Source organism: Schistocerca piceifrons, chromosome 1 (assembly GCF_021461385.2).
Source record: "Schistocerca piceifrons isolate TAMUIC-IGC-003096 chromosome 1, iqSchPice1.1, whole genome shotgun sequence".
Lineage (NCBI taxonomy): Eukaryota > Metazoa > Arthropoda > Insecta > Orthoptera > Acrididae > Schistocerca > Schistocerca piceifrons.
The window spans coordinates 547,410,094-547,482,182 of NC_060138.1; the positions used below are offsets into that span (position 1 = coordinate 547,410,094).

The following is a 72,089-nucleotide window of genomic DNA, read 5'->3' on the forward strand; positions in this document are numbered from 1 at the left end:
TGTTTCCATATTTTTGCCCACGCCCTATAGCTGTTTTTTGTTTTCTGGACGCCCCACATCAAGGACGCATTGCATATATTTCGCGGCGCCCTTACGCCATATTCTGAAGTGCAAGCCTACCTCTCAATGGACAGGGGAATTGTTAATACAGACACCGCTTCCGCGCTCTTCATTTGTGCTTATCAATTGCCGTTTATTTTATTGTTACAGGGAAAATAGCTGCAAACGAATCTCTAGCATTTGCCTGAAGATATCGCTGTTTTCTTGGAGCAAAGCAAACATAACATGCTGACGTCGTTTCAGAGCAAAACTAAATGATACACTCTGAACGATAGGGAAATAAGGTACGGATGTAGATAAGTAAAAGATAAATAATTAGTTAGAAGTACTGTGTGCAGTCGTATGAACACAGACGGTATAATCTTGGAAGTGGAAGCTTCCGCAAAATACTCATCTCGATGAAGTAGAACAAAGGGGAATACTTGGTCACCGAGAATGTTGGAACAAACGACCTGGTCCATTTTCACGGTAACCTGATTACTCTCCAGCCGCTGCCGGTTACACTCCTCATTGTCAGCATCATATAAAAAGGGGCAAAAATGCGACTCGCAGCACCACACTACTGGCCTCCAGTCAGCTTCTGTTAATGTTCTGCACTGTCTGCCACAATGGGCACACGCAGCATTCTGTGCCGCTGTGAGCAATCGCATTTTGTGACGCACCTGACTCCAGTGCTCACTCGGAAGCTGGTTCAGACTGAATTTCATTCTCCGCCAACAACAGTTCCTATCGGGTTGTTATATCTGTATGGTGCAAAAAGTAGCAATTGACTCTAAATAATGAAAATTTTGAAATCATCCATGTGAGTATTAAAAGAAATCCGCTGAACTTCCGTTACAGAATAAAATAACCAATCTAAAGGCCACAAATTCAACTAAAAACTTAGGTTTTATTATTATAGGTTATCTGTATTGAGCTGACTGCAATGTAATTAAAAATAATTGCACCAGACGCGTTTCGCTTTTATTTACAAAGCATCTTCTGTGGTATTCTGTAAATTGGATACACACGTTTGTAATTTATTTTTTGATTCTTTTAGGTTAAAAAAAAAGCGTTTTCCTTATTAAGTTCGTCTGTAAGCTAATTACGGTGCATCTTTACATAGTCTGCACTTTCCCCTCTTGCTAGCAGTGGTTGACGTCGACTGCCTTCATTTCACATCTACAGTTTTTGGAATTTGGCGTTATTTCCTGCGCTGCACTATTTATAATTGACTTCCTTAACTGTTTTTCATTCATCACTGCTACAGCCTATTCATTTGTTTTCGTTCACGTTGTGAGTGTTGCCAACCTATGAAACGCTTTTGTGTGTGTGTATGTGTGTGTGTGTGTGTGTGTGTGTGTGTGCGTGCGTGGGAGAGACAGAGACATAGCGAAATTGTCTTGTATGTAGGTAGAGACTTGAAAGGGTGGTGTTTTTTCTTCTCCAAGGTGAGCGGGGGGGGGAGGGGGGGGGGGCAGGAGGAACGATAGGGATGGCCTGGACAGTGATTATGGCACAAATCTGGGTGGAAATGGTAGTGGTAAATGGAGCCTGTGGTTATATTTGTACTTGTAATGTTATATTGAGTGGTCAGGCAGTTTAAAGAGTGTGTGGTTTGCCAAGTTGATCGGATAATTTGTGAGTTGTTTCTTTTCTGTTATAGTTTTTTGGATGTGGTAGTTTTCTTGTAAGATGAGAAGGTGTTTTTTGTTGTTGTTTATCCTTATAATTTCCATGTCTGTGTCTCTGGTTGTAATTTTATGTTGGTGTTGCTGTAAGTGTTTTGCAAAAGTTGAATGATTTGGGCAATATTTGCATGCTCTTACATATACTTTCTAGCTGGTACCAAATGTCCTCCTGGTTTGACTTATGTATCTTCCATCACATGAATTGCATTTCAGTTGGTATATTCATGATATCTGATACAGATCAGTTTTTCCTGTTGTTTTTAGGAAATATTTCTGAGTTGAGATGTTGGTATAGTGAGCTATTTTTATGCCTTGTTTTTTGAAAATATTGGATATTCTGTGTGTGTATTTGTGGTTGCATGTCATTGTGTACCATCTTTTACTTTCTGTTTCTTTCACACATTATGTTGTTTCTATTCTTGTATTTTGTGTATTTATTTGTGTGTGATTTTGTCCTTGTGTTGGTGACAGTTGGGCGTTTGTTCTTTTCTGTTTCTTGATTTTCTTTCAGCTTTGTTACTAAGTTCTCTTTGTATCCATTGTTTGTGGCTATTTGTATTATAGTATTCAATTTTTTTTGTAATTGTCTGCATCTAATGGTACTCTGTTTAGTCTGTGGAGCATGTATCTAAGTGCTGCCTGCTTTTGAGAATTGGGTTGTTGTGATGTCTCATGTATAATTGCGTCTGTTGTTGTTGGTTTTCGGTATATGGCAAATGTGTGATCGTTGTTTTGAATCTTTACGGTGATGTCCAAGAAATTTAGCTGTCTATTTTGCTCTTTTTCTATTGTAAAATGTATCTTGTCATGAACAGAATTTATGTCTGTGTGTAACTGGTCAATTTTATTGTTTGGTTCATCTATCAGACACTAGATATCATCCATATATCTAATCCAGTATAGGATGTTGTACCTATTTCCCACTATTTTGTTAAATATAATCTGTTCCACATGGTTCATAAATATGTTTGGTATGGTACCGTAACTGGAGGCCCCATTGGTAATCCTTCACTCTGTAAATAGAATTCGTTGTTGAACTGAAAATAATTCCCTTCTGTTATTTGCTCTAGAAGCCTGGCTGTTTCTTTGATGTATTCATGTGGAAGTGTACAATGTGTCTTAAGATTTTGTTCTATAATATTTATTGTTTCAGTTATTGGTATATTGGAATACATATTCCCTACATCAAACGACAGGAGGGTGGCTGTGTCTGGTTGTGTGGTGTTTCTTATAGTCCAGTCTTCTTATAATTTGTAGTTTTCTGATAAGATTTTCAACATGTATCTTGCAAGTGGGTAAGTGGGAGCGTTTCTATAATTCACAATAGCTCTGAAGGGGAGATCTTCCTAGTGCAGTTTTGCTTGGCATCAGAGGGAAGGCGCCCTGGGATTTGTTTGTATCAGTTTTCCTTTTTCATTGTTGTGTATTATATGATCAATGTCTTTTAGAGTGTTTCTCAGCTTCGTTTGGAACCTGTTTGTTGGATCTGAATTTAATTTCATAATTTTATTTGCTGAGGTGAACTCTTGTGTCTTACTGCTGTATTGCTCTTTATCTGTGAGAACCACTGTGTTTCCTTTATCTGCCTTCGTGATGATGGTATTGTGTTCATGTAGTTTCTTTCTAAGTTTTTTTGAGTGTGATAGAATCTTTTCGGTTCCTTCTGTTCTCTTTCATCTGTGTTATTATGTTTTTGATTTCATTACTGACTAGCTCTCTCGTCAGACCAATGCTTGCCTCACTTGTTTCGTTTCTGTTTTCCTGTGTGAGAATGCTTTTTGATTTAACTATGAGATTTTATATGTATTTTTAGTCTATCTGTGTCCTTACATTGTGTTTCACACCATTTCGAGTAGTTTTATTTCTTCGGTATGTAAAATATTGTCAGTGGGTTGACCAGTCTTGGACAGAACTGGTGATGTACTACGAATTGTTTTCCCAAGGTGTAACCACCGCTGCTGACATTTATTGTCAACAATTGAGACGTCCTGTAGACGAAATCCAAAAACAACCACCAGGAAAACTTTGTGAAGCTGTGGTACTCCACGATAACGCCCACCCACGTTCCGCTAGACTTCCAAAAAACGGTAGTCAGGAGTTGAGATGAGAAGTCTTCCGCACCCACCTTCTGCACTTGATATTGCACCCACAGATTTTCATCTTTTTTGCTCTCTATCGAACAACATTCAAGGAATTTCCTTTCAGGATGAAAATGCGGTCCTAACATGGCCCGACATGTTCTTCGTCACAAAACCACGTGACTTCTACGCTAGCGACATTGAAAAGTTATCCCAGCGTTGGCAGCCTGTGGTATATGGTGAAAGATATTACATGATTGATGTTATGTGTATCCGTTGTCTTTATTAAACTTACGGAAAAAAGCTACGAACTTATCTACCAATCCAATACATATCTGAATCTGCAGTAAGTATATTGTTAAAACATCGACAGCAATTTGGACGGCTGTTGCCGAGCCGTTCTAGGCGCTTCAGTCCGCAACCGCGCTGCTGCTTCGGTCGCACGTTCGAATCTTGTCTCGGGCATGGACGTGTGTGATGTTCTTGGGTTATTTACGTTTAAGTAGTTCTAAGTCTAGGGGATTGATGGCCTCAGATGTTAAGTCCTATAGCGCTTGGAGCCATTTGAACCAATTTGGACGCTACAGCTGGCTTGTGCAAAATTAGTAATTTTCTTTAGCTGCTACATTTCGCAGGTTGCAACATCCAAATTGTTGTCTATGTTTAACGATGTACTTACGGAATATTCAGATATGTACTCTGGCAACTGAAGACGGGGGAAAGCCCTAACCGCATATTGGCGTAAATAAAAATACGTAAAAAGTGTCTGGTTATTGTAATTACTAAAATAATACAACGCGTGGCCAAGGAGTTCAACAGCCGGTAAAATGGATAAATTATCGCCTCTGTTCTGTTACATTTGAGCCAATACAAAGATCTGATTGAAAACGTTCTGCTACAGCCAATCGGTACTGTCTGAGCATCAAGATACCTAGAGAATATATCCGGAAATCAGAACAATAAACATTGGGTCCTGTTGAAGTGGTACACCACTGGCCATTAAAATTGCTACACCGCGAAGATGACATGCTACAGACGCGAAATTTAACCGACACGAAGAACATGCTGTGATATGCAAATGATTAGCTTTTCAGAGCATTCACACAAGGTTGGCGCCGGTGGCGACACCTACAACGTGCTGACATGAGGAAAGTTTCCAACCGATGTCTCATACACAAACAGCAGATGAGCGGCGTTGCCTGGTGAAACGTTGTTGTGATGCCTCGTGTAAGGAGGAGAAATGCGTACCATCACGTTTCCCACTTTAATAAAGGTCGGATTTTAACCTATCGCGATTGCGGTTTGTCGTATCGCGACATTGCTGCTCGCGGTGGTTGAGATCCAATGACTGTTAGCAGAATATGGAATCAGTGGGTTCAGGAGGGTAATACGAAACGCCGTGCTGGATCCCAACGGCCTCGTATCACTAACAGCCGAGATGACAGGCATCTTATGCGCATGGCTGTAACGGATCGTGCAGCCACTTCTCGATCCCTGAGTCAACAGATGGGAACGTTTGCAAGACAACAATCATCTGCATGAACATTTCGATGACGTTTGCAGCAGCATGGACTATCAGCTCGGAGACCATGGCTGCGGTTTGACTCAATGCCCAGGCGTATCAAGGTCGTTATTGCGGCCAGAGGTGGTTATTCTGGGTACTGATTTCTCAGGATCTATGCACCCAAACAGCGTGAAAATGTAATCACATGTCAGTCATAGTATAATATATTTGCCCAATGAATACCCGTTTTTCATCTGCATTTCTTCTTGATGTAGCAATTTTAATGGCCATTAGTGTACTTTCCATATTACCGGCATAGGTAGGGAAAAGTCGTCACTATGTTAGCCTTCAGAAAAATTAATACAGTTCGTATGCACTACTTTCTTTTTCACTTAAAAATACTGGGCTGAGTACCGTATAGTACGCAGATTTAAAATGTGTGAGGGGCAAGCTTCTATCAAGAACTATAGTCTCCCTAGAGTTTTACGCGACACTCTGTACTCCAGTGTCGCACGGGGATTCTCAGACTTGGGAAGAACGGATCAGTGACGCGGGCTGCTACGGAAGATGGAGACTTATCGGGCGATAAGCAGTGGCTGAAACGGCAGATGCTTCCCGTGGCGCTAGGCGCCAGTGAGTAGCCACGCCCCCGTGTTCCGGGAAGCGAGCAGACGCCACGTCATCGGCGCGGAGCTCTGCAAAGCGGCTTCCCCCTTAAAACACGCCGTCCTCGCGCCGGAGCACGCAGTACCGCGCAGACATGGCCAGCTCAACCTTCTCCCTACTCGTCGCAGGTAGGTCGCGCCGGGTGCCGTTACCGCTGAAGGACGCTGGCGCTGCTTTTGTCTCCTCGCTGTGTTGCGTTCTTACTCAGCACACTCCACTTGCGCTTTCACATATCTTGTTTACCACTCGTACTGTGTGTGTGTGTGTGTGTGTTATGCGACGGACTATGTTTTTGTATTGACTTTGTGATTTGGCGGGTGAGCGTCTACAGCGGATTCAAATCCTTTATGTGGATCTCCGATTGGTTCCAGGCCACTTCGAGTCCTTGTTGTGTTTTGTGTGTAGGACAAATGCCGAATTGCACGGTATTTCCGATTTCGCAAACAATTGTATCCCCCCTGACAGACGGGTAGATTGATAGCTCCGAGGAAGACAAAGTGTTTGCCATCTCCCGCAACACCTTGTCTAACTAGACACACTGTGGTGCTCGAAGAAACCACCGTTTTCGTAGCAGCTCATTTTTATCCGATTACAAGATTAGTGGCGAACGTCTTGAGTAAGTGAGATTTTTTTTAATATTTTGAGAAAAGAAAATTGTGTAGCATGCCACAATGCTTCTCAAACGAAGCAACAGACCATGGTATCCGATTAAAAGAGTAGTGCAAAACATGTTGAGAAAATCAAATGGTTTAAATATGTAGTGGTGACATACTAAAAAGCGAAATGAAATGGCGTGAACAGGTAAAATTGGTGAATGGAAGACTTAGATTTGTTGAAACGGTTCTGGGAATTTTCCGAAAATGTTGAATGCTATGCTGAATTTCGAAAAATATGCTGATTCATTGTTGTAAAGCAGATGTGTAATTATTAGCGACAAACGTATCTCTACACATTACACTGTACACTTGTATTGCACCTTTTCTCTAACATCTACTATGCACAGTCGTGTAGATAAGATCGTAACACCTTGTGAGCCTCAAAACTGCTCTCATGTGAAAGATGCAAACAGTGTTTGTGAATCTGCTGTGCTGCTCAAAGAAACCGTTCTAGCTTGCAGCATTGCGGTATTCGTATTGGTATAAGCAGGGGGTAGTCAAACTTTTTTACCAATCGCCCACTTTTGTATCTCTGTTAACAACAAAAGTTTCTATCCGCCCACGGGATCCATAATACCGATGATTTACCAAGTAGGCAAGTAACTTTATAAATTTATGAAGCAGAGTTGCAGCAAACTAATTCTTGTAATAATAATTACTTACCAAATAATTTATGTCAAAATTTTACGAAAACCCAATGAAAATGTTTTTAAAACCCTCCCACCCACCGCTAACCGTGAAAGTTAGAACGCCGACTAGTCATCGGTAGGGACCAGGTTGACTACCACTGGTATGAAATTAAATCATTGCCACGGAGACTTGAAAATGTTTTCACCTAAACGAAAATATTTATCTACAGAATATTGGCAGAAATTTTCTCTGGCATTTCGTTCACAGGACTTCACGGCTCTATTTGATATAACTTTTCATACTTAACAGCGCGTCGTGTAGCATATGGGCGGCTGTTTTGTAGATGGAGCTTTTGACGGCTGTTCCAGTTTGCACCGAGTCGCTTTCTCTGGTACACAGCGAGTGAGAGATGCAGCTTTCTAGAAGGAGACAGTACACTCGTCCTGATTCCCGCTGATGCTTCTCCTAACCTGAAGTCACTCAGACTCCAAAACTATTTCTCGTCAATCTGATAGATTCCGTAGTTTTGTTTCGGCCTGTTATTGTTATGTAATCAATTCTGTCAATGGAGTGATACGTTTTCTCTGATGCAGGCATTAGAGATCAGTTTGGATGGTAACAGGTCGCTTGTACTTACATATTTACATGACGAGTTTCTGGGTTCCATTGTCCGTTGTCAAGAGGACTATTATGCGCTTCTTATGCAGCCAGTATTTCTGTTTATTCCATCTGGACAGGAACGATCTCTCTGTTGACAATCTGTACAATTTATTTTATGAGTCATCAGACATAATAGATGTCTCGTCGAAATTTACAACCGAATTTATTCAACAACACTGTGATTTGTAACAGTCGCCGGCCGAAGTGGCCGTGCGGTTCTAGGCACTGCAGTCTGGAACCGCGAGACCGCTACGGTCGCAGGTTCGAATCCTGCCTCGGGCATGGATCTGTGTGATGTCCTTAGGTTAGTTAGGTTTAACTAGTTCTAAGCTCTAGGGGACTAATGGCCTCAGAAGTTGAGTACCATAGTGCTCAGAGCCTTTTGAACCATTTTGTAACAGTCACGGGTATTGTGATCACGAAAAGAACAAGATTATGGTTTATGAAAAGGTGAGAAACTGGTTAACATTTGTAGATAGAACAGAGCATAGCCAAGCGCTGACCAGGGTAATAAACAAACTTCCGTAGTTTTTACGAAAAGTTGCTGAAGAAAGGTGCTTTATAAATGTTTTCTAATATAAGTAAAAAATAAGGCTGTTGAGACAAGTAAATGTGCTTGGAACGAGAAATGTCTTCTTTAACTTTTTCAACCCACATGAGAATGTGTGGTGGAGGGTACGTCCGGTACCGCTAATTGATTCCCCCCGTCCCTGTTACATTTGCGAATTGGGAAGAATGATTGTCAAAAATGGCTCTGAGCACTATGGGACTTAACTTCTGAGGTCATCAGTCCCCTAGAACTTAGAACTACTTAAACCTAACTAACCTAAGGACATCACACACATCCATGCCCGAGGCAGGATTCGAACCTGCGACCGTATCGGTAGCGCGGTTCCACACTGTAGCGCCTAGAACCGCTCGGCCATCCCGGCCGGCAATGATTGTCAGTAAGCGTCTGTATTAGCTCTAAATTTCTCGAAGTTGTCGATTGTGATCATTTCGCGGGACGTATGTTGGAGGAAGTAATACGTTGTCCGACTCTTCCCGGAAATACTCTCCCCAAATGTCAATAGCAAATCTCTCTTTGATGCACAGCGCCTCTCTTGTAGCGTCTGCTGCTAGAGTTTGCTGAGCGTTTCGGTAAAGCTATCGCGCCGACTAAACCATCCCGCGACGAAACGCGCCGCTCTTCGTTGAATCTTTTCTCTCTCTCTCTCTCTCTCTCTCTCTCTCTCTTTTATCAGTCCTACCTGGTAAGGGTCCCAGACTGATCAACAATACTCAAGAATCAGTAGAACAAGCGATACGTAAGCCAGTTACGAGGGTTGTCCATAAAGTAAGTTCCGATTGATTGCGAAACGGAAACCACTGTGATAATCAGAAATATTTTATCTGCAAGAGTTAGCTAGAGCTTCCAGCCACTGCTCTAGATAGTCACCACTCCGACTTAGACATTTGCCGTAGCGTTGCAACAATTTTCCAATACCCTCGTCATAGCAGGCAGCCGCCTGTGTTTCCCGCCAATTCTCTGCGCTCATCTATAGCTCGTTGTCTGTACGAAAATTTTGTCTTCATAGCCAGTAGTTAATGTGAGCAAAGATGAAACACAGAGCGAGCCAATTACGGGCAATAGCACGGGTGATCAAACACTTCCCATCGAAGACGCTACAAGAGCATTTTCATTGCCCCTGCAGATTGCAACCAAGAATTGTCACGAAGTAGGAGCCGTATGACAGTTTTGTAATGTGGGCTGCATAACATCAGGCGAATCTCTCACCAGGAGCTCATACTTGCCTGGAGACACTATTTTCCACGCATCTTTATGTGCTTACCATGCTCTCAGAACTGAAAAGAGAGAAGTGATGCAACCAACAGGCATACTAGAGACACTGCCGAACACATCTGTGTAAAGCTTCATCGGATTTTCATAGTCGTTTCTATATCGCGACCGATCGGAACTTACTTTCTGGACACCCCTCCTATTTAATGGTCGAATTACGTTCCCTTACGATTCTTCCCATGAATCTTAGTCTGGCATCTGCTTTTCATACTATTTGTTTAATGTGGTCATTTCACTTAAGGTCGCTCTGGATAGATACTCCTTTATATTTTGCTATAGATATTGTTTCCAGCAATTTTTCATCAATAATGTAGTTGTACGCTAGTGGATTTCTTTTTCTGTGTATCATGCTTTGAAGAATGATACTCAAAGAAATTCTGGTAATAGTATCAACTATCGAGGCTACGGAGGCCGCCAAGAGCGCATTTCACTGCTTCGATGTGAGGAAGTCCGCAATAAATTGTGTTAACCAGCTACTATATTCTGCAGGACAGCGGAACAGAAACATTAGTATTTGACGTACTCTCATCTCTAAGCCGGAATACAAGTTCTGGCTGAGAAAGGAAATTGCCCATGTTCCTCTCAAAGAACCTCTTCTGGCATATTCCTTAACCACAGGTAATTTAAATCTGGATGGCCGGACAAAAATTTCAGTCGAAGAACGAGTACAGTGTCACACCTTTGTGCCACCTCGTTTAGTTCCGTAGGTCGACGAAACGGCAACCGCGGCTCCTGGCTTCCGCGGGATTGGTTCACGCAGCACGTGCGAGGTCGTGGACATGCTGAGGCAGTGACTCAGATGGAATAACTAACTGCGAGGCAGCTCTCACTTCCGTCCGTACAGGTAATTCTCGGCACCCGTCCTCAGTACGCAGTAAATCATAATCATCGTAGGGTTGCGAGCGGGATTCTTGCTGACATGTTTGTTTCACAGCGGTACAGCCTATATGTGCAACTAAATTGTGGGCTATTTTTAGGTAAAATCTGCTATAAGCAGATATGAAAAGAAATTTACAGTTGATGTATATGGGTATTTTCCAGCACGACTCTAGAACAATTTCATTTTTTAAATGAATTTGACTGTTATTTACATTTATCCCACTGGAAAAGCATGGACTTTAAAAGGTAAGGAATGAGGAGGTTCTGCTCAGAATCGGAGAGGAAAGGAAGATATGGAAAACATTAAAAAGGAGAAGCGAATGACTTCCATGGTACTAGAGGGAGCTCTAGAGGGCAAAAACTGTAGAAGATAGAGATTAGAATTCATTCAACAAATAATTGAGGCCGTTCGTTGCAAGCGCTACTCTGAGATGAAGAGGTTGGCACAGGACAGGAATTCGTGATGGGCCGCATCAAACAAGCTAGAAGACTGATGACTCAAATTAATAAACAAATAAATAAAAACGATGAGAGTTCTTGGTGATGGTGGGTATCTGGGCGAGGATGATAGGTAGAAAAGGATGCGAGATGAGCCAGCCGCTGTGGCCGAGCGGTTCTAGGCACTTCCTTCCGAAACCGCGCTGCTGCTACGGTCGCAGGTTCGAATCCTGCCTCGGGCATGGTTGTGTGTGATGTCCTTAGGTTAGTTAGGTTTAATTCGTTCAAAGTCTAGGGGACTGATGACCTCAGATGTTAAATCCCATAGTGCTTAGGGCCATTTGAACCATTTTGATGTGAGATGTCTATGCGGGAAGGACTGATAGGTGGGATACAGGTATCAGGAGATGAGTGAGATTCCAGCTGAACAAACTAAAAATGGATCCGGTCTTTCATTTCAGGTGAGATGTGTAGGGAGCTTATGGTTGGAAGGAAGGGTACATTTCAGGGATGAGTTTATAATTCATGGTCTGAGAAGGGAAAGCAATTTAACTTACTTTCGGAAAGTGTATGGAGTGTTTGGAGATGAAGAGAAGGTGGGACGTGATGATAGGCATGCTGCAGCAATAATGTTTCTCAACGATGAGGGAGACTATAAGGTGCTGTGACTCACGTTCTCGGGAGATTTGGGAGAGGAGAAGGTTTTCTCTGTATCCAGGATGTATGGGAACTTTATGAACTGGCACATAATACGAGTGGAAGAAAGAAATTAGCTATGAAAAGCAAGGCGATGTGCAAGTCGGTCTAGGATTTGTAGGGAGCAATAAACTATTTTAGCAATACTTTTTGCATACAGGGTGTCCCAGGGGGAATGGTCAATATTCGGAGATACAACAGGAACGACCACTCTAAGCGAAAACGTCTAGTAAACATGTGCTCTAAAATGCATGCCTTGAGACCTAAAAGCACTTGATCAGTGTTTTGCAGCAGCCATGATGAACGAGTGCTCATGGCTCTTGAGGTGTGCACTTTAGTGCCCATGTTCACTGGTCATGTTTCCCTTGTTTGGTCCATACTACTACCTCTCGGATCATGGAAATCAAAGAGCATGCGGTAGAAGAGATTTATTTCACAGTATGGAAGACGAGGAAGTGCTCATAGCTCTTAGGATATGCAGTGTACGCCCATGTTTGCAAGACTTTTTTGCTTCGTATGATCGTTCTTGTCGTATCGCTGAATACTGACCATTCCTCCTGAGACACCCTGTATATCTGCATCTACATATATACTCCGCAAGCCACCATACGGTACGTAGCAGAGGATACCTTGTGTCACTACGAGTCACTTCCTTCCCTGAATTATTCGCAAAAGGGACGATGGAAAAATTAATGTCTATACGCTTTCGTACGACCTCTAATTTCTTTTATGTAGCATTCACGGTCTCTACACGGAAGGTACATTGACAGCAGTGGAATCGTTCTGCAATCAGCGGCAAATGTCAGTTCTCTAGACTTTCTCAATAGTGTTTCGCGAAAAGAACGTCGTCTTGCTTCCAGGGATTATCATTTACGTTCACGGAGCATTCCCGTAATACCGGAAACAAATTTAGCAGTATTGTTTCGAAAGAAGGAAGATTAAGAGTTTAGCAGCCTGTCGACAGCGTGGTCATTATAGAGACAGTAAAAGCTCGGATAACGAAAAGACAAGGAAGGAAATCGGCTGTGTCGTTTTCAAAGACACCATCCTGGCTTTTGCCTGGAGCGGGTTAGAGAAATTGCGGAAAACCTAAAAATCGTCCTTTCGAATGCGAGTCCAGTGTGCTTAGCAGTGCGCAACCACGCTCGGTTAGTTATTTCGCAGACTTCCTTTAATTCGACCCGATGACGATCCAAAACACTCTAGCAGAACTCAAAAATGGTTCGCAGTCGTGTTCTACGCGCCATCTCCTTTACAGATGAACTCGAAACTTCTAGACTTCTCCTAATAAATCAAAGTCGACCATCCGCCTTCCATTCTAACTATCTTATATGCTCGTTCCAATTCAGATCGCCTTGCCACGTTACGGCCAGATATTTAACCATCGTGGTTATGTCAAGCACCACACCACTAACACTGTATTCGAACATTACAGGATTGTTTTTCCTGCTCTTCTTCAGTAAATTATATTTTTATACATAATCACATCAAAAACATATTCCGTCTAAGTCATCTTGTATCCTCAGACAGTTACCCAGCATCCAAGCACCCGACACTAGAGTGTCATCAACAAACAACTGCAAATTGCTGCCCACTCTATCCATCAGGTCGTTTATGTATATAGGGAACAAGAGTGGTTGTGCCACACATCCCAGAGACACTCCTGACGAGACCCCTGTCTCTGATGAACACTTGCCATCTAGGACGACTTAACTGGTTTCTACAACTTAAGAAATCTTCAAGCCCCACACGTGTCTGAGATCCTGTTCCGCATGCTTGAACCTTCGTGAACATTCTACAATGGGACACTGTCAGACGCTTCCAGGAAGTCAAGGAATATCGAATCTACCTATTGCCCTTCACCCATTATTCGCAGGATGTCATGTGAGAAAACAGTAATCTGAGATTCGGCCGAGCAGTGCTTTCTAAATGTAGGCTGACTTGTGGACAGAAGCTTTTATGTCGTACGGAAATTTGTAAGGTCAATGACTTAGCAAGCAGTGAAAGAAAACAAAGAAAAATTTGGAGTAGGAATTAAAGTGCAGAGAGGTTTGTCGATGACATTGTAATTCTGTCAGGGACGGCAAAGGACTAGGAAGAACAGTTGCACGGGACGGTCAGCGTCTTGAAAGGAGGATAGAAAGTGAACATGAACAAAAGCAAAATAGAAAGCGATGACAGCCGAACTAGAGAGGGTATTAAGTGTAGACTAGCAACAGCAAGAAAGCGTTTCTGAAGAAGAGCAGTTAGTTAACGTCGAATATAGACTTAAGCGTTAAGCTGTCTTTTCTGAAGACATTTATTTGGAGTGTAGCAATGTATGGAAGTCAAACGTGGACGATAAACAGTTTAGACTAGAAAAGAACAGGAGCTTTTGAAATGTGGTGCTACAGAAGAATGCTGAAGATTAAATGCGTAGCTCAAGTTACTATGAGGAGGTACTGAATAGAATTGGGAAGACCCTACATTTGTGGCACAACTAGACTAAAAGAAAGTATCGGTTGATAGTTTACACTCTGAGACATCAAGGGAACAATAGTTTAATACCGGAGGGAAGTGTAGTGGGTAAAAATCGTAGAGGAAGACAAAGAGATTTCTACAGTGAGTACATACAGAGGGATGTAGGTTGCGATAGTTATTCGGAGACGAAGGGGCCTGCACAGTATAGAGTAGCATGCACAGCTGCATCAAACCCGTCTTCGGACTAGAGACTACAACAACAATAATAATTCTGCAGCAAACCAATGTTAAGGATATTGGCGTGTAATTTGCTGGTCCGTTCCTTTGCCGTTCTTATATACAGGAGTCACCTGCGCTTTTTTCAAGTCCTGACCTACTAACAGACATAAATACTGTGGGAGAACAACACCGTTAGCACGCCTACGGATGGGAGCAGAAGTAGGAAAGGAGGAAAGCTAAAAATAATCGAAAACAATCGACGTTAGTTAAAACCGTTTTAACAGCCAAGAATGTGTGGAAAACAATTTTTATCCCACGGATACCACTCACTCCGGCGGAGATACTTTCTAATTTTAAGAAATTTCAATTGCCAGTGAGACATGCGTTCTGGGTGAATACTATACAGCGCACTCTCTTAAGTAATGCTGTGTGGCTTTGAGACAGCCACGTATCTATCGCACAGACATTCATGCTGGATGCTCAAGAATGATTCCATCAAGAATTTATCTACTCTTGCAACTGGAAAGGAAACTAAATATGAGATTTATTTCGAACAAAATTTTTGTTGTAGTGAATTTGTAAAATTTTTAATTTAATAATTTGAATATTTTAGTCAGGCTATTCAGAGTGGCCGCAGTTGTCTACCGGGTAGGGTACTAGACCCCGGCCTTGAAGGTCCCAGGTTCAATCGCAGATGGGAGCGGGGATTTTTTCTCGCTCCAGTCCCTCCAGGACGTCCCCAGATCCATTCAGCTTGCTGCCGAATGAGTACCGGGTATAAAAGGCGCCTCTGCTCTGCGCTCTAATTACAGTCAGGCCCATAGTCTGGTCATGGAATTTATCTTTTACTCACACTACTTTATGAAATGTTTTAATAATTTGAGATTTTATATTTTGATTGATTTTGCTGTCTCGGACAAAACTGGGTAGAGAAGTACTCGGGCTTCGTCGGGCAATCAGCTGGTCTTTAGTACGACAGATCGCGAGTGAAAGTTGAGAAACGCCAGTGGCTAATTGCTATGAGCTGGCATAAACACCATCAGAATGCAACTGTTCATATATCCCCAAAAATAGCGTAGAGGATAGTCGGGTTGCATCCTATTGCCTAGAATGATAAACAAGGATCTTTTAAGCTAATACCAAGAAGCTACAGATCAAGCGGCTTGGGAGACTAGTGTGAGCCACCTTACAAAATAGATTATCAGTTCGTGGATAGGCCACTAATAGCGCGGACTGCACGATGTCACTGAACGGCAAAGTCGGTAGAGTCATCGCCGATTCATCCTCTATAGTGGTGAGCGCTGTTCTTACGACAGACGAACCCATTAACCGAAGCAGGAAAACCGCTAATATTCATGAATCATTTTCTATCTCGTATTCTATGGTGTACTTAGGTGAACGTGAACAGAACTCATAAATACCAGGTATAGCTGACCTCACTAGTTTCTCTATATCCTCAATTGACGGTACTCCTTAATTTTCCATGTCCTGTGTAATTATACTCATTCCCTGACGTAGCACAATGGCTGAGACTTCCGGCGTAACTTTCTGCCCAGCCAGGTTGGGCAACTATTCGACATTCAGAGCACTACCTCAGTAACGAGAACCATAAAAACAGGCGATTCAGCAAGGACAATGCGGGCAAAAGCAAAACACGCAACTAAAGCAATAAACTACCTGTTTTCAAGAACACGAACTGTAGCGCGGCGATACGCAACCGGAATAACGCAGCCTCTACCTTGGAGGCACGTAATCAACACGTCGATGCGACACACCTGCAGGGAAGTAAAAAAGAAGTAATGCTGTTGTAAAAAGTGTACGTGTTTTCACTCTATCATATATTTTTCCACTACTACGCAATAACTGTCATTGGTTGCCACTATGTATTTCAAGCTTTAGGCGTGAATTTTATTTCTTACTTCGAAAATAGTGAAATTCCCAAAACAGTGAAAATTGCTATTTCGTATTTCAAAAAGTACTCGGTTGCTTTCATAAGTTCTTTTGAGTTTGCCATCATAATCTGAGCAGTCAGCAATGCCGATAACACTTACATACGATATTAAGATAGTGTTCGAGCAGGAAGTTGCCGTTTAGAATATTGGAGATGAAGAAATTTTCGTAACCCTTATTTATCGGCAATGGGGTTTGGGAAATTGTGGAATACAGGTGGGAATTATCAGATGAGGCGATCTGCTTTGGCCGACCTATGAAATTACCGTCAGGGAAATGACCAATGAATGACGTAACTAACTACACGAAAACAACCGTACAGAAAAAAAAATTGCCAAACTAATGGGACCCCCAAGGAAATAGGGGTCTTTGAGAACGAATGTTCTTGTTTTTAGCGTCTTCAAACGTATAAGTAAGCTTGAAATGACACACTATAATGTAAAATAGCGGTTGCGTTCTGACATATATATCTCGCAACCCGATTGTACTTTCACTCCAGATCAGTCTGTAATGACAACCACAACATAAAGAAAGGCAACGGTGACGATGATATTCTTTACTCGCGCCATTTCCGCAACACCTTTGCAGGTCTAGTATACAAAAAAATGTAAGCCATCACCCATCTCGACTGAGAATGGAGTAAACAGCACGATCTGGGCTATTGCTCACACGAACTAAAAGACGTATTGTAAACAAAAGGCATGAACACTTACAACTGAAGCAAGCAAACAAAAACATCTACGAAACATATGATAACCCAACAGTTCTTGATCGATAGGATATGTGCTAATGTTCTAGGTTACATCGTATGTCGCTCCAGGATGATTTAAGGAAAGACATGTGACGCTGTTGATGCTGATCTATAAATTAGATGTAGGTGTTACTCTTCGTTGAATGGAGAAGGGTATGGGCAGGCATTAATTTTCAGACTGCCCCATCTATTCATCATATACTCACCACTAACAACCCAAGCACGTCAGTGCACTGCCCAAGTGATTATCAGTCGTCAACATGGTGTACATTCACGTTAGACATTTCATGACAGGTTGGAGAACGACAATAGTAAACTATTCCAGTTTGGGTCTTTACCAGGATGTCAACGCATGGTGCCGCGATTGTACATGACACTTAATGACGAACAGAGAGCTGACGTTATCATCAACTGAGATGGATACAGGCTTATACCAGTTAAGGGATAAAATAAGTAGTTTGTTTGCATTGCATGTGTTGTATTTGTAATGCAGAATGACTGCAGTTTTTTTATACCAATTTTGTGACTTAGATTATCCTTTCTTCTTCCTTTAATATATAACTTATAGATGCCCAGTAACGGCTTGTAGAAGTATGCTAGCATAGTGATACGTAGCAATTATAGGGGGAAAAATTCTACTGATGTTACGTAACGAAGAGCAAGAACAGGGCAAGCGTGTACGTGCTCGAAGTGAATTCTTGCTTGCACTTCACTGTAAACGTGAGATGTTGTAGCACTCTAGCCACTGCAAGATGTTTTGTTTACACATTGGTCTGTGGAGCAAACGCTACTCGCATAAAGGTACGGACAGAACACGCATAGACTTTGGCGAACGTGTTCACACCATTCGGGATTACATATTTTTTGGTAATACGTGTTTTGATGAAGAGTTTTAAGATATATTACTGAAGCCTTAACTGTAAACCACGTCTGAATATAGGGTGTAGCTAAATACTTTAAGCAGAACAATTCTTGTGACTGTGAAATTTAGACAGTTAGTCACGGTAGACTGGAACAAACGGTTGCAGTATTTTTTATTGTACTCCAGGCGCATTGTCTACTCCTCGTTCTCTGGAAAAGTACCAAGTGGACAACCAGTCTTGACGTCCTATCCAACTCACAGCTCACCATCAACACTCTCATGCACTCACTGCTTAGACATGATCTCATGTCATTGCAGAACAATGATGCACAGTTCGGAGATCGAGAATTGTACAACGTAACCCCTTCTGTCCTTAGACACCGTGCTAGCGTAGTGGTTACGTCACTGGACTCGAGTTCGAAAAGAGTGGAATTCAAATCTCTGTTCTGTCATCCTCACTGGGTTTATTCGTGATTTCCCTAAATAGTTACGGAAAAATTCCGTGGTGATTCATTCAGCAGGGCCACTGTCGACTTGCTGCCCATTTTTGTCCAGCTGCGCTAGTGCTCCGTCTTTAATGAGCATGATGTCGACGAGACGTCAAACTTTATCTTCCTTTGATTCCTCAGCTCTCCTTATGACAAATTTCTTCCACTCCTAAGAGCCACTTCGGGCTGCTTCTGCACATAACGACAGTGCAACACCGCTCTCAATTTTGGCGGTCGTGTAAATCGTAGGTGATGTGATGTCTGCAGATTTCATTGTCCAAACTTCTGGAAATGGTAGGGTCCAGGGTAATAGCTAGAATGCGTTCAGTTGTTGGCTAGAATGGCCTTTCTTGTTTGAATCATCTCTCAGGAAGTAGGAAATATGTAATTTTGTGTCCGAGTTGAGGCGAACCACTTAAGTCCTAGCTACTGGGAGACCTGTGTGTGAGACAGAATTGTGAGAATACCCACAGTTTCGGGCCTCTTGTGAGCTCCAAGGCGCTCGCAGTGTCTTTCTGTCCATCCATCGGGTAGGCGTTCGGGCCAGTCTTTGAGTGAAGTGTGAAATTCTTCTCTCTGGAAGTACCCTCATGTTTGACCCGACGACGTGATGATTCTATGCAACGGCGATAAATTGCGTTAATTTGATGACAGACACTCCATGACTAAAGAAAGTAAAGCACCCACAAGACAAGGTTGAATGCCAATATAACTTCATACCCATACGAACCATCAGTGGGTGCATAAACGATTAGAGTTTCCATTCTCTGTGACAGGCAGAACAACCACTGGAGTGCTTTATGTTGTTCCTGTTTAGCCTTGTTACCAGGCCTGGTAGGCTATAGGGGCATGAACTGTGTCGTATGTTGAGCGATCACTGTGAAGCACACGGAGATACCGCGGACTCCTTTGAGATGATGTTTTGTGCACCTGGCAGAATTTGACAATGGCGTCATTTCGGGTTTTCGTTTTGCTCGCTGGTAGTATCGTGCTGTATCGAAATTTGTGAAGCATTCGGAGGTGACAGTGGTCCAGAATTGGATTGCATGGGGACGTTAGGGCAAACATGCTCGTCATCAAGGTTTTAGTCGACCCGTCTGACCACCAAAAACGAGGCTCGCCGCACCATAACCCCTCCAAATCCGCGTTCGCCAACAGAGAACAAGTAATGGACTCCCTGCAATATTTTGTGTCATCCGACACCACTGATCAGAGACCAACAGTGTCCAGGCTAGTGAATTAACGTCCCCTTCGTACGCTGCCGTTGACACCACGACACAATCGACTGCGTTTGGTGTCTTGGCCGAGAAGCGTGGACTGCCGATGAATAGTGTCGAATTGTGTTAAGTGATGAATCGCGCATCTTCACTACACTTGGCGACCGTCACAGCGGCGCGGCGGCGACCTGAGGAGCGGTTGCATCTTTCCATTATTTTGGAGAAGCTCACTCCTGGCATCATGCTGGTGGGAGCCATCGGCTGTGACTTCATGGCACGGCTGGTACGGTCTGAGGGAACTCTGGTAGGACAACGGTACGTCGCGGACAGTCTGCAACCTCACGTGTTGTTTCTCATGTGACAGTATGGTGGTGCCATTTTTTAACAGGACAATGCTTGTCCATAAATGTCAAGTGTGTTTGTAAACTGCATTGCTGGTGTAGAGGTACTCCTGTTACCATTAATGCCCCATATCTGTTCCCGATAGAACGTGTGTGGGACCAGCTCGGACGTCAACTCTGTTAAACTTCCAGTATTCAGGATGTCAAGGACCAATCATAGCTGTTGTGGGTAAGCTTGCCTTGGGAGAGTGCACACTTCTCAACGCAGTCAGGGCATGCATTTTATGCCAGAGGAGGTGCGGAGTCCTACCGACAAATGGGCTCATACTGCCGAGTCCTTTCTAAATTTCACTCGATTTTGTAACCACTGAACACCACATACTATCTCCCCCGCGAAGTTTCATTTAGTCTCCTCTTTCCCTTATGGGTGCGTCGTCTTTTTCTCAGGAAGTGTATACGACGTATACTAAGGATAATGATGCGATTAATAATCTGAAGATGATGAATGATGAAGATGGCTGTGGAATCGTTTCTCAATTGACGCCTCTGAGATATGCGCATCTTGTAGTAGACGACTACCTACATATGACTTTGCAGATATGCTTTGAACTACTTGACGTCCAGTGTTCTCTTGTTGTTTCCCAAGCGCTGAACGAAATGGGAAACTCAGCTGTTAAATACTTTATTATGAGGAATAGACTATTTATTATCTTATTATTTTCTTCACAATCCGCTTTATGGTCTATTTGGGATCGGTTTAGAACTTCAAAGGTTTCCTCGTCAGGCACCTCAGCGTAGTAATCTACATCGTGTACCTCCGCGAGTACATCGGGATATCGTAATACATAGTACGTGTCCAGAGATGTACCTTTCCACTCTAAAATTTGAACGTCGTCTTATAGACAATAACGACACAGAAGAAAGAGAGGCATTTCGAAGCAATTTTCCAGTGCATTGTGTTGCGACCGGAAGCCACGCTTGCCTTGTGCGATCACTTCCTGCTGACTGTTTTGTTGACACGGAACTAGCTCGCTTCGCCAACTGGCCGGTGGACTTTGCTCCCCAGGAAGTCTGCGCAGCTGAGACTCATCTCCGTTGCTGGAGCCCGCTGCATACGTGGTGTCCCGCAAGAACGAGACAAAGCTGTGGAACATGATGTCACCTCTTATCTGCACCGGCAGTGGTAAACGGTGCCGCACCTCTTCTCCAGATGTTGCTAAGAAGTCATCCGGATGTTGACGAAAAGTTTCAGCCCAGAAAAAAAATTTAAACAGGGCCATTCAAAGAAGGCAGCTAGTTCTATGACTCTTATCATTCCTACTGGCATCAAAGTCGGTGGCTATTTTGAATTAGGAGAAAAAACTTGTTTATTTCAGGCAAAAAGAACCTGCACAGCAAGGGTACCTCGCGATCCGAGTTCATTATCACTGTTACATCGTACTCATCTAAAAAGTTAGGGCTCGATAACAACGAAAGCAGTCTTAGCACACCACGCAGCCGAACGTGCGGAGTGAAGACATCTTTCATAAACTATGCAAGGCTGTTCACGGGCCCAAAACGATAGTGCGGTTTGAAAACTGGCCCTTCTCAGTGAAAATGCATCTACTCACTCATAAACGCTATTACTATACCCGCCCCCCCCCGCCCCCCCCCCCCCCCCAAAAAAATGAAGGAATTGCCCGACGGGCGGAAATTGGTAGCTGTGACGTATATGTACAGACAAACAAATTCAGAAAAAGTGGATGATTTATTCAAGAGAAAGAGCTTCATAAATTGAGCAAGTCAGTCACGCGTTGCTTCGCCTCTGACCCGTATGCAAGCTGTTATTCGGGTTAGCAATGATTGACAGATATCTCATATATCCTTCTGAGGGTATGGTGTCAAATTCTATCGAATTGGCACGTCAGATAATCAAAATTGCGAGATGGATAAATACTGCAAACGTTATGAACTGGTGAGAGATCCAGCGATCTTGCTGGCCAAGGTAGGATTTGACAAGCACGAAGACAAGCAGTAGAAACTCTCACCGTGTGCGGGCGACCATTATCTTGCTGAAATGTAACCCCAGGATGGCTTGCCATAAAGGCCAACAAACCAAGCCAAAGAATATCGTCGACGTACTACTGCGCTTAAAGGTTCCGCGGACGACAGCCAAAGGGGTCCTGCTATGAAAAGAAATGATATCCCCGAGAGAGAATCGGAGAACACTTTGTGACATCGTCAGTGCATCCTGTATCTCTGTCACAGGCCACTTGCTCTGGCTGTTGCCTCCGCTACTAACTAGCAGTGCTGCGATGAATACCACACTGCGACACTGTGTTTGCTTCTGACTCTCCCTACTAATATCTGTATACTCAGACAAGTATCACTGTCGCTTCCTAACGTAATAGATTGATAGATTCGTTGGTTGATTCGGGGGAGAGGACCAAACAGCGAGGTCATCGGTCCCACCGGATTAGGGAAGGAACCATCCGGACATTTGTCTGAAGCAATTTAGGGTAATCAGGAAAAACATAAATCAGGATGGCCGGGCGTGGGTTTGAACTGCCTTCCTCCTGTGTGCGAGTTCAGTGTGCTAACCGCTGCGCCACCTCGCTCGATTAACGTAATACTGGTAGAGTTTTCTTTATGGTACCATCTTCTTTATGGTACCATCAATTAACACTGCAGTCGTTATGTACCTTCACCATACCTATCTTGAAAGTTATTGCTAAATCTTCTACATCCACCCTGAAGTGCGCATAGATGTGACAAATGACGATACTGGCTGGCGCGTCACTCGGTACATTGCGCCTTGCTACTGCAGACTGCCTCAACACTTGCCTTCTTATTCGCATAACACTATAGTCAGTCTAAAAATGTCCATCTCCTGCGGGTCAGCCTATGCTACAGCTCAGCCGTCCTCAAAACAGAGGAGCGCCGCCCTTGGGAGGCGCAGGAACTAATACAGCGGGGCCCCAGCTTACAGTGAAATATTTATATTTCGTATTATGCCAGAAAAACACTTCTGGTGAACACACATTGCTAGTATCAGATTCTTGCTACCATGAACCAAGTTCAGATGTTGGCCCATCATTAATTTGCTGTCTTATTTCACAATAACTGACAGTACAAGCAGTCAGCAGGTATGGTGGCAGAAGTCACGAATCATATTTCATCGCACAGCCCCTATCACTGACCACCCGTAGGGTTAGCTACTTACTAAACATTTAACAACCAGTAATGACAACAAGGCGCTTGACAATGTGACCGTCACTTCCTTGCAACACAAGCTACAAGAATGGTTTGTTAATCACAGCCATTTTACTGTTCACCTGATTTCACCCAGGCTTCCGGAGTCAGGTGTCGAGATACCTCGAAGTTGCGTGTTCAGTTCATGTAGTTGACCAGTTTTAAAATAAAGTGACGTTTCTCCTGCGCATGTATAAGTGGCTGATTCGCAGCGGCAACATGAAATCTCATGGAAATGATTCACGGAGTCTCTCTTCTGCTTTGAAAGTATGTTGTTCTTGTAAGGAAAAGGATTCGAATTTAGTTAAAGTACATTCTTCTTTTGCATCTTCCTCAGTTTGTATCAGCAACGCTAATTCTAAACGCAGAACCAAAGAACGTAAATATCAATTTGAGTATCTGCCACTAGGCTTTACCAGCATTGTTTTGAGTAATGAGGAACGATCACAATGTGATGTTTCTTTGGAGATTTAGAAAATGATAGATTGAAGCCTATAAAACTGAAGACACATATGCAGAAAAATATGTAATGAATTACACATATTTGCTCAATTCACATAACTGCACTCATAGCCGTTGTTATTTACAAACTAGTTGTACTTGTCGTCTTGCACCATCTTTGAATAACGCAAATCTATTATAATTTTAATAAAAGTTTACCTATGAAGTGCTCGAATTGCACACTCTAATTACACTGATCAGCCAGAACATTATGGTCACAGACCTACTATCTACACTCTTGGAAATTGAAATAAGAACACCGTGAATTCATTGTCCCAGGAAGGGGAAACTTTATTGACACATTCCTGGGGTCAGATACATCACATGATCACACTGACAGAACCACAGGCACATAGACACAGGCAACAGAGTATGCACAATGTCGGCACTAGTACGGCGTATATCCACCATTCGCAGCAATGCAGGCTGCTATTCTCCCATGGAGACGATCGTAGAGATGCTGGATGTAGTCCTGTGGAACGGCTTGCCATGCCATTTCCACCTGGCGCCTCAGTTGGACCAGCGTTCGTGCTGGACGTGCAGACCGCGTGAGACGACGCTTCATCCAGTCCCAAACATGCTCAATGGGGGACAGATCCGGAGATCTTGCTGGCCAGGGTAGTTGACTTACACCTTCTAGAGCACGTTGGGTGGCACGGGATACATGCGGACGTGCATTGTCCTGTTGGAACAGCAAGTTCCCTTGCCGGTCTAGGAATGGTAGAACGATGGGTTCGATGATGGTTTGGATGTACCGTGCACTATTCAGTGTCCCCTCGACGATCACCAGTGGTGTACGGCCAGTATAGGAGATCGCTCCCCACACCATGATGCCGGGTGTTGGCCCTGTGTGCCTCGGTCGCATGCAGTCCTGATTGTGGCGCTCACCTGCACGGCGCCAAACACGCATACGACCATCATTGGCACCAAGGCAGAAGCGACTCTCATCGCTGAAGACGACACGTCTCCATTCGTCCCTCCATTCACGCTTGTCGCGACACCACTGGAGGCGGGCTGCACGATGTTGGGGCGTGAGCGGAAGACGGCCTAACGGTGTGCGGGACCGTAGCCCAGCTTCATGGAGACGGTTGCGAATGGTCCTCGCCGATACCCCAGGAGCAACAGTGTCCCTAATTTGCTGGGAAGTGGCGGTGCGGTCCCCTACGGCACTGCGTAGGATCCTACGGTCTTGGCGTGCATCCGTGCGTCGCTGCGGTCCGGTCCCAGGTCGACGGGCACGTGCACCTTCCGCCGACCACTGGCGACAACATCGATGTACTGTGGAGACCTCACGCCCCACATGTTGAGCAATTCGGCGGTACGTCCACCCGGCCTCCCGCATGCCCACTATACGCCCTCGCTCAAAGTCCGTCAACTGCACATACGGTTCACATCCACGCTGTCGCGGCATGCTACCAGTGTTAAAGACTGCGATGGAGCTCCGTATGCCACGGCAAACTGGCTGACACTGACGGCGGCGGTGCACAAATGCTGCGCAGCTAGCGCCATTCGACGGCCAACACCGCGGTTCCTGGTGTGTCCGCTGTGCCGTGCGTGTGATCATTGCTTGTACAGCCCTCTCGCAGTGTCCGGAGCAAGTATGGTGGGTCTGACACACCGGTGTCAATGTGTTCTTTTTTCCATTTCCAGGAGTGTACATAAGCCCGTCCAGGCGATGGCACGAGGAATGACTGTTAGTTAGACGCACTCACGCTGCATGTAGTATCAGTGAACGTGCTGTCCATACGTAGAATGTGGAAGGCGTGCGATCTGAGTTTGACCGAGAGCAGATTACGATGGCCCAGAGACTCGGCACAAGCGTTTCAGAATCTGTACGAGTTTTCAGGTGTTCGAGTAGTGCTGTGGTGAGTGTCTTCAACACATGACGAAATGAAGGTGTAACCACGTCCAGACGTCGTGGCCACCCAGGCCAACCCTCATTACAGCTGTCGGGAGTCGTAGGCTGGGCAGACAGGTAAAACAGGACAGGTGGCGAACTGTGGAGGAACTAATATCCGACTTTAATGTTGGGCAGAGTACAGGAACGTCTGAACACACAGTGCCCCGAACTCTCCTAACGATGGGCTTCCCCAGCTTACGACCCATGCTTGTGCCTATGTTAACACCACTACAACTGAGACACATAACCATCGGCACAGGACTCTGGTGCGATAGCACGATCTGATGAAGCTCGATACATCCTTCATCACGCCGAGGGCGTGAATCAGTCGTCTTCCATGGGGACGGCTCCTTGACACCTGTACTGCGGGACGGAAACAAGCTGGCGGCTACTCCATTACTCTCTGAGGAACGTTCACTTGGGCATACATCGATACAGCTGAGCTCGTGCAAGACACATTTGGCGGCCAAGGAGTATTGTACACTGGCTGCAGACCACATACACCCCTTCGTGACGATCACGTTTCCCGAAAACAGTGGCATTTTGCGGCAAGATAATGCGCCGCGTCGCAAGGGCTGCTTCGAGGAACACAACGGTGAGTTCCAACTGGTGTGCTGGATCTCCATCTCGCCAGATCTGAATCCGGTCGAACATATCTGGGATGTGATTAATGGTGGGATCAGAGCTCACCGCCAGTCTCCTCGCAATTTACTAGAATTAGGTGACTTGTGTGTGCAGATGTGGTGTCAACTCCCTCCAGCGACCTACCAAGGTCTCATTGCCTCCATGCTACAACGCGTTGCCACTGTTATCCGTGCCAATGGTGGACGAACCGGCTATTAGGTTGGTGGTCGTAATGTTCTGGCTGATCAGTACATTATTGCTGTAGTAGTTGTTGTAACTGATTGTTGCAATAATTACACAGAAATAAATAGATATTTTGGGCCGTTTTTGTGCCAAGTATAAGATTTGACGAAGTGGGGGGGGGGGGGGGAGCGGGGTTGAGACAATTTATGATTCTGAAGGAAGGCGTGACGGAGAACGCTTGAGAACCTATAGGTTTAGAGTCCCAGCCGTGACACGGTGTTGTGTGTTCATGTGGTGATCGTACTGTGTTTTGGTGTTTTGCAGCTGTGCTGGTGGTGGCGGTGGCGGAGGTGTGCCTCGCGCAGCTGTGCTCGCACTGCGAATGCCTGCCGGAGCCATCCAGCCGGCAGCTGTGCGCCCGCCAGGAGAGGACCGGCAAGTTCCGCGGCTTCCGGTCGCGCTGCGAACTCGACTGCTCCAACCGTTGCCGCAAGGACAGTGAGTGCTCCTCCGTACTCTCTACATTTCGCATGAGCACACCTTTCCAAAGCTCCTGTTACACGAGCGACGTTTTTCGCCTCGATCGACTACTGTTGGCGCCGGCCGGAGTGGCCGTGCGGTTCTAGGCGCTACAGTCTGGAACCGCGTTACCGCTACGGTCGCAGGTTCGAATCCTGCCTCGGGCATGGATGTGTGTGATGTCCTTAGGTTAGTTAGGTTTAAGTAGTTCTAAGTTCTAGGGGACTGATGACCACAGCAGTTAAGTCCCATAGTGCTCAGAGCCATTTGAACCATTTTTTTGACTACTCTTGGCACGTGAGGCGGCTGCAGCGCCACTGGCGTTTAATTCCTGCACTGACTCCCGCCTGTCAGGAATGGTCATTTTGTTTACAAGTCAGCGCTAAAACTGTGCGTGTTGTGAGAGCTGTCTGCTGGGCAGTTTTGCACCGGAACGATGAAAGTGATGTCATGAGAGATCATTCTTTTTACGAAAAAATCGAAATATAAAATCGGAAAAATCAGAAATTCAGAAGTGATAGCGGGCGTTCTCAAGAAAATGTTACAGGCCCTCTGCTGTTTCTAACCCATGCATACGATTTAGGAGATAATCTGAGCAGGCCTCTTAGATTGTTTGCAGATGATTCTCTCATTTAGCGTGTAGTAAAGTCAGCAGAAAATCAAAACTATTTGTAATACGACTTACACATAATGTCTGGATGGTACGAAAATTGGCCATTGCAGTTATCTCTCAGTAAGTGTGAGGTGGTCCATAAAAGAAAGTTAAATTTCTATTACACGATAAATCACACATATTTAAGCCTACTGATTCTGCTGAATACCTAGGCATAATAATTACGGACAGCTTAAGTTGTAACGATAACCTAGATAATGTTGAGGGGAAGGCAAACCAAAGAATACGTTTTATCGGAAGAACACTTAGAAGAATCAACAGGTCTACTATACAGACTGCCTACACTACGCTTGTTCGTCCTCTGATAGAGTATTGCTGTATTGTAAGGGATCCTTTCCACATAGGATTGACAGAGGACATAGAAAAAGTCTAAAATTGTGCAGCTCATTTTTATTAACGCGAAATAGGGGAGCGAGTGTCACTGAGTTGGGATGACAATCATTTAAAAAAAGTGTTTTTCGTTGCGGCGAGATCGTTTCACGAAATTTGGATCACCAACTTTCTCCTCTGAATGTAAAAATACTATATTCTTGTCAGCCTACATCGGGAGGACTGATCATGACACATAATAAGAGAAATAGGAAATCGTACAGAAACATTTAATTGGTCATTTTTACCAAGCGCTGTTATAAATTAGGACGATAGAGAAATAGTATGAAGATAGTTCAGAGTACTCGCGTGGATGTAAAGTAGTGGCAGAACGTGGGAAAAAGCATTTATAATGGAGTTTATTAATAAGCAAAGCGTGATTCACAGCGCTGTTTCTCACAAAGGTCGTATGGCAAATTGCCCAGACTCCTGAGGACTGAAAGAATGGGAAACTTGTCGCCCAAACACTCCAAAACTTCTACACTCATGTGCTCGAGAAAATATGTACCTACAAACTCGTCATAAATACACTCCTGGAAATGGAAAAAAGAACACATTGACACCGGTGTGTCAGACCCACTATACTTGCTTCGGACACTGCGAGAGGGCTGTACAAGCAATGATCACACGCACGGCACAGCGGACACACCAGGAACCGCGGTGTTGGCCGTCGAATGGCGCTAGCTGCGCAGCATTTGTGCACCGCCGCCGTCAGTGTCAGCCAGTTTGCCGTGGCATACGGAGCTCCATCGCAGTCTTTAACACTGGTAGCATGCCGCGACAGCGTGGACGTGAACCGTATGTGCAGTTGACGGACTTTGAGCGAGGGCGTATAGTGGGCATGCGGGAGGCCGGGTGGACGTACCGCCGAATTGCTCAACATGTGGGGCGTGAGGTCTCCACAGTACATCGATGTTGTCGCCAGTGGTCGGCGGAAGGTGCACGTGCCCGTCGACCTGGGACCGGACCGCAGCGACGCACGGATGCACGCCAAGACCGTAGGATCCTACGCAGTGCCGTAGGGGACCGCACCGCCACTTCCCAGCAAATTAGGGACACTGTTGCTCCTGGGGTATCGGCGAGGACCATTCGCAACCGTCTCCATGAAGCTGGGCTATGGTCCCGCACACCGTTAGGCCGTCTTCCGCTCACGCCCCAACATCGTGCAGCCCGCCTCCAGTGGTGTCGCGACAAGCGTGAATGGAGGGACGAATGGAGACGTGTCGTCTTCAGCGATGAGAGTCGCTTCTGCCTTGGTGCCAATGATGGTCGTATGCGTGTTTGGCGCCGTGCAGGTGAGCGCCACAATCAGGACTGCATGCGACCGAGGCACACAGGGCCAACACCCGGCATCATGGTGTGGGGAGCGATCTCCTATACTGGCCGTACACCACTGGTGATCGTCGAGGGGACACTGAATAGTGCACGGTACATCCAAACCATCATCGAACCCATCGTTCTACCATTCCTAGACCGGCAAGGGAACTTGCTGTTCCAACAGGACAATGCACGTCCGCATGTATCCCGTGCCACCCAACGTGCTCTAGAAGGTGTAAGTCAACTACCCTGGCCAGCAAGATCTCCGGATCTGTCCCCCATTGAGCATGTTTGGGACTGGATGAAGCGTCGTCTCACGCGGTCTGCACGTCCAGCACGAACGCTGGTCCAACTGAGGCGCCAGGTGGAAATGGCATGGCAAGCCGTTCCACAGGACTACATCCAGCATCTCTACGATCGTCTCCATGGGAGAATAGCAGCCTGCATTGCTGCGAATGGTGGATATACGCTGTACTAGTGCCGACATTGTGCATACTCTGTTGCCTGTGTCTATGTGCCTGTGGTTCTGTCAGTGTGATCATGTGATGTATCTGACCCCAGGAATGTGTCAATAAAGTTTCCCCTTCCTGGGACAATGAATTCGCGGTGTTCTTATTTCAATTTCCAGGAGTGTAGTTCCATTTGACTCTATCCTTCATATCTTGTTTTCTTTACAAATGCCAAGTAACATCAGACTTATTGTTTTCATTAAATAGATCTGTTTTTTTCATCGTTTAAAATATTTTCATTAATAATCGGTGATCTGTTAGCGTTCTTATTTATGCATACTGTGGGCTTTTGATTTCTCGAGGTACTGTAAAACATAAACAGGTCTGCCTTTCTGCTTTCAGATATTTCTAGTCTGTTGTAGGAGAACAGTAATGGGAAAAATACCAGCCCCTCCTGCAATCTTTCCACTGTGTCACGAAAAGAAAAGAAACAAAAAATAAATAAATAAATAAACGTTAAGAAGACACAAAAGTACAAAATCCGTTACTACAATACGAATGGCCTGTAACAGAATGTGCAACTTCCAATGATAGCAGTCTCCACCGCAGCTTCTGCACAAACACAATTTGCAGCACACTCAAAATTTTTAGAACTCCACAGTCGATACATTCAGTTTGTCACTGACGTCATTGACACGCTCACGACGCTGATCGTGGCTGACTTACAAGCAAGCAAAGGCGCGGTGCATCCACAACGAGTGTTTGATTTTGACTGGAAAATGAGCTGTGTAAAATGGGCTTGAGACATGGCTTTATCCACAAATCACCCGTCGAGACTGACGCGAGATGTGTATGATTGCCGGCCGGTGTGGCCGAGAGGTTATAGGCGCTTCCGACTGGAGCCGTGCGGCCGCTACGGTCGAATCCTGCCTCGGGCATGGATGTGTGTGATGTCCTTAGGTTAGTTAGGTTTAAGTAGTTCTAAGTTCTAGGGGACTGATGACCTCAGACGTTAAGTCCCATAGTGCTCAGAGCCATTTGTTAACCACTGCGCCATCTGGACACAGTGTTTACCGCAAATGCACAAACCTCTTCGGCACGCCCCCCACTCGACTCACATTTCCATCTATCGCCACTTGTCCGCGATCTCCGTCCATATCCTACATGCACTCTAGTTTCTAGATTCCTTCTCGAGATCGGACGTGAATGTGCATCCACACTGAAGGTTGTGGATTCATTGTCCTTCGAGACGAATCGATTATATGAATGTGGAGTGTCCATTCTTTCGGACACGTCCAAGAGAACAGACATCATGCATTCATAAAATGCATTTTTGTCAGGCAGTGTATTAGTAACATATTATTATTTGCGATTGGTTAGGAAATGTAGGCAAGAAGCACAGATTTCATGACGCTATCCGACAGCCATGCCGCTTAATAAATACTCCCACTACTTCCTAGAAATTTAGCAGACTTACCAATTTGCCATAGTATCAATAGGTTAAATTCATCAGCTAATGTGTATGTTTCCTGTATCATGTTTCTGACAAGTATCTCCGTGTTTGGAACAGAATACGTGTTTGTGGCAAATGGACGCTGCGGCAAGTACCTGGCTACGAGCACACCACCGACCGACGGTGGCGGCTCCAAGCGGCCGGCCCGTGGACCAGTGGAGGGGAGTGTGTTCGGCCCGCTGATGCAGCTGCTGATGCAGGCGGCGCCCAGCTCGTAACCCAAGCCGGCGGCCCGCCAGCAGATACCGACCGTACCTGTCCGTCGAGGAGAGCACCTTCGCCTAAATACTTGTGCCAGCTAGGGAATTAAGAACATTACTTCCAGCTACATTAGTGGTTCCTGTAATCGAAGGCTATATACAGCACCCTGCATGGGACGCTTCCATTTTACAAAACAAATAAACTGTATCACCAAATGCATATCATCTGAATCTCTGTGATAAATTATTTACTGTGTACTAGTCGTAAAACTAAATAAATGGAGATGTCCCACGTCTACGTGTTTCCAGAATAATTAGTCAGAAATGGGTAAATCCAGAAGTTGATTTCAGCACAGGTGAATTATCCCAAGTCTGATTAGTGTGTATCTTCTTCAACATCTGTATGTCAACCAGATGCTGATAAAGTCTTCTTTTATGACAAACGCTGATTAGCCTATGTCTCTTTTTCTTTGTTTACACATTTCAGTCCCCACAACTCCACAATGGAGGCGACTGGGAAGCTGTCGATTATGTCAAGAAAATGCCGGCAACGCCGCAGTGTACCGAAGCAAGTCCCTGCTCAGAATATCTGAAATAGTATTTCCGTTTGTCATGCAACCAAACAAAACTTGTGGGAACCTTGGTCAGATCCACAGCGTTTAAGTTGCTTCTAGGACAATAATGTGCCAGTTGAAAATATTGTACGTTGGTCCAGCAGGCGAAAAACAATCTGTTTATGTGTCTGTAAAAGAATGTCAAAAAGTTCCTTGGTACGAAAGTATCTGTACCAGCGTCACTACTGAGTTATTATAAAGTATGACGTTCCTGAGGAGGCTGTGATGCATTACTTTACCATCAGATTTCGATGATGATTATTAGTAGAGCTTGTAAGCTACATTATAGAAAGCACAGATTATGTTAAGATTGTGGCAGTATGTTACTGTTCAACAATGTTGTATATTTTAATAAAGAGACGAAAACCTTAAATCAGTATCATTTTCTTTCATTCCATGAAGATACGATTAGAATTCTGAAAAGGTGTTCCAACTTAATAGGTAATGTCTCTAGCGATATATGCAATTCATGACTGACACAGGGAATTTTCTCCAGATAAGTTAGAATAAGCAACTGATAAACCACTTCATAAGAAAAGTTACAAGGCAGATTTCAACAGTTTTCATCCAGTTTCTTTACTTACATCTTTTTCCAAAATATTCCAAAAAGTAATGTACTCAAGAGAAGTCGCACACTAAAGTGGAAACAACTACTTAGCATATAAAATTTTGGATTCCAGAAGGTTTGGTCGACTAAGAATGCTATTTATAAATTCTCCCATCAAAGAGTACAAGCCTTAAATAATAATATATCACCAGTTGGTATTTTTTTCATGAACTTTTCAAGGCGTTTGGCTGTGTAGAGCATGTTATTCTGTTAGAAAAACTCGAATTTTATGGTACTCATACCTTTACTCACAGTTGGTTTCAATAATACCTAACAAACAGAATGCAAAAGGTTTTGCCGAATAATTAAGACAATATCAGAAAAGTAGAAAAGTTTAGTGACTGGGGGGAAAAAAATTTTCAGATTCCCACAGACTTCAGTTTGGATCCACTGCATTCCTTATACATGTGTATGAATGACCTTTCAGTTAACATTCAACAAGAATCAGTTCTGTACTCAAGATAGTCATACCGACAATTGATATAGCGCAGGAGCAGGAGTCAGTAAATAGGGTAGAATGCTCCAAATTTTTGGGTAAACATATTGATGCAAACGTGATTTGGAAGAAGCATGTCACCGAGCTTTTCAAAAAATTAAATTCAGCTACTTTTGCTCTTCGTATAATTGTTACTCTTGGAAACAAACACATCAACCTCCTGACGTACTTTGCACATTTCCACCTAATAATGTCTTACGAAACGGTTTTCTGGGGTAACTCATCATTTATAAAGACAGCTTGGTTTGCACAAATGCGAGCAGTAAGAATAATGTGTAGTGTTCACCCACGGACGTCATGTAGGTACCTCTTCAAGGAGTTAGGCATTTTAAATGCGCCGTCACAATACATATATTAGCTAATGGAATTCTTCATAAATAGTCCATCACAATTTGAGAACAGTGATGTCCATACCTGCAACACCATAGGAGCGGAAATGACCTTTATTATGCATTGTTAAAGTTGTCAGTGGCTCAGAAAGGAGTTTACTATGCAGCAACAAATATTTTTGATCATTTGGCCTCCCCCCCTCCACCCCCCAAATAACAAAATGGTTCAAATGGCTCTGAGCACTATGGGGCTTAACATTGGAGGTCATCAGTCCCCTAGAACTTAGAACTACTTAAACCTAACTAACCTAAGGACATCACACACATCCATGCCCGAGGCAGGATTCGAACCTGCAACCGTAGCAGTCGCGTGGCTCCGGACTGAAGCGCCTAGAACCGCTCGGCCACCACGGCCGGCGCCAAATAACATAAAACATTTGACAGGCAGAGAAGAAAGTTTTAAATCTAATTTACAATTATTTCTCCTGGACAACTCCTTCTACGCCACTGACGACTTTCTTCTTAAGATTGGCAGCTAGCTAAAAAAATTGTTTTTAAGTGGAGTTACGTCATGAGCAGGACTGTACAAATAATCCATTCGTTAACGTTAGCACTAATCTTGTATATACACGTATACATCATCCAATAAACCGAATCGTTCCACATTATTTCAATAAAAGAATCGTTCAAATCATCTACGAAACATGTAATTAACTAACTGCCTAACGAAGGAGTTTAATTAATAACCAACAGGCAGCATAAAGCTCTTCATCGTATTAGAACATTAGTCGGGAAACGTGTCAAATTCTTTTGTAAAGTGTGTTGGCTCCACCAATTAATTTATTTGAGCCAGGAGACTGCATAATATTACACATGTCAGTTAATGATACTTAATGTCCTTTTATTTTTATTAGATTAGATTAGATTTACTTTCATTCCAATTGATCCGTAGTGAGGAGGTCCTCCAGGATGTGGAACATGTCAGAAAAACAACAATACATGACAAATATTTACAACTGAAACAAATAAGCTAATGTACCATTCCACAGGTCCCAAGTGGAATGATCGTCATTTTTTAATGAACACTATATGAGAGAGTCATTTTACAAATACTAATGCACTGAATTTAAAATAAAAATGTTTTTTTTAAATTTATTTATAAGGTAATAAACATGTAATACAACTACTATAATACTTATTTACAATGAACACATTACTGCACTGAAATGGTGCAGAAGTTAGATTGTACTTATACACACACATACACACACACACACACACACACACACACACACACACACACACACACACACACACACACCCATACACACACAGATATTTACAATGAACACAATACCACACTGAAATTGTGCAGAAGTTATATATATATATATATATATATATATATATATATATATATATATATATCAGTTGGTTTTACTGAGAAATTCGTCAATGGAGTAGAAGGAGTAGAAGGAGTTGGCCAACAATAAATCCTTTAGGCTTCTCTTATACTGAATTTCATTGGTTTTTAAGCTTTTTATGGCTGCTGACAAGTTATTGAAAATGTGTGTTCCTGAATAATGCACACCTTTATGTACAAGACTAAGTGACTTTAAATCCTTGTGAAGATTATTCTTATTTCTAGTATTGATTCCATGAATTGAGCTGTTGGTTTGAAAAAGTGATATATTTTTAATGACAAATTTCATTATGGAATAAATATATTGGGAAGCAGTAGTTAGTATCCCTAGTTCCCTAAACAGGCTTCTTCAGGATGTTCTTGAGTTCACACCACATATAACTCTTACTGCACGTTTTTGTGCCCAGAAAACTTTAGCCTGGCTTTATGAATTACCCCAAAAAATAATCCCATATGACATTATGGAATGAAAGTAAGCATAGTATGCCAGCTTTTTCATTTTTATATCCCCTATGTCTGACAAAATTCGCATTGCAAACAGAGATTTGTTAAGACTCTTCAGCAGTTCTGTGGTGTGCTCCTCCCAGTTGAATTTATTATCATTATATTTTATTAGCTGATCTTTCTAAGACTACACTTGATTTGCTATTTATTGCAATGTTTGTATCATCAGCAAACAAAACGAACTTGGCATCTGGTAATGTTACTGATGAAAGGTCATTGATATACACAAGAAAAAGTAAGGGCCCCAAAATGGAACCTTGTGGGACCCCAAATGTAATTAGTTCCCAGTTGGATGATGCCTGAAAGCTCGATACATGTCTCTTTCCTAATAAAACCCTTTGTTTCCTGCCAGAGATATAAGATTTGAACCATTTTGCAGCATTTCCTGTTACACTATAATATTCTAATTTACGTAAAAGGATATTGTGATTTACACAGTCAAATGTCATTGACAGATCACAAAATATACCAGTTGCCTGTAATTTTTTGTCTAATGAATTAAGCACATTTTCACTGTAAGTGGAGATAGCCTTCTCAATATCAGAACCTTTTAGAAATCCAAATTGTGACTCTGACAGTATTTTATTTGAGATAAGATGGTAATAAAGCCGACTGTACATTACTTTTTCTAAAATTTTTGAGAATGCTGGCAACAGTGAAATTGGACGGAAATTTGATGGTATTTCTTTATCTCCCTTCTTAAACAGTGGCTTAACTTCAGCATATTTCAACCATTCAGGAAATATTCCACTGATAAACGACTGGTTACACAAATAGCTTAATATGTTACTTAGCTCAGAATCACATTCTTTAATTAACTTTGTTGATATTTCAACATACCCATTAGATGTTTTGGATTTTAAAGATTTTATGATGGACATTATTTCTGTTGGGGAAGTGAGGGTCAAATTCAATTGTGGAAGTTACTTGAAATGTCTGGTCTGAGGTATTCCATAGCAGCATCTACCGAACCTGACAACCCTATCTTTTTAGTAACACTTATAAAACGTTTTTTTAAAAATTTCTGTAACACTGTACACATCTGTCACCAATGTATCATTTACTCTTAATGCTATTTGTTCCTCTTCATGTCTGATTCTACTGGTTTCCTCCTTCACTATGTCCCATATTGTATTTATTTTGTTATCTGATATGACTATCTTTTCCTTGTAATATATTTGCTTTGACATCTGTATTACAGTCTTTAATATTTTGCAGTATTTCTTGTAATGTGCTATAGCATCAACATCGGAACTGTTTCGGATTGACATATACAATTTTCTTTTTGTTTTACAAGATACCCCTATTCCTTGAGTAATCCATGTCTTCTTTGTAGACTTTGCCTTAACCTTGGTAAGTTTTGGGGGAATACAGTGTTCGAATAAGGTAAGCACTTTATCAGCAAAAGTTTTATATTTTTCATTCATGCCATGAGCACTGTAAACATCAGTCCAGTGAATGTCTCTGAGGAGTGTCCTAAAATAATAAATTTTTGGCTTATTGATTACCCTCTTGAGCTCAGATTTAACAGATTTTATATCCTGTTGAGTATTAACATTTAACAGAAGGAACTGCATGTCATAGTCTGAGAGGCCATTGACTACTAGGTTTTGTAATATAATTTTGTTCATTGGACTTTTCTATAAAGATATTATCAATGGCTGTTTGTGAGCAAGTGGCTACCCTAGTGAGGAACTTTACAGTGGGAATTAAGTTGAATGATAGTGTTACTAACTCAAATAAGTTCTTATTGGAAGAGTGTTTAAGGAAATCTACACTGAAATCACTATTTCTTTGTTTTTGGTTCTTAAATGGGCCAGTACAGCTTCAAGATGGTTTACAAACAGATTAAAGGTACCTGCAGGTGCTCGATATATACTTAATATTATGAAGGATTTTTTGTGAAATTCTAATTCTGTTGCACATGCTTCCATATGCCATTGTAGGCAAAATTTATGAATGCCTATGTTCTTAAATTTATGACAGTTCCTGATGAATGTGGCAACTCCTCCTTTCTCCATTTCTGATCTACAAAAGTGAGATGCTAACCTAAACCCTGTGACACTTAAAAGTTCTATACCAGTGGTCACATGATGTTCAGAGAGGCAGATAATGTCAGCTGGGTTTCAAGACTCTAATTCATCTATGCAGATAGTTAATTCATTAATTTTATTTCTCAGTCCTCGAATATTTTGATGCAATAAAGATAGCTGACATTTCACATTGACTGAGTTAAAATTGGGTAGAGTTAAAATATCTGCTGACTGTTGAAAATTCTTAACCAATAGCTGAGCTGTTTATGCTGATGTAATAAGCTGGAATTATGTTTTTTGATTTATTTCTCAAACTGAAGGTTTGTCTCAGTTCTAACCTCTCTTAACATTTGCTTTCTTTCTGTTCTCCCTACCCTAAAAATACCTTTATCAGTGACTAATGGAAGCATCCACAGCAACTACTTTGTGTGGTCCTCTCTTCGCAACTGTTCGGCGACGAAGTTGTGTTACGTTATCTCGTACAGCCCAGTATGTCCTTTTATGGACACATGAGTGAACATTTCTTGATATCCGCTTTACATTTTCAGTAGCGTTTTCTATAACGACTGTTTACAGTGTGTGCGTTTAACAAACATACGCTGTTGAAAATGTGAAGTGGATAGAGTGAAATGTACAAACAAATGTTTCGAACAGACCATCCTGGATTGTATGGAATAACTTAATACATTTGCGTCGTGACAACAAACGAATTCATCTCTGAGAATAGTTGAAAAATAAATTAGCAAAGCACGAATGGTAGATAGACAAAGAGCCATTAATTTAGTCTCAGTGACGGAGCTTACATGTTAATAACATAATAATTCTTCAGTCTGTACATCACTCCTACCTATCAGACAAAGCAAGAAGAGAAATACTGGTGGAAGTTAAACTGTGACGGTGGGTTGCGAGTCGTGTCTTGTAGCTTCATATGACGCGTGTAACGTTGAAGCGAATGTCGCGTACATACGGGGTAGTTATAATTAATGTGCGGCAACTCACTGCGGTCCAATGTGGGCCGTAATTACCGTATGACAGCGAAACTTGGTAGATAATCTAATACGTTAATGCGGAACAGATTTACGCTGGAAAAAATCAGTTCCGATTTTGGTCACCAGGAGAAAATGCGGCACTGTGAATGCAAGAAAGACGTATAGAAATATTTGTACATGTAATGGATTAGGCACAGGACGTGGGCAGAAATGGTCAAATAAATGAGAAAGGTATAATGTTGATGTTACTATTAACCACCACTTACACAATTTGTTCAATATGAGCAACGAAGACGTTGACGAGAAGCTGCAGCCGTAAAACATTGTGATCAACAGTTGCTCGCAGCAGTTGCGGTAGGATCTGAGCAACGTGTTCCTGCATACTGGCTCTGGGATCAGGTGGAAACCGTTCGTTCACTGGTGGTTTCTTTTAGATATTTCGAGTGCCAAGAGTCACATGTATTCAAATCAGGTGACTTTCCAGGCCATGCATCTGGGAACCCTCAGGATATAACACGTTCTTGGAAGGTTGCGATAAGCAGATATTTCACATCTTGCGTGAAATCAGTGGTTTCTGCAAAGGTGCGCTCTTCCAAAGCAGGAATTACATGGTGCAAAAGGAGAGTCCGATACCGCGCGAAAGTCACGGTTCACCTGACAAACCGAGAATAAATGTACTAGTGAATCCACACTACATAATCACATACGGTGAGTGCAATGGCTCGTGAATAACAAGCGTTTTAACAATACCCCAAATTCGCTAGTTCTTTGTATTCAGTCGCCCTGTAGTGTAAAATATGCCTCGTCACTCCATACAATATTGATCAGCTACATGTTATCAACATCGATCCGTACCAGAAACTGAAGAACAAATTCAGAATGTTTCTGCGAATCATGAAGTTTGACTTGCTGCTCCGTCTGGATCTTGTAGAGTTATCAGCGTAAAACAGACCGAAAAACTTTCCGTACTGTTGGACACGGGATGGGCAATTCTCGTGACACTGCGCGAGCACTAGCACTACCCGGGACACGTACTGCATGATCAGTTACGGCAACCGAAACCTCGTCAATGACTTCCAAAGGATAAGACACCTTCCCCTTCTAAGTACCACACCAGGGTCACTCATATTACCGAATTTCATTATCATCTTCTTAAACCATTTAATGACATCGGGCTCTCCTCAGATCTTTCAGTTGGTGATTCTCAATTCAGCACTGTAATTGCTGCCGTTCACACAAAACAGTTTCACTAAGTGCGCATGGCCTCTCTTCTCGGTAGCCACACTGTTCACTCGCGTTATGGCTTGTCAAATGAGGGCGTGGTTTTAACACCGTCATACAAGCAGTGTACAGCAACACATTTGCACCTGTTGACCACAACTGGAGCTAATACATTTCCCAGCGTAAATGTGTTCCGCAGTAACGCAACAGCATGTCTACCAAGTTTCGCTGCCATACGATAGTTACAGTCCACACCGGACCTCCGCGAATAGTCATCCAATATATATACGCAAAGAAAGATAACCATTTTAAACTGGGTGGGAAGAAAAAGATCTACACACGACGAGAACCACCAAAAGTATGATGCACGTCGACCAATTTTTGCGGCCAGACTGGAAATTTTTCCCGGACGCTTAACATAGTGCTTTTACCTGGCTTGTCGGTCATTCAAAAGCATTGCCTTACAGGAATTTATTGACTTTTTGTCAGTGCAACAATGGAATCTCAGATCTCAGCTAGGAGCCAGATTTTGACTGTCAGTGCTCAGTTATGTGCGTGTAACTTTCGAGACAGGTTAAAAACTGAAACTTACGGTGAGGAGTTCGCATCCAAACCAGTAATACAATCCATAACTGATGCCATGTCTGTCCTGCACATCATCTTCAGCTCTAAGTTGGAGGAGGAAACAAGATGCGACAAAATAAAAATTACAGACCATACCATCAACGGTAGCACAAATAATTTTAAATTCATCATGAAACCCACGCAGGACACGCGCTTCAAGATGCAGTTTCTCAACAATGGTGTGAATGACATAAAACTAACGTTAAAATACAGAGGATGTAGTGCGTAAAAAATTGTGTAATCAGTCGCGTGACGTGTGCACAAGCCATTTGCCACTACAATGATATAGTGTAAAAAAGAAATTCTTCTATTATAAAATAAAAGTAATTATAGAATAAAAAATTAAAAACACATTACCCCAATACACTTCTGTACGTACGAAATGTTGTAAAGAAAAGATAAAATAAAAATGGAGAAAACAACCTCACAGTAAATTTACTCTAAACATTTTCATTCTTGTTTTTAGAGTCCATAAAACAATGCGAAATTAACAGATACATCTAATTCAGCTTATTTCAGTCCTCCATATGTTAAAACAACTTCAAGGGCTTGTCTTCGTTTCATAAAAAAATACTGAAGGATGCTTACTGTAAGATAAGAACGGAAAATGAATTTTTTATTACAAAAACAACTGCAGCTCTTAGCAGACAATATTACTACATGTTAACAAAGACGATGCATGATACTAGAGTAGGAAAATGGTGTCGCCGCTAGAACATGGCACATACCCTACCGTGTTGCGATGCATCACTGTGTACGATCACGAGGGGCGTCAAACTAAATACGTAAGTGGACTGTGGATATCTTGCTAGAGAGGACGCAGCGTGCTACTTTGGATGGAAAGTCATCGACAGATGGCAACTTCAGATTTTCGCAGATGATGTAGTTATCTACAACGAAATACAATCTGAATGAAGCTGCACGAATATTCAGCCAGACCTTGGTAAGATTTCAAACGGGTGCAATGATTGGCACTTTGCTTTAAATGTTTCAGAGACGTAACTACAAAGGTCATTGCTTACAAATCAATCGTGTGATCCATCCTAAAATATTGCTCAAGTGCGTGGAACCTGTACCAAGTAGGACTGCAGGTGATGTTGAACGTATACAGAAAAGGGCAGCACGAATGGTCACATGTTTGTTTGACCCATGTAAGAGAAATGTTGAAAGAACTGAACTAGCAGACTCTTGACGGTAGACAGAAACTATTTGGAGGAAGTCTACTGCCAAAATTTCAAGAACTGACATTAAATATTAGCTCCAAGAATATACTACAACTGCCTACATATTGCTCCCATAGTGATATTGAAGATAAGATTTGATTAATTAGAGGGAGCACAGAGGGATTTAAATAATCATTTTTCCCGCACTCCATACGTGAATGGAACAGGAAAAACATCTATTAACCGGTACAGTGGGACGTATCCTCTGCCATGCACTTCTCAGTGGTTCGCAGAATGTATCACAGACGTAGATGTAGATGTGTTCGTGCAGTATTCTGCGCCGAACATCCCCTACCTACGGCCAAACTACACGATAAGCACCTCCCCGTTAGCGGAGGTACTTGTACATATTAAAATAAGTGTTACGGGAAAATTCATTCTTTTCATTACGATTCTTGTCGATTCTTTTCTTTTGGCAGTAGAAATTCCAAGATCTTCAAGCACTCAAGATCGAAACCGGTAGCCCTTAATAAAAGAAAGTATGACCCAGACGGTGTTCCTTCATTTATTGCAGAAACATAATCACCTGATGAAACAAGACAGTTCGAAGAATCTTGTAAAATTGCAAGTAGAACACACTTGAAACGCGATCTATTTCGGGATTACATATGAAATTGCAATAGAGGCAATAGTATTGTTCGCGTAGCGTTGGTAAGGTAGATCTTGTGTGGAACAAATTCTCAATCTCAAGAAAGACAGCAAAGGACTTGGAAGAGAATTTGAACGGAATGGAAATTGTTTTCGAAAGCGAATACAAGACGAACATCACAAACGCTAAACAAGGATAATGGGATGCAGTTGAATTAAATCATGTGATGCTGAGGGAATCAGTTTAGGGAATGAGACCCTTAAAGTGGTAGATGAGTTTTGTTATTTGGGCACAAAATGATTGATGATGGCCGAAGTAGAGAGAATACAAAGCAGCAGATTGGCAACGGCAAGAAAGTAGTTTCTGAAGAACAGAAATTTGGAACATCGAATATACGCTGAAGAGCTAAAGAAACTGGAAGACCTGCCTAATGTCGTGTAGGGTCCCCGCGAGCACACACAAATGCCACAACACGACGTGGCATGGACTCGACGTCTGAAGTAGTGCTAGAGGGAATTGACACCATGAATCCTGCAAGACTGTCCATAAATCCGTTAAGAGTACAACGGGGTGAAGATCTCTTCTGAACAGCACATTGCACGTCATCACAGATATGCTCAAGAATGTTCATGTCTGGGGAGTCTGGTGGCTAACGGAAGTGTTAAAACTCGTAAGAGTGTTCCTGGAGCCAATCCCTAGCAATTATGGATCTGTGGGGTGTGGCCTTGTTCAAATGGTTCAAATGGCTCTGAGCACTATGGGACTTAACATCTATGGTCATCAGTCCCCTAGAACTTAGAACTACTTAAACCTGACTAACCTAAGGACATCGCACGGCCTGCCGGCTATGGCTTTGTCCTGCTGGAATTGCCCTATTCTGTCGGAATGCACAATGGACACACATGGATGCAGTTGATCAGACAGGGTACGTGTCACCTGTCAAAATCGTATCTAGACGTATCAGGGGTCCCATATCACTCCAACTGCACACATCCACACCATTATGGAGCCTCCACCATCTTGAAGATTCCCTGCTGAAATGCAGGGTGCATGGATTCATGAGGTTGTTTCCATACCCGTACACGTCCATCTGCTCGGAACAATTTGAAACGAGACTCGTCCGACCAGGCAACGTGTTTCCAGTCATCAACAGTCCAATATCGGTGTCAACGGGCCCAAGCGAGGCGTAAAGCTTTTATGTCGTGCAGGCATCAACGTTACACTAGTGGGCCTTCGGCTGCGAAAGCCCAAATCGATGATGTTTCGTTGCATGGTTCGCACGCTGACAGTTGTTGATGGCCCGGCACTGAAATCTGCAGCAATTTGCGGAAGGGTTGCACTTCTGTCACGTTGAACGATTCTCTTCAGTCGTCGTTGGTCCCGTTCTTGCAAGATCTTTCTCCGGCCGCAGTGATGTCGGAGATTTGATGGTTTTCCGCATTCCTGACATTCGCGGTACCCTCGTGAAATGGTCGTACGGGAAAATCCCGACTTCATCACTACCTCGGAGATGCTGTGTCCCATCGCACGCGCGCCGACTATAACGCCGCGTTCAGACTATTTAAATCGTGATAACCTGCAATTGTAGCAGCAGTAACCGATCCAACAACTTCGCCAGACACTTGTTGTCTTACATAGGCGTTGCCGACCGCAGCTCCGTATTCTGTTTACATATATCTGTATTTGAATACGCATGCCTTTATCAGTTTCTTTGGCGCTTCCGTGTAAATTTAACTGTCAGGAAGTCTTTCCTGAAAGTATTTGTGTGGAGTGTGGTCATGTATGGAAGTGAAACATGGACTATAATTTAGTCAAGAAGAGAACATAACCTTTTGAAATGTAGTGCTACAGCAGATTGCCTAAGATTAGAGGGATAGATGACGCATCTAATGAGAAGATAATGAATAGAAGTAAGGACACAAGACATTTGTGGCACAACTTGACTAAAAGAAGGGATCGGTTGATAGAACACAATCTGAGACATCAAGGGATCACCAGTTTAGTACTGGAGCGAAGTAGGGGAGGGCGTAAAATTATAGAGGGGGCCAAGAGATGAAGACAGTAAGCACTCTCAGAAGGATTAGGTTGCAGCAGTTACTCAGAGATTAAGAGGCTTGCACGGGATATAGTACCACGGGGAGCAGCATCAAGCTAGTCTTTGAAGACCACAATAACAAACAGTATGGTTATCAGCGCTTCACTATTAAGCAGAGCAACTCCAGATATCTCATCCATTACTGTGTAGGGAGTAACTGTTCCTATAGGGCCTTCAAAAGATTAGTATTTCGCATTATTCATAGGACAAACAAACTGCAAGTGCATTACTTTGCGAAATTCTTGCCAGAGCTTTATGTAAGTGCAATATCTGGCAATTGACTATCCTCGGGCAAGGGCTTATAAATGAGCAGTAATAGCTTTGTATGACTTACCTGACGCAATTTCGGTCAAGGTTTCCAGGCGAGACTATAGCACCGTTGTTGCAACGGCTGGCCGTTGATCTGAAGGAAGTAATTGGCTCCACTTAGAAAGAAGAGAAACTGCAAATGAAAGGACAGGCACAGCATAACTCTCTGGTACACAGTTTGTGCATCGTAACTGTTACAGAGTACATTCTATAGGCCAAAATTTCATGGTAAATTCCATTTAACACCTTTCTGCATAGTTTGTCATTTTGACTGACGTCTGCTACCTTTTCTAGAAGTGACGTTCTCTGTAAACATTTTATACATTTTGTAGAACCGCGAAAGTCGTTACTCTTTTCACTAAATCACGTCATCAATGCTGTGTCCACCCATTTAACGGAAGTGATTAAACCGTTAACGCGGCAGCGCTCAACCTGGATACAGTCTGTTCGAACTCTATTGTACAATGCAAGGCTTCGTCTTCTGTTAAATCCCAGTCCTCTTCAGTGTCTCAAAGAGTGAAGTCTTGCGTTACTGGTGACGATCAACTGTCTGTCGCATGGAATCGTTAACCTAGATTGCTCCATTTGAGGTATTCGAGAGGAGCAGGCAGTATGCCAGTATTAGATTTCGCTCTCCTTTTTCATCGTGTGTCATCAACAAAGCAAAGGATACAATGCCCTTTGCAGACACTTATCCCAGTCACACACTGGATACTATTTATTTTGCGACCCAACATGTATACGTCACTAAGGGAAGTTGATGTTTTGTGGAAAAACTGTTTCAAATTAGGTAGTTGACCTTACTCCTCGCTGTTTTCAAACTGGCTCTGAGCACTATGGGACTTAACTTCTGAGGTCATCAGTCCCCTAGAAATTAGAACTAGTTAAACCTAACTAACCTGGGGACATCACACACACCCATGCCCGAGGCCGGATTCGAACCTGCGACCGTAGCGGTCGCGCGGTTCCAGACTGTAGCGCCGAGAACCGCTCGGCCACCCCGGCCGGCTCGCTGTTTTCCAGTCAACAATACACGTCATATAATTTCATTATTAATGTCTTACGCACTTACTGCCTTTTCATGACCATTGCACCTTAATGACCTCGTCGTCGACGCAGTATCAAATATTCCATTCATTTTCCGAGTGAGGAAGTTAGCTCCGTGATCTGGCGACGGGCTGTTACTGCTTGCTAAGTTGCAGACCGTAGGCGCGGTCGATCGAGCACCAAAAAATAATTACTGTAAAGTAATGAAATGTTGATAATACATGTGTCTAGATAATATATTTGAGTCGGTCAATACAGGGATGGTTAATGCCGTTTGTGGATGACGCTGGATTTGTCGTCCAATGATGTCCCATATATGATCGATTGGAGACAGATTTGGTGATCTAGCAGACCAAGGCAACATGTTGACACGCTGTACAGCATGCTGGGTTACAACAGCGGTTGGGACAAGCGTTATCCTGTTGGAAAACGCTCCCTGGAGGTCATGAGTAGCAGCACAACAGGTCAAATAACCAGACTGGCGTTTAAATTTGCATTCAGGGTGCGTGGACTAACCAGAAGGGTGCTCTTACTGACATACAAAATCGCATCCCAGACCGTAATTCCAGGTGTAGGTCCAGTGCGTCTAGCACTCAAAGAGGTTGGTTGCAAGCCCTCAACTGGTCTCCTTCTATCCAACACACGGCCATCAATGGCACCAGCTTAGAAAACCCAACAGACCTGCGTTCCAATGAGCGCTCGCTTGACACCCATGAAGTCACAAGTGGCGGCGGTTCGGGGTCAGTCCAACGCACGCTACAGGACGTCTGTATTTGAAGTGACAGATTTGTAACAATTCGTACTTTCACTGTGGCGCCAATGACTGCTTAAATCTTGGCGCACTGCTTCCGAAAACAGCTGCCAATCGCGGCGAACAACCACAATTTAGGCGGTCTTTCTCATGATACACGTACCGAATAAACTATCCGTCACCGGTACCTCACAACACATTATGTCATCTTCCCAGTGCTGTCTTCTGTTCTAAAAAGAGTTTTTGTAGCTGAATATTATGGCTGTAAGACCAGAAATATTGCAGACGCATTAGAATTTGGCGAACAGCAGCTGTGTCTGATCATCATTGGGCGAGTCGACGAGACACGGGCACGGGAAGCACGGGTCGCTGGGTTGGGAGGAAGCTGTCTCACAGACGGGAGGCGAAAGAGAAGCGTCTCAAGTGTTCTAGAGCTTTGGTATAAGAATGCTTCCTTGGAACTAAAACGTAAGACGCAGTTTGAGGTGGAAGACACCTCATGGCAACAGTAGGATGCGCCTGTACCTGCATTTCCAGGTTGGGAGCGAAGAAATAGTCCTTCCATAAAAAGAGGCTCAGAGTGAGTGTGAGCACGAGTTACTGTTGTGACTCATAAAAGTCGCTTGGTTGTAAATCACAGGCTGAGTAAAAGTTACAAACTGGGGCAGTGTCCCCTTGTTCTCGGCAGATCGCGACGAGTGTTGGCTGAGGGCAGAACATTTAGCTGGTGGCAAGCTCATCCTCAGCAGTGCAGTAAGCCTCATAGTTTGTTCATCTGATGTTTCCAAAGTATAACGGTGTACAGTCGTTTAGGAATTGACTATGATTGGTGCTCAAAAGCTATATTTTGAACGGAGCTATTGATTACAGGTTTAGAATTGGTTAGATCAGATGAACAAAGCTGACGTCGTACTGTTGCGTCGTGGATCACACTGACAACGGTAAGTAGGCCTACGCTTTTTACCTTAATATGTATATGCTCAGTGTTGCGGTAGATAAACCCAAATGGTTTTCTGGAGTGGATAAATTTAACTGTTGTCGATAATTTTGTGGGCTGCGGTGCTAGGCAGTGTCGTAAGCATCCTGGCATTTGAGGTAATTAATCCAGTGAGGCGGCTTATTTTGTTGACATTCCACTGCAGTCGCTAGCACGTAAAAGGTGCACTGGAGAGACGATTACTTGAAATTTGTGGCTTCCGTAACGGTTCATTGAATTCTGGCATTATTCACATATATCTTCGATTTAAAATTAGTACTGCCGCATATCAACTTAATCGGAGTACGCAGGGCCTCAACAATATACCCTGTTTTTACGAGATGTATTGGGAGTTGTGACTTGGCGAGACAGCCAAGCCACTACGAGGTAGCCGAAAGGCACGCGTTTAAGCTCACGCAGGATGGCGTGAGGTCTGGAACAGGACAAGGTCTTTATAGTAGCAAAAATAGTACGTAGCTTCTGCAATACTTAACTTTAATCCATAATTGGTGAACATCGGTCTGACGGTACATGCATCACAAGATAAATAGCAAATGATAATGGCGCCTTGCTAGGTCGTAGCAAATGACGTAGCTGAAAGTTATGCTAACTATCGTCTCGGCAAATGAGAGCGTAATTTGTCAGTTCAAAAATGGTTCAAATGGTTCTGAGCACTATGGGACTCAACTGCTGAGGTCATTAGTCCCCTACAACTTGGAACTAGTTAAACCTAACTATCCTAAGGACATCACACACATCCATGCCCGAGGCAGGATTCGAACCTGCGACCGTAGCGGTCTCGCGGTTCCAGACTGCAGCGCCAGAACCGCGCGGCCACTTCGGCCGGCAATTTGTCAGTGAACCATCGCTAGCAAAGTCGGCTGTACAACTGGGGCGAGTGCTAGGACGTCTCTCTAGACCTGCCGTGTGGCGGCGCTCGGTCTGCAATCACTGACAGTGGCGACACGCGGGTCCGACGTATACTAACGGACCGCGGCCGATTTAAAGGCTACCACCTAGCAAGTGTGGTGTCTGGCGGTGACACCACATTGAGTACTTATTTTATGGGCAACCAATCTCTTCGCAATCCCAGTATCTCATTGAAAAGTTGTACATGTATCACCAACTGGGGCGCAAAGTCAGAACTGTTGCAGCTCTGGTACGTCAGATGAGTTTTTTGACAGTGGACGTGTCGCCCATTGGACCGTAGGAGCAATCCAAAGGAGGGCTCACACTAGTAACAGATTATGCATGCACGAACTCAAATACACATGGCTGCGGAAAGTATCTTTCTTTTCTACTTCTTCTTCTTTCTTTCTGGGAGAGATATTGCATGGATGTACTTTGCGCCTAATTTTAAAAACCACTGCATAAAGACTAAACTTGTACTTGGGAGAGTAGAAGCTCCTGTCTTCATCCGGACATCAAGATCTAAGTTTTCTTAAATTTTCTTAAATTACTGCAGTCAAATGCTGGAACTGTTCCTACTTTGAGGTGACGGCCAGCTACCTGTCCCAGCATTAATAATAAATCTGTAAGTATGTAAATGCCTGTGTATATAAACTATGTCATTTTTGTTGTTCTGAAATTGTAATACTACGACATGTCTAGTACCCTTGTTAAAATGATCTACGGATGAATTAAAGTACTACCACTACAGCTACTACTACTCCCATACTAATAGTAACAGTATAAAATATCTGCGGAAATCCTGTGATACTTTCAGAGCTATTGTCTCCCGTTGTCTAACTTTCTTGTTACTCTTTGGGAGATCCCCCTAAGAGTAACGTAAAGAACTGGAAATCCTAATGTTTACACATTGGTGTGACATTTCATACTGAAAAGCGAGTTCTGGATCGTACTGAAACTCTATTTACTTACTAGGAGAAATTTAACTTCCAGTTGATGGGCAACGATCTTACCCAGTGATACTTTGCGCCTAATTTTAGAAACCGCTGCATAAACACAAACTGACAGGTGAAATAACTTAAAAGATGGCACAAATTAATCCATGTATGAAACTTCCTTGCAGATTAAAACTGTGTGCTGGACCGAGACTCGAACTCGGGACCTTTGCCTTTCCATTTATGTTATTGGTTGCAAATTCTGCACAATGCACCAGACTTAATATCACTGTTTGCTGCACTTTAGCAATTTATTTGTAAACAGCAAATGAATTGGCGAGTGCAGAAACAATGTAAGTATTTTTGTATACATTTTATAGCAGCGCAAAACACTTTATGTATTTTTCTAATTGTGAAAGAATTCCATCAAACATTTCCATAAATACATTGGACTGATCGTCTTCTGAATCCAGATTAAATTGCAGCTTGTAAACCTAAAAATTCCAAAAAACGTAGGTTATTTCTGTATTCTAAATGAGTAACAGTTGGACGAAATGAATAATAATACTTAGAGAAAGCAGGTATTTCATGATTAATGTAAATAGAACTCGAAACATCTTTCTGTTGGTATAAGCCAAGTGAAAACGAGACGTGTGGAATAAAGTAAGTAAACTGTTTATTATTTCAAAAGCAATCGTGATAACTTTTAATAGATATGTATCATTGTGAGATAGGACATCTCTTTTTGGAAAAATGTTTGCAGTTGCTTATAGGCCCATGATTGAACCCAGGTGTGCACCAATTCGACTGAAGCAAGGCACCGGCCACGAATGTCTTTCTTCAGGGTTCAAAAATGTGGAAGTCGCATGGGGAGAGTTTGGGACTGCACAGACGATGTGTAATGGCATCCCAGCGAACTTCTGCAGCGTACTCGAAACAACATGACAACACGATGGTGGCCCAAGAGGTTTCGCTAAGAAGCCCTTACATATCCTCTACACAGTCCCGATCTCTACGTATGAGATTTACTTCATTTTGGGACCCTTAAGAAAGACATTCGTGGCACTCGAATGTCTCAGACCTGGGTACAATCACGGCTCTGTAGGCAATCGCAAACATTCTTCCATGAAGGCATTAATTGTTATGTCTCTCTGCGGGATAAACATATTGACAGTTATGACGATTTATTTTGCTCCTTATGTTTTCCACATGAAAAATAAAAATGGAAATATTGCAAAAAAGCGTTATATTTTGAGCACATTTATCAAATCACTTAACATAAGTAATATGCATACAAAAGTAACAGAAAATTTACTACTGTGTGGCAAGTAACGCAAGAATTTATTTCAGACATATTCCAAAAGCATCTTTGTGCCACTGTCCATCTAAGAACTGGGACTGCGGAAGAAATTTTCGTATCTGATGCTGGTATGTGTAGAGTTAAGTTATGAAATAGTGTGTGTAGATTGTGCAGTGATTAGTATTCACAGATGAATGAACAATGTAGCACCAGCCTTTTACTTTATTAAATAACTTCTTTGCAAAACAACATTGTACACTAGGAATATATGGAAAGAAATAACACTGCTTTAAAAAGACTAAACTTGTACTTGGGAGAGTAGAAGCTCCTGTCTTCATCCGGACATCAAGATCTAAGTTTTCTTAAATTTTCTTAAATTACTGCAGTCAAATGCTGGAACTGTTCCTACTTTGAGGTGACGGCCAGCTAACTGTCCCAGCATTAATAATAAATCTGTAAGTATGTAAATGCCTGTGTATATAAACTATGTCATTTTTGTTGTTCTGAAATTGTAATACTACGACATGTCTAGTACCCTTGTTAAAATGATCTACGGATGAATTAAAGTACTACCACTACAGCTACTACTACTCCCATACTAATAGTAACAGTATAAAATATCTGCGGAAATCCTGTGATACTTTCAGAGCTATTGTCTCCCGTTGTCTAACTTTCTTGTTACTCTTTGGGAGATCCCCCTAAGAGTAACGTAAAGAACTGGAAATCCTAATGTTTACACATTGGTGTGACATTTCATACTGAAAAGCGAGTTCTGGATCGTACTGAAACTCTATTTACTTACTAGGAGAAATTTAACTTCCAGTTGATGGGCAACGATCTTACCCAGTGATACTTTGCGCCTAATTTTAGAAACCGCTGCATAAACACAAACTGACAGGTGAAATAACTTAAAAGATGGCACAAATTAATCCATGTATGAAACTTCCTTGCAGATTAAAACTGTGTGCTGGACCGAGACTCGAACTCGGGACCTTTGCCTTTCCATTTATGTTATTGGTTGCAAATTCTGCACAATGCACCAGACTTAATATCACTGTTTGCTGCACTTTAGCAATTTATTTGTAAACAGCAAATGAATTGGCGAGTGCAGAAACAATGTAAGTATTTTTGTATACATTTTATAGCAGCGCAAAACACTTTATGTATTTTTCTAATTGTGAAAGAATTCCATCAAATATTTCCATAAATACATTGGTCTGATCGTCTTCTGAATACAAATTAAATTGCAGCTTCTAAACCTAAAAATTCCAAAAAACGTAGGTTGTTTCTGTATTCTAAATGAGTAACAGTTGGACGAAATGAATAATAATACTTAGAGAAACCAAGTATTTCATGACTAATGTAAATAGAACTCAAAACATCTTTCTTGTAGTAGTTTCTCCACGGGCCTGGAAACAGGAGCATCCAACACACATGCAACACACAATAAAGAACATAGCATAATTCTCCCTCTAGTTACTGATTCTGTAATTCCCGCACAATAATAATTATGTCGTATGGCTCAGCGGCCGGTGCAAGTTAGGCAGTTACTAACCGGGCCCACCGTTGCGTAACTACTGTAGTCGGCCGTGAACCGGTGTGTCCAGCATATTAAGGCTGTTGGCATTCCCACGTCGAAACATATTTAAATTGAAGCCCGAGATGGCTGCTTATATATAAAAAAAATGAAAAAACGAAGCACATCCAGAATGAGACTCACTTTGTTGCGGAGGGTCTCTCTCTTGAAACTTCCTTGCAGATTAGAGCGGTGTGCTCGACCAGGACTTCAGGCCTGACCCTCGCCTGTCTCTTATCGACCAAGTAATCCACGAACAAGTCACGACCTGCTGCCGCAGCTTAACTTTTGTCAGTACCTTTAACCTACAACCAGAACTCAACAGAAACTCGCCAACATACCCTCTTTACATAGAACATTAAGCAAGTTAAATTATATTTGATTAGAAATAGTTTTCGTTCCAGTAGATCCATAGTGAGGAGATCTTCCAACATGTAGAAAATGTCAGAAAAGCAAGACTACACAATAAAACTCTACAAAGAAAAAAAGTATGCTAATGTACCTTCCACAGACCCCAAATGAAATGGGCCTCCTGGATGTGGAATAACTCAAAAAAATCGTAAATATTTCTTTCATTTAAAAGATAATTACAAAACTTGTCACACAAAATGTTGTTCAATACACTGCAGTGCATATGACAATTCTTAGGCTACTACAGCCGTGCATTATTATCAAACAGAAAAGTCATTTAGAATACTTATTTACATTGATCGCATTACTGCAATGAATCTGTGCTGAAGTCTGCTTGTAAGTAATAATCGCATTATTTCTTGTTATTAATAATATATACAGATCATTCTGTTGTGCTAAAAAATTTGTCAGCGGAGTGGGAGTTGACCACCAATAAATCCTTTAGGCTCCGCTTAAACTAAGCTCTCCTCGTTTTCAGTTTGAGTGGTGCAGTACTTGCGATATTACTCACAGACACACTACCTTTTCTTGCAACATAGTTACCTAAGAAATAACCGTTTTAACACGACAAATAGTATTAAAATGATTTGAGTGTCTGTAGTAGCAATATGAGTAAATGACACTGACTACGAACTAATAAACTTAATACTGGCAGCACATGTACTACTGCTGCTGCTGCCACTAATAGTGATAATAGTAATAATGAAAATAATAATGACAATAATAACAACAATGATAGTGGCAGGTATAATAAGAATTGATAGGTCTACACAATAGATGTTTCTGATATAGCGAGTCCCAGGAAAGGAAATTTAAGAAGACAGCACCAGCTAAGAATACTGGGCAATGTGGAAGATCTGGCTGGAAGGGAGGATGTACAGGGGTAACGACTGCGTACAGGGACAAAGGTAATCATTATTGCTTCTTTAGTAAATATTTCGTTAACTGTCTTCTGAAGCTTGAGATGTTACTGAGTTCTCTGAAATAATGCGTGAAGTTGTTCCAGAGTTAGGACCCTGTTATACAGAAGGGCTTCGAGAAAGTAGCTGTATGATGGAGTAGGACAGAAAGGATTTTACTCTGATGGGAAAGGACGTTTCTACCGTGTCGTTTAGACAAGAGCGTTAACGTTAAGGAGAGATACGAGGGACAGTGTTCGTTGATAAGACAATAAAGAAGACAGAGGGTATGAAAATGTGTGTGCTTGTCTGCACGCAGCTAGGATAGTTGTGCATTGATGATAAAACATGATCAAAGAGTCGAACATCACAGATATAACGAACCGAGGCATTCACAACCAGTCCCAGGCGACGTGGGCTTTCCTGAGAAAGGCATTGCAGTATAACATCGCTGTAATCAATTATTGGAAGGTGGCCACTCTCACAAGTGTTTGGTAAAGTTTCTTTTTCAGGTCAATACGGAAGGGTTTTTTATAGTTTTGTACGGCATGGAGAGATGCTTAAGCTTTCTTGCATACTGCATTTATCTGTTTTGTCCAGTTTAGATTTTCATCTATAATTGCTCCCTGACTACTTGCTGAGGGAGCGAAACTGATATTTGCCCCATTTAGGATTCCCGATATTTCGGCCTAATGATCCTGGAATGACTAACCAGTACTGCTTCGGTTTTTGATGGGCTCAGCGTTAACCCTATATCCTGCGTCCATTTTGTAAGTGCACACAAGTCGGTACTGAGATACTCGATATCTGTTTTCAGGTTTATTGGTTTTGCACTTAGATGTAACTGGAGGTAATCAGAGTACATGTGGTATTTGTAGTAGAACAAAACTGATGACACATCATTAGCCTGCAATGAAAAGGGTATAGGACCTAATACCGAATCTTGGGGGACGCCTGATCCTAACTGTCTCCAGTGTGACTTCATGTTGCTGGGCATGACGCATTGCTGATTGCTGGCCAGATGTCAGGTATGAGCGAAACAAATGCACTGCACTTGGCTAGAAATTTAGCCTGCTACATTTGGCAAGTAAAATGTCGAAGTCGGCAGTGTCGAAGACTTTGCTGAAATGTAAGAAGCATGTGATAGTCACCTCTTGTGCATCCATGGCAAACTTCAGGTCATTTGTTGCCTTTATTAAGATCTTTAGAAACCAAGAACTCTTCTGTAGCTTCGAATCAAGAAAATATGTGAAACGTATTTTGTGATGTCACAAAATAAATCCTTGGTAAAATGCATTTTTCCGTTTATGATGGTGTGTTGTACACGGAGTGTTCAAAGATTTGGAAACACCAAAAACACGATGGGCAAAAACCTTGGCATTCGAAGCAGCTTCCAGTCGTCTCGGAATGGAGAAATATACACTCCTGGAAATTGAAATAAGAACACCGTGAATTCATTGTCCCAGGAAGGGGAAACTTTATTGACACATTCCTGGGGTCAGATACATCACATGATCACACTGACAGAACCACAGGCACATAGACACAGGCAACACAATGTCGGCACTAGTACAGTGTATATCCACCTTTCGCAGCAATGCAGGGTGCTATTCTCCCATGGAGACGATCGTAGAGATGCTGGATGTAGTCCTGTGGAACGGCTTGCCATGCTATTTCCACCTGGCGCCTCAGTTGGATCAGCGTTCGTGCTGGACGTGCAGACCGCGTGAGACGACGCTTCATCCAGTCCCAAACATGCTCAATGGGGGACAGATCTGGAGATCTTGCTGGCCAGGGTAGTTGACTTACACCTTCTAGAGCACGTTGGGTGGCACGGGATACATGCGGACGTGCATTGTCCTGTTGGAACAGCAAGTTCCCTTGCCGGTTTAGGAATGGTAGAACGATGGGTTCGATGACGGTTTGGATGTACCGTGCACTATTCAGTGTCCCCTCGACGATCACCAGTGGTGTACGGCCAGTGTAGGAGATCGCTCCCCACACCATGATGCCGGGTGTTGGCCCTGTGTGCCTCGGTCGTATGCAGTCCTGATTGTAGCGCTCACCTGCACGGCGCCAAACACGCATACGACCATCATTGGCACCAAGGCAGAAGCGACTCTCATCGCTGAAGACGACACGTCTCCATTCGTCCCTCCATTCACGCCTGTCATGACACCACTGGAGGCGGGCTGCACGATGTTGGGGCGTGAGCGGAAGACGGCCTAACGGTGTGCGGGACCGTAGTCCAGCTTTATGGAGACGGTTGCGAATGGTCCTCGCCGATACCCCAGGAGCAACAGTGTCCCTAATTTGCTGGGAAGTGGCGGTGCGGTCCCCTACGGCACTGCGTAGGATCCTACGGTCTTGGCGTGCATCCGTGCGTCGCTGCGGTCCGGTCCCAGGTCGACGGGCATGTGCACCTTCCGCCGACCACTGGCGACAACATCGATGTACTGTGGAGACCTCACGCCCCACGTGTTGAGCAATTCGGCGGTACGTCCACCCGGCCTCCCGCATGCCCACTATACGCCCTCGCTCAAACTCCGTCAACTGCACATACGGTTCACGTCCACGCTGTCGCGGCATGCTACCAGTGTTAAAGACTGCGATGGAGCTCCGTATGCCACAGCAAACTGGCTGACACTGACGGCGGCGGTGCACAAATGCTGCGCAGCTAGCGCCATTCGACGGCCAACACCGCGGTTCCTGGTGTGTCCGCTGTGCCGTGCGTGTGATCATTGCTTGTACAGCCCTCTCGCAGTGTCCGGAGCAAGTATGGTGGGTCTGACACACCGGTGTCAATGTGTTCTTTTTTCCATTTCCAGGAGTGTAGATCCTGTATGGATAGGATTGGAGGACATGCGTTAAGACATCAGGAAATAATCTATATTGTACTCGAGGGATCTTGAGAGGTTAAAAACTGTACAAGAAGACAGAGATAACTGAGCATGTAGGTTGCAAGTGATATTCGGAGATGAAGAGGTTGGCACAGCGGAGGAAATCATGATGGGCTGAAAAAAAGACTTGCAAGGTGCAAGGGAATCTCACACTATCTTTCGTGCAAAGTAATAGAAAATTCGAGTAATGATGATGAAGGTGGACAGCGAACACGCAACCCTTCTCACCAAAGTAGACCATAAAGGCTAAATAATATTAGGTTTTGGTGACTGTATGACAAGGAAAGATGTGACCGTTCAACCTCATTGTGTGCGGTCCTGCCCACTCGTCTCGTGTGGGGCGCCTAAAGTATGCAGCATTTTCAGAATGCCATACAACAATTCAAGCAAATAACTTTAATAGATCAATCCAATGAATCAGACTGACTACTTGACATTAATTTAAACATGGTGTCTCAAGCGATGGGGCACATCCAACATTAATCCGAGTCCTTTGATATAGGTATAATGTTCATGTAAGTATGACACACTGTTTTTGGATCACTTATAACTGCTATCGTAACGCTCTCTGCAAGGCCATGCTAATACTCCGCGAATACTGTCCCAATATCGAGACGATACTGAGCAACCTAGGCTTGCAGGAGCGGCACTTATATTCTCTTCTTACAGAGGTCGCTCCTGTTGTGGCACGGCCTTTCTCAGCCTGCTATTGGCTGACTTCGCCTCACCACCTTCTCTGGTCTTACGTTTTTCCTCTTCGTTCAGGTGCTTGTGGTACGCTAGAACACTCGTGTTATTAGATGAATATAATCTGACTGATGAGTTTTAACGATTTATCTCGAATGTGGAGTGACTGTGAACAAATCAAACCACTGCCTCTATGGCAGTGAAAGTTTGAGTGTATAGTAAAATTTTCACCATCTGCCACTTATGATCAAATAAATTTCTCTTACTCATCGTGTGACCATAATCTTTCATAATTAATTTCAGTTATTTTTAGTTCATAAAGTTATCTTTCGTGAATAATTTTCATTTTGAGAGAAAAGTCTCTTGATTGGCAGATGGACAGTAAACCTCCAACTGCCTCGCCATGCAAGTCCACACTGCTAGTCAGTGTGGCCATGTGTGACACGGAGGGCACTAGTGCTACCATACACGTGAGCAGTAGGGCAACAATGACACCAGCACAGTTTGACAGAGCGGGTTGCCTACATCAGGGGCAAGTATGCACTCAGGAGCAAACCTATTATTCTCCTTTGGCTGACAGGTCATTAACCTATTGTTCTCCTTTGATTGACAGGTGCTTAACCTATTGTTCTGCTAAAAGGATCGTTCCTTTTGTTGGACAGGTCCTTAACCTATTGTTCCCCCATTATCTTCACCTTCCCCTGCCCCCTCAGGAAACCTCCAACCCACCCATCCTCCTCCCCCCCCCCCCCCCACTCGCTGCTACAAGTACACTTTCAGGTCTGAGTTACTAGAATGGCCCCTCTCACTCTAAGCAGTTTGAATGACTATTTAATTACATTGATCAATTAGTTAACCCCTACACTCTAGTAACTCCACCTGCCCCTCTCCCTCACCCCCACCTAGAAATTGGCTGCTGTGGTGAAGAGGAAGGTTCTCATGACAGGAAATTAAAGGGCATATTGTTTATCTATAAAAATCAGTTTGTGGGGGTTGGATTTCCATTGCTCATCATTCTCTGCTGTTTGGAGAGATCTAGGTCTTATAAGAAGTAATTGCATCGATAGCTTTTCTTTTTTTATTCATATTGTGCAAGGAATACCGTCATGAAAAACCTGTCACACATAATTACACTGGCAAATCTTTCTATCGTGAAGCACACACCGCCTGTCATCCCCTGTCCACTGGACCACACGGAACGCTACTGCAAATGCTGGCAGGAGTCGGGACGCACTAGCGGCCCCCGCGAATTGAAGATGCGGTCGTCAGCTGCCGAACCATGCACAGGTGTCAGTTCGCGTCCCACGAGTACAAGGCAGTGGCATCACTTTCAGAACTGACACCTGAGAAATTCCTTTCATTACACGTGTCTACCCAGACACCGTTGCTGGCGTGATGATGCTTGTCCTCTGTACCTGCAGTCAAGCAAGATAAGATGTTTGCATAGCGGATCACCCGTAGCTACCTGATCCAATGTGCGCATCTGCCGACACCACAAGCTACCTCTGGACAGGCGAACACAGGGGCGCGAGCTATTGCTCTCAGGCTGCTGCCGACAGCAGCCAGTAGGTGAAAGTCATGTCTGTTTTCGGGTATACAGTTAGAGTTCCTTGAGTGTTATACTGACATCACTTGTCTATGTAAATAGCCAAGTCAACCTCTGAGCTGCTCATCGTGTTTACCATTTCCGGCGTGATACCTCTCTACCTGTGGATACTGATGTCACAGGTCGAGCTATATAAATCTAACCCTTCTCATAATAGCACAGGTTGCATTCTTCCTAGCGATCCTATCAGGACATGTGAGCTGCATCTAGCTATGCATGCATATTTACCCACCCAGCTAGGCTGATGGATCGCTGCAAAATATTCGGGTAGTGGCTCACCATTGCAGGTGCATCTAAAAGGTTCTCAATGTTATACAGACGTCACATGGCTATGTAAACAACAGCCAAGTCCACCTCTCAGAAATTGTAAAGTGCCACAGAAATAGTTAATGATCACTTTCGTTGGCTTGTCTGCATGGAAATTCTTATAGGACCTGTTTACGAAAATAGCTCTGAATAACACCGAATGCAGTCTTACTGATGGTCCTAATGAGACATCACATGTTCCCTTCCTGGAAATCGTGATGTCCTGCTTTCAACATACATCTCAGAAATGTTAAACATTCTCACCACTAAAAGCGCCCATCATGTCTGCGCACGCTCGCAAAAACACCATTAATCATAAAACCATTCTTGTTGTTTGGACAGAGTGCACTGTGTATGCACAGACGGGAAAATCAGAACAAGTATGCAAACAGAATTCGAAGGACTTGTCCTTTTAATAACAGTTGTTTTTTCGAAAGCAACGCAGTGTCTGTTTTCCAGAACATGCTCTGCTACCGCTGATTTCTTGGGTACCATATGCAGATGCAAAAACACCTCTCATTTTCTACTCTTCAGTAGTGCGCACAGTCTGTCCAACATAAAACTGTCCACACTCACATTCTGCATATTCCTGAAGTTCTGAGGCTTATATCACTTTTCACAGCCTTCTTGAGTTGCCAAATTTTTGATGTAGGCCTGAAAACTGAATCGATTTTGTGCTCTTGAGGAGCTGGCTAATCTTCCTTGTCATTTCGTCTTGTCAGCACATTCAATTCTTTGTCCATTCTGTGGAGTACCTTCACATTTTTTTCTTATCAGTCCACCTAATTTTGAATGGCCTTCTATAGCATCACATCTCAAATGGTTGATTCTCTTCTTATCCAGTTTTCCCACAGTATTTGATTCACTAGCATACAGTTTGTCTTCCATACATACTTCTTAGGAACTTCTTCCTCAGATTAAGGTCAGTGCCCCATGGTTGTAAGATTCTCTTCGTAATCTGCTTTTTATGTCCTTCTTACTTTGCTCAGCATGTGCTATTTTGCTCACAACGTAGCAGAATTCATTAAATTCACCTATTTTATGTTATTTTATTAGTTATCTCATTTCTGCTACTCCTCATTACTTTTGTCTTTCTCTGGTCCGCTCTCAGTCTACATTATATACTCATTCCATTCAACACGTCCTATAATTCTTATTCATTTTTAATAAGGATAAAAATGTCATCAGCAAATCATGTCATTGATGTCGTTTCACCCTGAATTTTAACCCTGGCCCTGATCCTTTCTTTTACTTCTGTCATTTCTTTTTTGATGTATAGATTGAATAGTAGGGAGAAAGATTACATCCCTGTTGTAGGCAGCTGCAAAATGAACAGTAATTCTGCACTGCCTCACGCTTTCCACAGTCCAAACAAATGTATACACTTGTTGCAAAAGAAAGGTGGTTGAATTTGAAAGTACATGATTAGTAAAAGTGGAGAGTATTTAGACACTATGTTGCAAGGCACAGTGAGAGCTGCTTCGCACTCATGGCCTGCCTTCCTCTCCTGGCCAGTTCTGGCTGTGCATTGTGTGGACGACCAGGTAGAAAAAATTCTTACCTGCAGTGAGTGTCTGGTCCCGGTCACTGTTGTGCCCTTATGGCACTTTGCACCAATACAGAATACCTGTATTACACCTGTTTTAATCCAAGCACTTCATTCTTGATATTCCAGTCTTATTGTTTCCTCATGGTTCTTGTACATATTATATATTGCTCATCTGTACCTACAGCTTACTCTTATTTCTCTCAGAATTTTGGACATCTTGCAGCATTTTGAATTGTCAAATATTCTTTCCAGGTTGACATATTTGGAATGAAAGACAGTCTCAGGAATGTGAGCATTATTTCCATGTTGCATGTTGTAACACAACCTACACGAGGCTTGATGCTAGTCATTTCTGAAAATACATTGACTATCACTGCCATGGGATGAAACTAGAAGAAGAACATTTTATCCTGAAACATGATTTATTTTATTTTATTTATTTGTTCATCCATGGATCACTGTACAATGATACAGGATTTGTCATCTTAATACAATGAAAATAAATAGCTCAAATATATTCATACACACAGAATATGTTTTTATGAGGAACCATCCCAGCATTTGCTGAAATGATTTAAGAAAGCCACAGAAAACTTAACTCAGGATGACCTGATAGAGCAAGTTCCATCCTGTCAAATATGGGGTCAGTATATGGACTGCCTCATTTGGTTGGCCCCTATTATAAATTTTTATGTACACATTTTTCTCCAGATAATTTATAATATAAACATAGTTTTGCTCTTCACCAATGCACACATCAGTGACATGCACTGGTGACTCCTGAACTATGAATATGGTGCTGTGTTCCTTGGACTAACTCCAATCTGTTGAGAAAACTGACTCCAGGCCTGTAAATATGCCACTATGCCCCATGCATGTCTTCATGTCCCCCCTCAGTCCACCTGAAAAACTGAGTCAACATCTCCTGAATGATGAGTGAGATGCTGAATTCAGAAGAATGACAATACTTTACTATAGATCTTGGATCATGAATTTCTTGTAAAAACATTGTAACATGACAAGATGTAGTTATTCCCTTTCATTATTAATCAATACTCTGAGCCATTTAAGTAATTTTTGGTTGTGTAATATGTGTTGCTTATGAAAAATGTTGTTGCTGCCTTTCTAAGTAGATGTATTTTACTAATCTATTTCATTTCCTTGGGCAATTTATTATACACTTTTGTTTCCCGACTGAAAGTGATGTTTTGAGTTTTCGTTTTTTTTCTTTGACAAATGTAAGGGTGGACTTTTGTTCCATGATTACATATAGAACTATTTATGAAATCTTAGTAATATTTTCCCTGATGTACCCAGCAGATTGAAAGCCATACTCATATGGTGTAATAAGAATATCCAGTTTTTTAAACAGTTCTATACAATGAGCTGAACTGCTACTCCTAGTTATCATTCTTACACCCCCTTTTCTTTAGTTTGGAAACTAAGTCCATAATTTGTGCCTTGGATGCCCAGAATATATTCCTATAGCTAAGAAGTGAGTGTACATGTGAACAGTATGTCACCACAAGACATTAGCTGTTACAAACAGATGACAGAACCTTAAGAGCAAAATATGCTGATGACATTCTTGCTGCTAGCATTTTTGTGTCTCCATTCCATGTTAACAGATGGTCAATCTCTAAAAGTTTTGAGTTTATTACACAATCTATAAAACTGTCATATATGTGTAATGCAACAGAATTGTTTTCTCTGTTCACTCTGAAAGGCATACTGTTGTTTTCTTTATGTTCAACATAAATTTATTATGTACTGCCCAACTGTAATCATCCTTGAGGGTTTTTAATTTGTTTTCTTTAATAGAAGTTCAGTGTTTCCTTAGTGACTGTAATGTTGCTGTCATTAGCAAAGGGAACTTTTTCTCCATGTCTTATACTGCCTGGACAGTCATTTATAGCAATGACTGATTTGGGCCCAGTATAGTAAACTGAAGAGCATCTGTATTTATATGTTTCTTGTCTGACCACTGTTCTACTAAAAACTTATGACCAAGCAGATGAGTGAATGATCTTTATCTTTTGCAACGTGTTTTACAGGTTAGATTGGATCCTTTCCTCTTAGGGCCACACCTAATGCTTTCTGCTGATTTCGCAATGGTACTGTTTTACATCCTGCAGTCTGTAGTAAAAGTCTTAGGTCTAGACCAGAAGACTGGATTGTAGTCAAGCCTTCAAAATCAGTGGAAAGAACCAAGAGACATTGTTAGTCTGATTGCTTCATTCTAGCTGTCTCCAATAGATCCAGCACTTTGGCGAGTAAGGACAAAAGAATGCAGACAACTCAAGAAGTTCTGAAACAGTCTGAGAGTACTTGATGTAAGGAGAAAGCAAAGTACAGGCAGAAAAGTTTTAAGAAGGCCAAGAATGTCATATTGCTGGGCAGTTGTCATGAGGGGGATTTCCAAACTGTTCCTCATACAGAACTCTTTGGGAGGCTGTTACAAGTTAACTAGTAGTTTTAAGACAAATGCAGGACTCAATGATGTCACCTGTTATTTAACCACCCTTGGGAAGGAGCTTAGAATAGAAGATAATGTAATAATAGTAGGGGGTGTTAATAACAGTCTGAATCATAAACTTAACTGTACAGCTACTGAGGATAACATCAGGCACATTGTTGAGAACACTCCTCCCTATAATTTGAAAATCGTATCACTCTTTGAGCAATGTTATTAATCCTAGATGATATGAAATGTGCTGTAGAACATATTAATGCAGAGCCCAGAAAATCACTCAGGATGGAGGAACTTTCACACATGGATGTAACTGATGTACACTGCTGGCCACCGTAAATGCAACACCCTGAAGGAAGCATCTGAATCAAGTGAAATTTACACCATGGGTTTGCAGCGATGAGATATGCAACTGATTAGAATTTCAGCGCAGACGCACATCACGCGCACCTGTGGCGCCACCTCATAGCACCATTTAAGGCTTGGCGATTTCGACGAGTGTACGTTCGGCACGTGTGTTTACCTTGTGGTTGTTTCACAAGACAACAAGTTATGCCTCGTAGACAACAGTGAACATCGTTTGATCAAGTATCCGAGTTCGACAGAGGAAGGATAGTGGCTTACCGAGATTGTGGATTATCATACAGAGAAATCGCTAGTCGTGTTGGACGAAACCAAACAACTGTAATGCGGATATGTGACCGTTGGATGCAGGAGGGTACGACGGACCGACGTGGTCGATCGCATTCACCTCGGTGCACCACTGCACGTGCTGATAGGCAAATTGTGTGCATGGCAGTGACGGATCGCTCAGTGACATCCCGAACCATAGCACAGAACATTGCGTCTGTAACGCATCATCCAGTGTCTGCGCGTACCATTCGACGTCGTTTACAGCACAGTGGTCTGTCCGCAAGACATCCATTGCTTCGTCTACCATTGACGCAAAACCACAGACGTCTCTGTCGCCAATGGTGTGATGACAAACGGATGTGGACGGGGGAATGGAATGGCGTTGTCTTTACTGACGAGGCACGCTTCTGTCTGCAGCACCACGATGGTCGGATTCGAGTGTGGAGACACCGTGGAGAGAGGATGCTGGACACCTGCATTATGCACCGCCACACTGGTCTTGCACCGGGTATTATGGTATGGGGCGGTATTGAATATTACTCTCGCACGCCTCTAGTACGCATTGCCGGTACTTTAAATAGCCGGCGCTACATATCCGAGGTGCTGGAGCCAGTTGTCCTTCCTTACCTTCAGGGCTCGGCCACAGCCATATTTCAACAGGATAATGCGCGACCACACGTGGCACGCATTGTCCAAAGGTTCTTCGTCAATAACCAGATTGAATTGCTTCCCTGGCCGGCTCGCTGTCCGGATCTTTCGCCGATAGAAAACATGTGGTCCATGGTTGCTCAACGAGTGACCCAGATTACATCCCCAGCTGCCACACCAGATGATCTTTGGCAACGTGTGGAAGCTGCTTGGGCTGCTGTACCCCAGGAACACATCCAATGTCTCTTTGACTCAATGCCGAGACGTGTGGCAGCGGTGATCTCCAACAATGGCAGCTACTCTGGCTACTGATTCTGGCAGGAACCACATGTCACAGACATCTGTAAACGTAATCATTTGGTACTTTGTCAACATGTTATCTACAAAATAAATTTTGTTGTGCTACCTCTTGTCTTTCTTGGTGTTGCATTTACGGTGGCCATCAGTGTATTTCCCTTACTAAGCCACATCATACACGAGATGACTTAGAGTGTATTACTGAGAGGCAACTAGAACACCCAATTGCCAGAAGCTTCCAGTCCAACCAAACCAATTTCCATCCCAGTAGTGTTTTCCAGTGTGTTTACTGTGCTTTTTTAAGGGTAAATTCATGCAAAAGACAGATCTGCAGAATTAAAGTGGCTATATCTGAAATAACCACTACAACAACTAAATATTGCAGCTTAGACAAAGAAAAGGATATTAAGGAAAATGCATTTAGTGCCTTCTATCAGAATGTCATAAGCATCATAAATATAAAAGATGAACCTCTCAAATTTTATCAAGAAAATGAAAGGATAGATCAAATTTTAGCAGACTTGTTGTGCTTACTAGAACATCACATGGAAGTCACTGAAACTGAACAGATTTGTCATGATCAGTAAAACTAATATCATATTACAATGTGATTTCCTATAAAAATGAAGATTGCTACTCACTATATAGCAGAGATGCTGAGTCACTTAGGAACAGCAAAAAGACTGTCACAAATAAAGCTTTTGGCCAGTGAGGCCTTCGTCAACAATAGATGATGAAGACATATGCACACACACACACACACACACACACACACACACACACACACACACAGCTTGCACACACAACTGCAGATTCAGGCAACTGCAACCACACTTATCCACCCTCAGACCTGCTACCCACAGTAAGATATATTTTTTATTATTTATTCTTTACTTTGATCCTTGTGACTTCATGCTTATTTTAGTGAGTTTTCGCCTTTCACTATGGTCGACTCTCGAAGATTTCATGTTGTTTTGTTTCTCCATTTTGCAAAAAGAAAAAATAAATAAATAAAAATTTAACAATGGAAAATCCAGGGTGGAATGTAACAATATTATGAAAAGAAAAGTTATATGATGAGTAGCAACTTTCCTTTTCGTAATACTGTTACATTCATCCTGGATTTTCCATTGTTTTATTTAATATCATATTACTGTAGAAACAATAAAAAGGAATTAAGTCACAAACCCTTCAGCTTAACAAATATTGTGTTGAACACCTCTTTTGATGGTACCACAATAGCAGATCAGGAAACAGACAAACCTCTAGTATTAAAAGTTTACAGGCCACCAACATAACATATCTAAAGCATCATAAAGCAACCACAAACAGTTTTAATAAGCTTACATAGACTTAACTGGAGAATTATTATTTAAGGCAACATAATGTTGATTTTCTGCCAGATAGTACTGACCAAGGGCACTTACAGTTGTTGATGTTCACCTTGACCATGATGGCCAGATGTTAACAGTAATATTTAACGATTATTTATCTAAAGACCAAGTAAGAAAAGCAATGTATTGCAGAATCATAATCACTAAGCAAATAATAGTGTTTGTGGAGAAATTATGAGAAGAACATTGGGAAGAAATTTATAAACGATACAGTGTTGATGGTGAATACAACTTTATCTTAGATGCACTCCTATAGCAGTTTGTGGTTTCTTTCTCCATAAAACAAATAATGGCAAAAGTGAACAAAACAAAGAATAAGGGATAGACAACTCCCCAGGATTAAAGTATGGTCTGCAAGGAAGGGGGAGCTATACATAATTCACAGATCACTATTTTCTAGTATTGTAGAATGCGCTACAACATCAAAGATATATGAACAGATGGAAAAAAAACAAGATAAATATATATCTATCGCAAAATAACAATGTCTTCACAAATCCTGCAGACTTTCATTGAAAAACAAAACTCCTGTTATATGCTCAAAAAATAAAAGTCTCCAAGAACAATGCAAAAACTGTTTGGAACATCATTAAAAAAGAAACAAGCAAAAATGTTGACTCAAATGAAACAGATCCCCCAGAATACAGCTCTGGTAAAAATGGCAGCCAGATTCAGTGAATAGTATCTCACACAGTTGCATTAGATTTACTTGTGCAAACACTGCATGCACCATTTCAAAAATACAACCCTTATGATGATTACAGAATTGTTCGAGTCACACAGGTAATAAACTCCACATTATCGGATCATTTTGCAATCATGATTGACATAAATATAAAGAACAGTGCAGAAGATATGGGAGATGAGAAGACAGAACTACCCACATAACATAAATGTGCTAAAAAAGATGTTAGAGGCAGAAAACTGGGAAACAATATATGCAGCCAAAGATGCAAACACCAAATGGAACCAGTTTTTTTCTTTATTCAATTATTATTATGATGTTACATGTCCTGTTAGTAAAAGGCTTGTCAAAAAGCAACAAAAAAGAAAAGCTGGGTGACTGGAGAAGTAATCCATGCAAAAAAAAAAAAAAAAAAAAAAAAAAAAAAAAAAAAAAAAAAAAAAAAAAAAAAAAAACAACAATAACAACACTGAGGCCTGCAACACACTATCAGAGAAACTAAAGCATCATTCATCAGGGTGTCTATAGATAAGGGAAAGAACTACTCAAAAGGTATATGGTCTTTCATTAATGAAAAGAGAGGAAAAGTAACAAATCAGGCAGAGGACATCTGCCCGCTGATGAGTGGGAAAAGCAATGCAAATCCTCTAGAAATAGCGAATACTTTTAACAGATATTATATTACTGTAGCAGACAAATTAATAAGACAAAATAAAACAAATGCATTAAGTTAATTGTTAAACCCCCACAAACAAATCATACTATGGTTTTCATACCTACAACAGATATAGTAGCGTCAAACCTAATAAAACAACTTAAAATTAAACATTCATCAGGGTTGGATGGTGTCACATCACGTTTCTAAGGAATGAAGAGAATGTATATTAAAACTATTGACACGCATGATGAATGCTGCGATAGAAGAAGGTATATTTCCAAATTCACTGAAAGTAAGTAAAGTGAAGCCAATATTTAAGAAAGGGAACAGGGATGAATTAGGAAATTACAAGCCAATATCATTGATCTCAACATTTGCTAAAATCTATGAAATGATAATAAAGAATAGCATTGTAAGTTTTATAACAAAGTACAGTATACTGCATTCATCACAACATGGCTTCAGAGAAGGGAAGTCAACAAAAACAGCATCAACAGACATAATTGAGCACATTCTTAATTTACTTGAGAGGCAACAAAAGACTTGTGGCATTTTTATGGACCTATCTAAGGCATTTGATTGTGTGAACCACTCAAAATTAATGATGAAATTATATCAGTATGGAATTAGAGTAAAATGCTATGACATACATTACAAATAGGAAACAATGCACGGAAATCAGACATACTAGTGGGGGAAATATAACATCCTACAGACCAGAATTGCAAACAGTTAAACACAGTGTGCCGCAAGGGTCGGTGCTTGGGCCAATACTATTTATATTCTACGTAAATGACTTACCTAGCTATATAAATCAGAAACTCGTAATGTATGCTGATGACACAACAATCATTTGCACTGCTGACACAAAGGAGGAGCTTGAGAAGGAAGCACTCCGGAATATCGAAAATGCAAATAAATATTTAACACAAAACAACCTGTTTATGAATCAGTCTAAAACAATGAATGTAATATTTCAGACCAAGCATAGTGAAAATTATAATATAAGTGTTAATATAAATGGAAAGACTATTAAAGAAGTAACCAATACAAACTTTCTAGAAACTATAATAGACAAACATGTGGCTTGGGGGGGGGGGGGGGGGGGGCACTTAGATACACTGTGTAAAAAGATAAACAGATCTTCATCATGCATTAAACAGCAAAAACTGTGGATGATAAAGTCCTTAGATCAATGTATTATGGACTTGTCTTCCCACATTTGTCTTCTTCAGTTCATATATGGGGAAGTGCACAAGCTGGCTACTTAAAAAGAATATTCACAATTCAGAAAAGGGCAGTGAGATGCATTGCAAAAATAATACCAAGACAGACCTGTAGGCAAGCTTTTGTACACTACAATATTATGACAGTATATTCACTGTACATATACCAAAGCATAATGTTGGTAAGATCAAGGGATAAACACCTGCTAAATAAAGATGTACACAAGCACAGTACAAGAGGAAATGAAAATTACTACATGATACACAGAAATCTAAAACTGTCTATGACTGCCCCTGAAGATGCAGGCAAAAGGTTTTTTAATAAAAAAGAAACAGACCTAAAATGTTTTAAAAATCATTTGAAACTATATCTCACAGAGAAATGTATATATAGTTTGAGTGAATACTAAGTTGGTGTTTAAATATGTTATATCATTACTGAAATGTACCTTTAAAAATCATCATTTCTGTATGTTGTTTGGACTTGTGTGTATATATAATGTGAAACATGTAATACATTTGTATGCTAATAGACTATTTCTGTTTAATTATTTGTTTCATTTATATATAATGAAATCAAGTTTGATGTTAATAGCCTATTGTATGACACACCCAATACTCACAGCTGGATTTTCAGCTGGAGTCCATGGGCAAAGAATAAATAAATAAATAAATTAATTAATTAAAAAGCCATAGTTCCCTAGGATATGATGTTTTTTAACAGAATACTGTATTCTTACACTGACTAGAGAAGATTAACATTAAGCTATCTTTGCAGTCAGTCAATTACTCAGGGTACTCTTCCTAACATACTTAAATATGCTGTGGTAGCCCCCATCTATAAAACTGGAGATAGACAAACCACCATTAACTACACACCTGTATCACTCTTTCCACTCATTCCTGAAGTGACTAAGGAAGTGACCTGTGACAGAATACTTACACATTTTGCAAAGTTGATTATGTTAACACAGAAAATTAGCCAGTAAATATAGTTTGTGAACTTGTCAAAGCTTTTGATTCAGTGGTGTGCATTCAATGGATACAAGGTAAACATTGCTTGTCCACCATCAATTGAAACAATGGCAAAACTTATGGAAATATTGAAGCTGAATACCATTCCTCACACAGGTTGACAAGTGCAATATTATACAATATTTTTCAATTAACATCTCTGATTTCTTTGCTTATCACAAAATTAGTATTTTTGCACTCACAAAGCTTTATGATTCAGAGAAGAACTGATGTTCTCTTATCGGACTGTGGAAGTGGCCAGTAGAATTCCAGGAAGTGAGCCTACCTGCTATTCCCAGTCACCAGCCCCTGGTCCTGCATTAAAGTGATTGTAAACATTGTTGTGATTTTAGAAGATCTAAAAGTTGTGGTTTCTTACCTGGTGATATGGAACATATTCTCGTGGTGAAGGTGAATGACTAATTACTCATGTGGTACATACCTTCATGTTACCTCAATGGTATAAACAGTCTTGACAGCATATAACAGACATCTCATAGATATGTCAGTGTTGGCATGAAGGTGAGGAACTGATCTCATTGTTTAACATACCACTTAGCAGCAAAACCAAGTAAATTCACCAGGGCAGTGTCAATGTAGATGTGAAATCCTACAGCACAGCTTTGCTACCCTATTTCCAAGATGACAAGGGCATAAAACAACTGTGTAGGCCTGCAAGTACAAATGAATCATGTACCATAAATAGAAATCTTGTATACAGCATTTTCACTCATATCTGTACAACAAGAAACTCATATACCTTCTGAGTGAATATGACAAAAATCTGAAACCACATTTAGAACATTGTTCTGTGTTTATACAAAAGCCAATTCTAATACAGAATGACTTTACTGCTTTTATTTCAAAATGATAAATAAAACAATGAAAGAGATAAGTGGATCAAATTTTGTATAAATTATTCTAGATGAAGCAGCTGATGTGTGTAATTACTTGCAAGATTCCTATGTATTTTACTTTGTCACAGCTGTTCGTCAAGCCACATGAAAGATTTTAAAATTCATGAATATGCTAAGAGTTATGATGGAGTTGCTGTTGTGGCTAGTCATGGCATCATTAGATCAACCAAGAGAGATAAATTGCTACATTTGTTCATAATTTTCTCAGTGACTGAACTCAGTGCTGTCACTTGCTGTGTCAAAGACTGCAGGATTTTTCCACTTGCTTTGAATGAATGGTCTTGCTACTGTTTTTGGAGTCAACCAAAAGAACCTGGCTCTCGATGAGGAAGTAAAGGAACAACTGGTGGAATTCAGCACATCATCTGGGAGAAGTCTCATAGTGCAGTGAACAGACAGCACTTATCAAGAATATAATAAATTGAGATGAGAAATGGGATGAAAAAGCCTATATTGCTGCTCGTGCTTTTGAAATCATAATGCAAGATGTCAGTTTCTATTTTGTTCCTTACACTTTTGAAGATATTTTACCTCCCACTAATGCCTTATTTGATTTATTGGAAGCCAGAGCTTACAGTATTGTCTACTACATGCAAAAAGAAATGAAAAACAATTAATTAACTCCTAGAGATGTTGAAATGTGTTTGACAGGTCTGAAAGAATATGGGAAAGAGTTATTCATGACCAACATATGGTTGAACCAGCAATGAAACATCCTAGGCATAATACTGCAGTTAATTTAAAAACAAAATTTAGAAAACTCAACTGTAAAATTTTTGGTACAGTGATGGAGACAGATGCCATAATTTGGACTCCCTATTATTTCTAGAACTTTTAAATGCTTGTAACTTGGACCAATATAAATGCTGTTACTCTTAACTTGCATTTCAATCTCTAAAAGGCTGCTTGGGACCAGTTTTGGTTTGCTCTTTCCTGTTTAATATCACATCTAGTTGTTGTATATATTAATGGAGAAATGTGACATAAGAGTGCTTGTCCTCTGTAGAAGTTTACTGACAAATGGACTCCAGACTGCATACTATGACGTAGTAAGACTCTTTGAACTTAGTTTCACTTGTCCTACATTCAGTGCCATAGTTGAGAGAAGTCTTTTACTCCTAAAAAGGATAAAAAGTGTATATGTAATTCACAATCATAGTAACATTTTACAATCTTAGCTCTGTTATCAGCTGAAAATGATCTCTTGTGACACCTTCTAATGTAAACTCTCTTTGAACACCAATTAAACTCAGTTTTAGAATGTTGTTTGCAAACCTCACTTTTTGAACAGTGAATGGATTTTTGGAAATGATTTTCAATTTCTTGCAAAGCAGAACCAAAGAGGTTACAATTAGAATTTAAGTCTTGATTTGAAAGTAAATATTGTTGACTAATTTTATTAACTTTTCAACAACCTTCAGTGAAGCTTCTTACACATTTTGGAGCAATAGGTCCTACATGGTACAAAAAGTTGTTCCATTCATTTTAGCAACTGTATACTGTCAAATGAAAAGTTGCAGATGTTTAAATTGATTCTTCAGAACTTTTAGTTCACTTTTCCAAGTGCAATAGTTCTAGGAAATGTATCCAGGAGTTGAAAAGTTCTGTTAGCTACATGGCAAGTAGCACTGTTTGTTATAAAGCTACATGAAAAGTAGTAACATACTGTAAATAAAAGTCAGTATCTGCAGAGTT

General features: G+C 42.0%; 1 protein-coding gene across 1 annotated transcript; it reads left to right on the forward strand.

Annotated features, from left to right (window-relative positions):
• The first annotated feature begins 5,997 nt into the window (after positions 1 to 5,997).
• On the forward strand, positions 5,998 to 31,840 carry LOC124792873 (Kazal peptide Pr13a-like). The gene is made up of 3 exons (XM_047257976.1): positions 5,998 to 6,106; positions 26,829 to 27,002; positions 31,402 to 31,840. The coding sequence occupies exons 1-3, from the start codon at positions 6,073 to 6,075 to the stop codon at positions 31,560 to 31,562; spliced, it is 369 nt and encodes a 122-aa protein (XP_047113932.1). The 5' UTR covers positions 5,998 to 6,072; the 3' UTR covers positions 31,563 to 31,840.
• Positions 31,841 to 72,089: the final 40,249 nt, after the last annotated feature.

What these genes read in the sequence shown, in the direction of transcription:
- LOC124792873 (XM_047257976.1), top strand. Translation starts at nt 6,073, where the DNA reads ATGGCCAGCTCAACCTTCTCCCTACTCGTCGCAG. An exon ending in CTTCTCCCTACTCGTCGCAG is followed by an intron (nt 6,107 to 26,828) that starts GTAGGTCGCGCC and finishes GGTGTTTTGCAG; the next exon opens with CTGTGCTGGTGGTGGCGGTG. An exon ending in CAACCGTTGCCGCAAGGACA is followed by an intron (nt 27,003 to 31,401) that starts GTGAGTGCTCCT and finishes TGTTTGGAACAG; the next exon opens with AATACGTGTTTGTGGCAAAT.